A 59913-nucleotide genomic window follows, 5' to 3' on the forward strand; every position below is an offset into this window, starting at 1 on the left:
CCACACACAAGAGCAGAAGGCAGGTCTTGTCTTCTCCTATGAAGTGCCTCCTGAGATCCTAATGTCATGTTCACTGGGACAATGACTTCAGATGTTGACTCATTTAATGCACCCAGAATTTTAGTGTATGTTTGAATTTATGTTAGTGTACCTTCAAACTGCAAGAGTAAAAAGAAAAGCTTGAAAAGAGAGGTCTGTATATTTATTTAGATAATTTGCTCAAGCATTGTGATGTTTGATATACTTTAAAGAAGACATTATAGCAGCATCTTGATTTTGTCTAGGTATTGTGAAAGGGTGCTAACATTTTTGTGCAAGATAAATTTCTTGAACACCTTTAATATACTGATGAAAGGCCGGAAAAAGGAAAATGCCCTTAGGACTAAAGAAACAGGCAGACTGCTTGGACAGCAGGTTTAATGTTTCTCTTTCTGATTCACATTGTAATAGTCCAGGTGTTACATTCTTACTTGTCCACAGACAGAACTTTACAGTGCATTTGGAAATCAAACTTTTGCTATTTTCACCAAGAGTCAGAGGCCTGCATACACATTTCTGGGGTGTGAATAACACTTTCAAAAGGTGAGCACTCATTCTGTAGGACCAATTCAACATATTATCTTATTAATTTGTGTATAAAAATATATAATAAAAATATTATATATTTTTCTGTATCAACTTATTTTTGTTCTCCAAAAGACAGTTAAGACTTTTTTCCAGTTAAAATTTTTAATATTAATCTTTGTAGTGGATTGTATTGTGTTCAAAATATAAACACCACTAACCTCTGGTCTGCAGTTATGAAGATAAATTAGGCAATTATGAAGATAAGAGCAGTTCAGTGACTTAACTAAAAAAAGCACAAAAAGTGTTTTCTGCCTGGTTTCTGGCTGTGTCATTAATACTTTCAGACTAGGCAGCTTTCTGGAGCAGTTCAGCAAGCAATGCATTAAATTTGTAATACTGACCTACCTCTGGCTTTTAGACAACTGGCTTTTGCTCAGCAATTTCAAATGAAAATGATAACTGTTTTAAACCATCTTTTTAATTACATCTACTGGGATTACTAATGCAAAAGCATGAAATGTATCAATTTAATATTACTAGCTTTTATAATCAGGGGAGCAGCTGATTTGGACAATTTGAATTTGGAACAAAAAAGCCTAAGGTGGGCCTCTCCTTCATGGTACTGCTTTCTGTAGAAATGACAGCTATGATTTAACCCCAGATTAGCTGAGATTTTCAAAGGACTTGTGTATGACAATGTGCCCAAACTGACTTAGAAATGGTATTTCTGTAGGGATAAGGTATTAACTGTTAAAAAGAAATTGATCCTCATACACTCTTAGCATAGCATATCATGTCTGAGACTCAATGGTCATTGTCTCCATTTCACAAGGAAATAGTGAACACTTCTATTTCAAGTAAAGTACAAGATTTTACTTTCCAATAGACCTTAATCATTGTAATGAAAGGTATTTCAATTTGTTTATGTCTTAGTTTAAGTAGCAGGCCAGTTTTGTAAAACAATGTAACACGCTGAAATGTAGGTGAGTGTAATGCACAGAGATGTTTGTAATGACAGAGGTTACTGCCACTATCTAGGTACATGCTATGGGGATAGATCCTGTGGGGGAGGGTGCATTCTGAAACTCCAGATAAATACTCGACAAAAAGGACAGTGTAACAGTCTGGGGTATTTTTGTTTGTTTGTTTGTTTGTTCGTGGTTTTTGATTGTTTGTTTGTTTGGGGGTTTTGTTTTTGTTTATTTTTTTGTTTGTTTGGTTTTTTAAACACTGTAGTACGGAAAACAGATCTGAACATTCAGGGCATCCATCTCTGGACATCCAGCAGTAGTGCCACCACAGTAGCTGTGTGCAGGGCTGCCCAAATTCAGGACAGCACAAGAGAGCTGCACAGGCACTTCATGCTTCCCAGTCAACACCCTGCAGATGGCAAACAAGGAATGAAAGTGTCCTCGGGACTCAAGCATGAGAGAAAATAGCATTTGCTGTTTACACTTCTTGGTAAGCTCTGACAGCAGCTTCCATCTCAGGTGCATCCCACAGGAAGCTTTCCACACATCAGAAGAAATGCTCAGACATCTCAGGAAGAAGTCTGGAGTTTAGACATTCTGTACAATTTCATATGGCATTTTCTTCTGGATACTGTGTTTCATGCAACATTTTTTGATCAGATGGGGCCTAACTCAGATAAAGGGCCTATGAAGAGACTTTGCCTGACTCACTAAAAAGCACACTATGACTGAAATGTTCAAAGCTTTTCTATTATAAATGAAAAGCATATGGAAGAATTTGATTTTTATGTTTTAGATGAATATTAATTCTTGTGCATTAAATCTCAGGAATTGCACTGGGGTTGCACAAGCACATGTAAATTCCCTTGCCTTTGTTTTTCCCTCTAACTGCTGATTGTGGTCCTAGCAGTGATCTTTCTTTTCATTTCCTTGCTCTTCTGTGACCTTTATGAAGAGCATTTCAACCTTTCTGGCAAACCACACATAGCAAAATAAGAAAACATTTTGAAGACATACTTTTAAGACAGATAAAATAGATCTGTTAGACAGGGAACGATAGTTAAGTTTGTTTTCGGAAGTGCTTTAAACCAGACCACATATACATATCAGCAAGTTCCCACAAGAATGTGTCCTGAGGCTACCAATCAGTACTGGCATGAGGATTGTGTTACATATCCTCAGCACGTTGGAATCTGAGACCACAAACATTTGCTTTATGGGAGACCTACCTAACCATGTCAAGTTATCTGTGCATATACCTGGTTACAGGGTTTGGCATTTGGGTTAGGATTTGACACCAACAGACCCTACATGTGACAGGACAGAGCTGGCAGGCACAAGCTCAGTCTGAATGGGTGTCTCCACAGCCAAGGAACCACTCATTTCCTGCAAATGGTTCAGCAGCAGTGCTAGAGAGGGCTCTGTCATCATCCACCTCTTCATCCACCCAAGCGTCATCTCATCAGATGAAATCTAAGCTATGTAAAACCTGTATGAAATGAAAGGGTTACAATACATTTCGGTCGCTTCTCATTTGCATGTTCCTGGCAGTAAATTGAGATATGACACATAATAGTCAGATTTGAAAGGCATTTCATTTTGACTTGATGGCTGATTTTCTCACACTTTGTGCCAGTCCCTCCATCCTTGCAGGAACCTGTGTAAGGGCAAACACAATCAGAGCAGTTGTGAAGTGAAATGTAATCTGGCAGTCAGTTACATCACTGATTGCACCCAGAAGGAGACTGAGGAAAGGATGGAAGGCAGATCCACAGATGCTGATCTGCAGGTAAACCATGTTCCCTATGGTGGGAACTCATTGTCCCAGATCCCCATCAAAGTCAGCTATTTCCAGGTATGTGACCTCTTATTTTGGAAGAAGCTTTGACCCCCAGATGTGGGCCCAGAGCCCTCAGCTGGGGCATGGAATAGACAACACATCAGCTCTTTGCCACCCGGGACATGGGTGTATTGGGAAAATCCTTCTGGCCCATTCATCTGGCTTTGGGAAATGACACAAATGACCTTTAATGCATAGCAGCATCCACTGCCAGCAGCACAAAAGCAGAGTGTTAGAAGGACTGCTTATTTGAGAGGTAGTGAAATGCTGGTGTGTGTGTGCTGATGTGTTAATAGAGGCCTCTGGCACAAAGATCATGCTAAAGCCATGTATTTCACTTCAAGTCACATTACACCAGTGTTGTCAGAGCAGGAGCATGTCTTGGCTCATGTCCCTAAGTCCTATCAAACAGTACTCATTTGAGTGCTCTCTACATGGCTGTGACAAAACCCCACCAGTCTGCCAACAAAAACTTGAAAACATCAACAGAAACAGAAAAAACCCCCAAACAATTCCTCTTAGGCACACCAGGGTCATAACTCACAGTATCTTGTCATAAACTTTTATTATCCTCAGTGCTGCAGGATACACTTGGCGTACTAAAACTTCTCAGCAGAGTGGCATGCTCTGATTTTGTAATCTGACTAGCAGGTATGGTCAGGATCCAGATTTGCTCTCCCTAGAATAAAGTATACTGGAAATAGCTCTTGACAGATGTCAGCAGGAGAGACGGTGTATCAGTTCTACAGGAGTTCTCCAGTAAATAAAATGACACAGAGGGGAAAAAAAGAAAAATGAGCGTTACTTGGAAATGGAGAAAATTGCCTAAGAAGTTCTGTCAGAGCATATAGCATTTTACTTAATGGTGGAATTGCTCAATGAAATAGTTTCTAAGGGGAATGATGAACTTGAGTGATGTCTTCCAGCATTATCATATAACAATCAAGAATATGTTTTCAAATGGACTATGGTATGCTCAGGGGTTTAATACCTCTCTTAACACAGCTTCAGCTAAATATCTGTAAAGAATGTGCATCTCTTATTTTCTTTGCCTTCTCTAATAGCTACTATTTTTTTATTTATGTGGCACTGACAGTGTGTATTTACAGAATTGTGCCTTCTGACAACAGAAAAGTTCTGGAATCCAACAGTTCGTTTTTGGTTCCCCTTCCTGCGGGTAGTGAAGTGACCACTCAGCCAGAAGGCAAGGAGGGGAGTGGTAGTGGCAGCAGTGGCTTTAAATAATCTTTTGTGCTGCCTTAGCTCTGGCTGTAACTTAATCTGTGTGGAGCTCAGAAGTATCCTGTGAAGATTTATGTGGGAAGTAGATCATCCCTGTGATTACTACCCATCAAACACAGGAAGAAGTGAAAACCTGTGGATGTAGTTTTTAGCAATTCTACAGAACAGCCTACACCAAAAACCACCAGTTTGGCAGCTGGCTTTGTGAGTATACTACTCTTACAAGCATTAAAAGCACTTACAATCTCACCCTGACCTTTAGATTTTGGGACATACACAGCTAAAATAATCCAATTATCCCAATATGCCAGAAAGTTCTATAACATATAGTCAAGCCTCTCACCTTTCTCATGCAGGCTATTTTCACTCAGACATGTAATCATCAGAATTACTCTTTCTTAAAGACTTCATTAAGGGAAAAAAATTCTCATTTTATGACTTACAGCATTTCCTTATCAATGCCTAAAGCATGGCTCAGCCTGGTACAAGAACTTATTTGAGGAGAAATCAATCACATATCCCTCACTTTCTCTACAGTGCCCCACAGCACTGCTTTTTTCCAACCAAATATATTTCTGGTCCTGACACGATTATCTAACTAAAGCCACTGTGACATGCAGGCTTGTAGTCCATGTTAGCAAGGATGGGATACTATACAAACACTCTACATATGTCTGCAGGGTTTTTTTTTTCAAAATCATGTATTCCAGACTCACTGCATCACTGTGCCTCCACTGTGAGCTATTTCACTCCAGCCATCTCCAGCACCTTGCATATTTGATATCACATTATGCATGTAAAGATTTTCATCACTTAGGTACAAGTGACTGTGTTTTATATATTCTGATAGCCCATTCATTTTAATTGAAAACAGCTTGATATTTTGCAGTTCTGCCTACAGGCAGGAACTAATAAAAGTGCTCTACTTTCATTTTCTACATTAAAAGGGACGAAACTCTGGTATCTCAAGAAAAGCAAAAAACACAAACAGGAAAGAATAAAAAATTAAAAAACTTAGTTACTGTCCTCCATTTGGCTGTGAGTTACTTATTAATTATACCGTTTTCAATCCCTGTTACCATAACCATTATCTGACACTGATGGTTTCCAACAGATGATTAAAATGAATGTTCCCTGGATTTATTTTCATTTTTTTGGTAATTTCAAGCATTTTCTGATTTCTGTCTATTGGAGATAAGAATCACTAATGGCTATGTAGATCCTTCTAAGACAGCTATGCAGGAATAGCAATACAAAGGAAAAAAGTCTATGTCACTTCATGCTTCTTGTTGGCTAAATACGGAAGAAGAGATCATTGTCTTCAATCTGCAAGGTCATCGACACAGAATATTTGCCAGGTTCTTATTACAGTGCCAGCTTCCTGGGGCTATGCTAAGAGCCACAGGACTGGTGCTATGAGGTACCAGAAGGTATTCCTACAGGCATGGTTTTGTGGGAATGGCAGCAGACTACCAGATCAGTCCCTGAATATGTAACAGGTGGTCTCTCTCCTCGCCCTGTTGCCTATCTGTTTCTGCTTTTAAGTTTTTCTACTGGATGTCTTCTTGCTCTACTATTTTACTGTTACTAAGTACTAATTTAAAATGAAGGAAAACTACAAATAAAGAAAATAGCTTAAATGAAGGCCTTTAAAGCCTCCAGAGCTCTGTTTCCCATCTCACTGCTTGTCAATGCTGCTTCTGTAATACTTGGGGCTGAAAAACCTATCCAAAACCTGATCAAAAGCATCAAACACTGTTTATGTCAACTTTTTCATATAGCAACATTTCTAATGGCTTCACTGGGACATTATCAGGACAGAAATCAGGAGTACTTATCCCAGCATTGCATGACTTTGAGAATGTATACTCCACGAGAGTATCCACAAGAGAGAGACCATGAATGAATGATCAAGGCAACAGACAGTGTGTTGAGGGTCTTCACTAAATCACTTCCTCTAAAATAGCACCAGTGTAGATGCTATCCAACACCCACAAAATCTCACCATGTCTTTTGTTCAAACACTTACTTGACTTAATATTGGAACAGACTGGTATATTCCTTCACATGTACTGTCACATTTCCCAGCAAATTGTTCTGAGGCCAGGTATAAAATTAGAGGCAATATTTAATATGGTCTGGAAGGTGCTTCTCTTTGTTAAATGGGTGTTGGTCAAATAAAACTCAGTAAATGTGAATAAAACCTGTTATCAAACTGCTTGTTTTCATTGCAAAAGTAAATCTGTGAAAGCAACAAGGTTGAACTCTGTGCTACTGAAATCAAGAAGAATTTATGAAACTGGCGTAGCCTTATGGTGGCCATAAAAGTAGTAAATGTTGTCCCTATTTCAAGTTTATTTTTAAATCTGGATTTCAACAACATTAGGGGGGTTTTTCTGCAAATGGACTTAATGTTTATGTGTTCCCTTTTTAAATTATGAAGACACGTTAAATAGCAGTGAATGTGTCTTGCACCTTTCAGCCATATATCCAAAATAATGGAGGTGAAAATTGTGGCTGTGATTGACATACGTGTGTTGCTGAGCTGGTTGTGCAGTTACAGTCCCAAGTCACTCACATGCTCTTTCAGCTGCTTAAGCATAAGGACTTAGAGTAACTACAAAGAAAAAATATGGAAGTACTACATTCTAAATTGCACCTTTTAATTCTGATCACTAATTTAATCACTTAACTCTCATAGCCAGCATACCATTCTCACAGCAAGCTGGTAGGGCCCAGAACTGAGAAAAACAGAAGTAATCATAAAAGTTAACGGTTTTAATGTGCCCATTAGGAATGCTTTGCCAAAACTCTTGAACACTTCCAGCTGCAGCAATGCTAGGCCACACACTTGTGACAGACAAGGCGATACTCTGTGTTTGTTTATGTCAGATTTGCTTTTGTGCACTGATACCCTTGCACTTGCACCCAGTAGGGGTGATCTTTGCCAGCCAGCCATTTTCTTCAGGCACCCAGGAGCCCCCTAGAGAACCTTCATTACATTGGTAAAGAATTCTCTTTTTTTTTGTTTCTCATGTGTTTGAGGTCTTCAGAATGCTGCTGAGTGTGGCCTGAGTTAGTCAAATCTTAGCCTTTAGGTGACAGGAGGAAGAAAAGCTCCTAACAGCCCAAAAGTAGGCAGTCAGTTTTTTGCAGATGCTGCAAAAAGGGCAACAAAAGGCCAAAGTAAAGTCAATCACACTTGATTGCATTAATAACCAGTTACAGAAAAGCAGTATAAGAGCTCATAAATAAAAACTCGTGATGAAAAAGTGGCAGAGACAGCTGCTGAGTAAGGTCTTAAAGCCCCATCATGACTGATGTAGTAGTGTGACCTACACAGTCTGCCAGTCCCCAGCACAAGCAGCTGCTAAGATTGTTGATTGAATGTACAAATGTGTACCAGGGACAGCATCCAACTTTTAGCTGTGTTGAGGTTTGGCCAAGACTAAAATCTTCTGTAATTTTGCCAGAGCACATTTCTGTCCTCTGCTTGCCAAGATCATAGAAGAGTGGTATTTTGGAACACTGGACGTGAACTTAGAACTAACACCTTCCTCAGATCCAGAATGATTTTCAAGAAAACCTTTGAGACTTCAGATACATTTGGAATTGTTTGTTTACAGGCATGCCTGCTATCTCTTTTTGTTTCTTTCAAGTACAGTTGAGGGAAATATTTTCTTTCTCCTTTTATAACAGAAAAGGAAGATAAACAAGGAGATAATTACGAAAAAGGCAAGAATGGAAAACAATATGAAAATAGATTAAGAATTCTAGAGAATAGAGAAAAAAAAGAAGGAAAGAATTGGAGGGGGAAAGAAATGAATAAGATTAATAACTATTCAGTTATTTTTATATGGATATAAATCAGGATAAAGGGGAGGGGAAGGGGAGGGGAGGGGAGGGGAGGTCCCAGGTCAGGGCTCATCGGAAAAAGTGATGGCCACTCAGTCCTCATCAAATAGAAGGAAGCTGATGGTATCAATATGGGACTAGGTCATCCCTAGGGAGGAGGGATAAGGAGGGATAGAGACAGCCAAAGGGCAGAAGACAGGCTCTACAGACACTAAAAACTTGTTGTTGGTTTCTAAAAACAAGCAACCAAACAAACAAACAAACAAACAAACCCGAAAGCTGTTCCTTCAGTAGCTATCCTGTGCTTCTCAGACGACATCTGGTGGACAAAAGCTAAAGAGATGAAAGCATTCTGCCTTCACAGTGCAGAACCTTGATCCTTGGTCACAACTGCACTTACTGCAGGTGCACCTATCAGCTGTCCTCCATACTCTGCTTATCCACCCCACACCCCAGTCCACTACCACAGTTGCCCAGAATAAGAACATATCACCCATGCACCTGTAACAGCTTTTTTCAGCACTCATATATCCATTTTATCTATTCTTTAATTATTATTCTGACTCGTGTCCTGAGTTTGTTTAATTCTGACTTGAAAGTCTGAGGCTAAACTAGAGTGGGTACCCCCTTTCCAAAAATAAAAAATACAGGGAAAGCCCATGGTAGCAGCAACAGGGTGCTTTTATGATGTGGGATAACTAGACAATTTTATGAATGCCTTCATAAATGGATAGTTGCACTCAAAGGGTTGAAGGCTTTAGTTTCTTCTGATTATTACTCTTCCTCTTTTAAACTAATTCCAGTTTGCTTCTGTTACAGAGTCTGTCTTTTCTGCTTAATGCTTTACAGCTACCCTAATGCATCCCTGTTGATGTCACAGAAATAAATTAGAACTATAAATGGGAAATAAAGGCACTCTGAAGAGAAACATGTACTTAGAAAAGTGTTTCTTCTGGGAATGCTTATATCTTGTGGTGAAACAGGTGGTTTCCTCAAGGGTCTCATGGACAGGAATACTAAGTTCTGGTGCAGTCCTGTTTCTCTGTTTGGCTCAAAGGATTTCAGATTTGTTTGGCTCAAAGGATTGCTGAATCAATGCAGTGACATATGAAGCCTCTGCCATAAATACCGTGATCATGATTAATTGTTTGATTGCTGGCATTGTATCTTCCAGGTTAACAGCTTTTTTTCTGTTATTTGGGTTTTTTTTCCTGTTATATGTATAGTCTATTCCTTTAAATGTTAACAACTTTATTTTTCCCTTGATGTATTTCCATGCCTTCTTTTTGTGCCAAATCTTGGAAGATTTTATGAAACAAAACACACAGAGAAGTCAGGGATTCATTGACTTCAAACACCAAGCTGAGCTGAAAAAGAATGTGGTAGAAGCCAGAAGGAAATGACGTAACTATCTAGATTGCTTCTTCTGACTCAGATTACCTGTTTAGCTGTTTGGCAAACAGGCCTTCCAAGAGTCATGACATCATATTTGGTCTGGCTGAGGTGGAACATCCAAACAGCTGTGCTTTGTGTTTGTAGCCACAAGAGTTGAGACCGCTCCACTGCTGGGCTCCTGCTGAACAGTGCTCAGGTGGCATCGCCAACGCCTCCCACCAAGACCAGGAGGCCTGAAGTGTGCAAGAGGCTGGGAACAGAGACACAGCTGGGAGAGCTGGCCCAAATTGACCAAAGGGACATTCCATACTATAATATGTTGTAAAAACAAAAGGCAGTGGGTGGTGATTCTTTTTATTAAGATTTTTATCTCTAAAGCAACTACTACATATACTGAGGCCATATACCCAGGATGTAGCCGGATATCACCTGCTAAGAGCAATTAGAGAATAAATTTTTTGCTTCCCAGTGTGGCTTTTGCCTGATCTCAAACAATGAGTTCTTCATCCCATTTTCTCCCCCTGTCCTGCTGAGCAGAGCAAGAGGTGGAACATCTTTGTGGAGTCCTGGTGCCCAGTTAAGGTGAACCCACTGCAGGTATATCCTGGCTGAAATGAATTCTGCTCTGCAGAGAGAATGAAGTAATGTCCTGACACAGCTGAAAGCAGGGGTTCATCTTTACATCAGCATCACATCTTGATGTCCAAGTCCCTGCTGCCAAAAGCCAGAAGTAACCAAATCTAATTATGTGCTGATACCTGAAATATCCCTGCAAATGGTTTCCAGAACAACCGTATAAAGTCGTCAGGATTCTGAGTAACTCACAAGTAAATTTAAACAGCCATAAAGACTGGCCAGCCAGAAACAGGTGAGCTACTGAACAGTACCTGTGTTGCACTATGAGTGGACACACCTTATTAAAGCAATTTCTGGAAACAGATGATTCCTGTAGAGCAGTCTCCAACCAGTGACAAATTCGCTGGTCACAGAAACAAGAAACTTGGAAAGGCTGACAATCACCAAAAGAAAGCAAATGCTAACACAACTTACTTTTTTCTCTTACACCCAATAATGAAGACCCAGGCAAAGAAGACTTTGAAATAATGCTGAGAAGACAACACTTTTACAAGCCTTTCAGGCAGAAATCTGTGAGAACAGCCTCCTTTACTTTATACTGAAGTCTATTTCCATGTTTTGAAATGTTCTCCTTTACATTTTAATTCCTATTTAGCAAAGTATTCCTATTCAGCAAAGTTAATAAGTACAGTCATAAAATACAGAGAGGAAAAATGTATCAGGAAAGTGCTGTTAAAAACATTAATTAGGCATAAAATGTCTTCAGCATAGCCCTTCGGGCACATCTGTGAATCCGTTTGTGTCCTGCAGATGGGAGAACACCGGCTCCTAAAATCTCTGTAGCAGGAAAGCCACTGGATAAATAATTATTTCTGTTCCACAGAAGTGTTGAATGGCAATTCATTTGGAAGTTTGATTTGCATACAGGAGTGAGAAACAAGACCTCAGAGCCCACCCCCAAGAATTTATTTAATCATGTGGAACTCTTCACATTCGGACAGGATAATGAGGGTACATCCCGTTTTTTTTTTCCTGAAGGAAGCAATCCATACGAACCCCTGAAAACGAGCGAAGCCGGGGCAGCCCATAAATAAAAGAGTTAAATGGATCCAGCGAGGGCGCGGCCGCCCCTCCCCTGGGCGGGCCGGCGGCAACATGGCCGCGCTGGCCCCGGCGCTGGCGGCGGCGGCCGTGCGGCTCCAGGTAAAGGCCGCCGGCAGCCCTGGGCCGCACCTCCCGGGGGAATCCCGGCCTCCCGGGGGAATCCCGGCCTCCCGGGGGAACCCCGGGCTGCGCGGGTGTGTCGGGCCGGCCCGGGACCCAGCCCTCTGGGAACGCACGTTTGTGTGGGCGGGAGGGTCGCTCCTGTCCCTCCTCACCCCGGTGCCATGCCCGCGCCGATTAAAACCTCTGGAATCGCGCCAGGACAGAACCGAACTCTGCGCTGTGGTGTTGTCTGCTTGAAAGTAACCAACGAGCATTTAAAAAAAAAAAAAAAAGGTTGTAAATAACAGTTGATTTTGTTATCTGCAGAATGAAAGCTGTTCCAGTACTGCAGGTGCTGGCCGACAATTTCAGAGCTGGAAGATGAAAGCTGAACGAGCTAAGAAAGTTGAATTCATAAGAACTGCAGAAAAGCTAAAAGCTCAGTAAGTTAAACAGTTTATCATAAGTATGTTTTCATTCTGTTCTGGAGGTAACATAACTCGAAGTTCGAAGTAAGAATATATGGCAATGGAATGTTTAGGCTAAAGGTTTCCTTTTCAGGAGTTCAAATTATTGTGGTTGTTACAGTAGCTCAGGATAGGCTTATGAGCTCCAAAATGTCCCGTTGTTTGAAATACCATTTGGATTTAGGCCAGTCATGTAGTAAGAATTTAGTAAGAATTGCTGTTCTTAGGTGCACAGAAAAGGAAGTGTGTGTGGCACAATCGAGTTCTCAGTCTTACTACTTAGCTGTGCTTACCCTCTAAAGCCCTTAAGATATACCGACAAAAGAGGGCCTGCAGCAACAGCAGATTGAAAGATTTCATCTAGAATATCTCGGCTGCTGTTCTGAAAAGCAAGGATTCAAGAGAGCTCAGGCACAGAAGTGGTTTAAATCTGCTTCCCCACATCTTGACCAGGTGCTGATAACAACTCCACTGGCAGCTGAAAGGACAGGGAGTTTTCTTCTTGAGCAGATGAGCTTTATGGGCAGTAGCTGATGTAGCCATCTGGCTGAAGGAGAGGTTTGTAGTTGTGAATCCTGGTTGAGCAGGGCTCTTAAATATCACACCAGCGTTTTACACTGTGTGACTGAATCGAGTTCACCTTGATTAGCCTGGATTCTGGGTTATGGCTCAAAATTTGACTGCTGGGTACTATAAATGTTCCCAAGTCGCTTGAAACGAGGCATGCCATTTACCTGTGGCTCAGCATCCCTCTGTAATGTTTGTGCTAGGGCTCCATCTAGGTGTGCCACTGCGTTAATACAGCCTGTCTGCCTGCACTTTCCAAAGAAAACTCTTGCAAGGCTCTCCCTGGGACATGCACATAAAATTCAGTGTGTAAACCACTGCGTGCTGAGGTGATTTCCTTTTTCATTTCTTGTTAAAGTTCTTCAGTTACTGTAGTGTGTAGTCTTATAGCTGCACAAATATTTTCCTTGAAAACAGTTGTAGAACAAGCCAGGGATTTGTATAAAATCAAAGACAGCCCTATTAACATATCCTGCACACTAACCTTGGAAAATCTTGGGGCTCTGCTGAGTGTTCGTGCCTTACTCAGTGTGGCACCCTTTCTTCCTAGGCTTGCAAATATAGAAAAAGACAGAAGTGGACACCTTTATAATAGGAAGAGTGATTTCAGGGTAGAATACAGATTACTAGAGGAGCTGGAACACAGCATGACTGTCAGCAGGAAAATGGAAAGTAAGTGAGGTTTTCTTTGGGTTTATTTTTTTTTTCTTTAATATGCTGTTGTTTTTGGAAATTGTTTAAAAATCAGTACAGAGAGATGAATTTAGGTGGAATACAGTTACTGATGAGTGTAAAACTTACAAACACACAATTCATTGCAAAATTCAGAAGCATAAATATTTTGGGCCTCATATGTTATTAACTGTTTTCTTTTAATCTTCAGTGTAAAACCCCTGTGGTGGAAAGGTACTATTCAAGAAGCGTGGTATAAATTTTGTTTGTATATTGTGAAACCTAATGTGGTCCAGCTAAGGTCTGTTTTTACCGTAAAAATATTCTTACCTCAACATTCGCACACTGATTGTTGCCTTTAAATATCCTTTTAAACTGTTCCATGTTTGCATTTTTTGAGTTTTTGGGCAATGAATATTCTTAGTTCAAATAGTGCTGTGAGATGGTACACAGCCTGCCCTACAGTATCTGTTCCACTTACATACTGTAATAAGAGTTCAAGGAAGAAAGTTACTCCCCTTACTCACAGTTCTTGAATTCTTTCAACAATAATCACATAAATCATGCAATACCATCTTATGCAGATCAAAATAAGTTGAAGAAAGGAATGTAGAAACAATTAAAGGTATACTTCTTAGAAATTTGCATATGTTGTGATGTACGCTTTTTATTTAAGGAATCTTAGAATATCCTTTACATCTTGCAGTCTTTAAGAAATGTAAAGTTTTGAGGAATGACTAAGATAGTAAATTTAGAATTTTTCCCATGAGTAAGAAGGGGGCATGGAATATGGATAGAAATGGTGCTATGAGATAATAAAGAGGACAGTGATGTGAAGGAGTATATCCTAAAAGATACAAAAATGCACAAACCCCCTTCCCTAAATTCCAGTTTACTATGTTGAGGTCTTTCAGCATAATCTGTGTGCTTTAAGATTTTCTGTGGTCTCAGCAGGAACCTGTATTTCCCTTAATCCAAGTCTTTTAGGACAGAAGATACAGCTCCTTAGCATCTAAGATGTAGCCAGAGCTTCGTCCTCTTCAGTAGAAGGACTCACGAGAAGCCAAGTGGTAACAATGCAAATAAGTGCACACATGCTTAGAGTACATGGAAACATTGATTTTTCACTATTTAACACAACAAATAAATGAATCTTGTTGAAGTAGTACATTCATAGACACTTTTAAATTTTGTTTTCTCTTCATAAATGGGAGTTTTGAAGCCTAGGTGAAAGTTATCCTCAAAACTCTAGAAATCAGCTATCAGCTGCATCAGAAAATTTCTCAAAGCTCCCCTTCAGAAATAAGAATGATTAGAAATTATTTAGAAATTTAAATTTTCTAATTAGAAATTTATTTAGAACTGGGACTAATTTTAAAATCTGCTGAGGCTGTTTAGGGAGCTAGTATGGACAGCATGGTCAGCTGCATGCAATTGCCAATTAAAATGCTTAGTGTTATGGCAGTTTCTTATCATCCAGCAGAATTCATGTCCCTGCTTACATGTCCCTGGTTTATTCTGGACACTTCATTACTCTTGTTCCGTAATTAAATGTAAGGCATGAAGAAACTGTGAGAACTATCTGCACCTTATTTTGTTTAGCAGAAGCTAAAATCCTGCAGCAGCTATCAAAAATACAGAACAATGTGAAGAGACTTCAGCACCAATTAAAAGATGTGAAACCTACACCAGAGTGTAAGTCATGATGACAGATTTTAAAACATTTTCCTTTACAGATAGGTTTCTTGCACAGTTGTCTTTCTCCTGCAGACTTGGGACACTCCTCTGGTGTTTATGATTTTGCAAGAATCTGGAAGGGGAAGGCTAAACCTGGAAATGGCAGAAAACTAAGAAATGGTGAAAGATTGTGCAGTTCTGTGTGTAAACAGAAACTTGGTCTTACAAGTGGTGTGTGTGTGTTTGTTCCTTGAGGCTGTTGAAAGCCAGATTCCTATCTGTTCCTTTTGCCTTACAAAAAATAAACTTGGTATTCTACTACCATGTAACTCCCTTTGATCTGGTAAGAGGTCACAGAGTAGGTTCTACAGGGAGCTCATTTCTAGCCACCACACAATTTGAAATGTAAAGTGGAATATTCTACAAAAAGTTCAGCGGCAGTTGGTTCAGTTTGGATGTTTTAAAATTTTTGGGAATACGCTCTGAAAGATCCATCCTCATGTGGTACCTACTACCTTTTGTGGAGCTCAGGTTGAGGGCCTCCTACTAGCTGAAGCCTTTCTGATGCTAGATAAAATGCATCCTGTTTCATTTATTCAGTGTTTTATCTGTTAAAAAAATCATTGTTTTCTTAAACTGTCAGTCAAGATATTAAGAACTAACTAGGCATGAAAGCTGAAAAGTGATGTTTATGTAACTGTACCTTAATACAGGTTAGTTAAACTGTGCATTCAGCGTGTCCATAGAGATGTCGTGCTGATTTAAAAGAGATTTTAGTCTAATAATGTACTCTAATCTAATGGATGGAATTTATTCTGCTGCAAAATAAACTTCTCTGGACAGCTCTATTGCTGTCTTAAGTCAGAACTACAGCATGCTGACAGTACGGGACAAAGTCTTACTCTGATGTTTCTTTGTCAGCTTTGTAAAAGAAGTGGCCTGCTGGTTAAATAGTCAGGTATAAACCAAAGTTGAGTGTGCTTAAGTCACTAAGTGCATTGCTATAAAAATCAAAAGTGGAACTCTAGAATAGTCTGTCTTACTTTGGGAATCAGTTGAAGGTTAGTCAAGATGAGACTTCATTAAGGAAAATAAACATTAATATTGTGATTTGCATCCAGTTAGCAAAGTCCCTTCATAAACACATCTTTTGAATAAATAACTGTTTGTCTTTTAAGGCTGTTTGAGATGGAAATGCATGCTCTTTTGTACACTGAAATATGTGTTCTGAAAGTGTCCACAAGTCCTGCATTTCTGGATAGTGCTGACAAATACTGTAGACGTCTTAAGTTACATGCTTTTTTCCTCTTTTTCTTTTTTTAGTTGTTGAAAAGATCAAGGAAATTATGGAAGAAATTGAAAATGCAATCAATGCTTTTAAAGAGGAACAGAGGCAAATGTATGTTTATACATGCTTCAGCTACTATAAAAAGGGCTTTCGTAAAACGCAATGAAAAGTTTTCATTAATCTAGCAAACTGTTCTTATGATTTACTCTTTTGGTAGTGATTCCTGTGGTATGTAAATCAAAGCACAAGCTATCAGCATTAGAATCTTGATAAACTGCCTTTGGGAGAGGGTGTTTCTACAGCTATTGCAGCATTCCAATATAACAAATATTTTCCTATGAATAGGCTTTTTATGAGAAGCTGCATAAGAGATTAGACTGTGGGGGGTTTTGTTGTCTAAGTGGGTTTGGGGGATTTCTTTTTCTCTCTGCTTGTGTCAGGAGGGGATTGAGTTAATTGTATGCGTGCCATAAATGTGTCTTTCAGTAAAAGGGTAAGTTAATTCTCATTGTATAGAGCTTTATTATGGGATCATTACAACTGTGTACACTTCACTTCTTAATCTTTGAAGAATAGCTCTTGTGTGGCATGAACAATTCCAAAATTCATTTTTGGTGAAAGGACAATGAATACTGGATTTTTTTCTTCTGACATTTCATTGTTTGTCTCTTTTCAGATATCAACAGCTTTTGAAAGAGGAAAAAGCTGTCATTAATGAGCTCAGTCTCTTTGAGAGAAGAGTGGAACTGTGGGCACTAGGGAGCTCGAAAGCAGAAAAAGTCTGGAAATTACCACCAGCCAGGGTCACAGTTGATAAAACACTGGAAAGTCACCTACCCAAAGAAGTAATAGATTTTGAAAGATTTCTTCAGCGAACAGGGGGACGGCAAGGAGGCTGGGATGATTATGATCATCACAGTTTTCTGAAAATACGGGCAAAATATAGAGGAAGGCTGTCTTACATGGATGAAGCCCTTGAGTATCTCACTGGAAGAACAAAAGAAGATATAGAGCAGCATGACAAATGGTATCAAGAATATGTAATTTTACATGAAAGAAAGAAAGAGGTAAAATAACCCCTCTAAGGCTTTTGAACATTTCAAAAAGCATACTTATTTTTGAAATGCACACTCTCCTGTTTTTGTATCTGCCTCTCTAGTAGTAGTGCTAGGCAGATTTCTCTCACACTTGATAGTATATAATGAGGTCTTTAGCATCCCCAACCTCCCAAAATATTTGTCTTTAATAAATAATTACAAATAAGCAAAGGTATAACAACACAGAGAACTGAGCTGTGTATTGCCAAAGTATATTACAAATGCTTTTGAAGTCAGTGATCTAGCAAGTTAGATGCCAAGCCCAGAGGAGTTAGTGGTCCTGTCTTCCATTTACATTTGTCTCTAAGAATGTTTGTCCCACTGTGTAAGCAATGCACCTTAAGACAGAATGCCATGCAGAATTACAATTCCCTCAAGAGCTATCCAGGTAATAAAAGATACACTGACATAAGAACTTAACATACAAGAATGGGTTAATTGGGAAAAAGTAAGAACTGAAATAAGTTTGCATTAAAAAAGCATATTACATCAACATTCATAACTGCCCAAAGTTATTATGATTGCTGTAACTGAAACAGTTTTAGCAGACACCTGTTAACCTGCTTGTGTGATCCACAAAATAGAAAAAAAAAAGTGAGAAAACATATATAGGTGCTTCTTGGTTTTAAGTTTTGCATTCAATAGACTTTAAATTCTTTTGTGCATTTTGTGTCATTAGAACAACTGTCTTCATCAGACTGAATCAATGTGAATATGTAAAATTTTCATGAAAACCTTGGAATTTTTTTCCAATGATCTCTTGCAGTCAATTAAAAAGTGGAAAGAAAAGCAGCAGCAAGAAAAATTAAGAAACTTGAAGGAGAGAGAGAAATCAGAAAAAATGCTCAAGGAAAAACGGCTACAGCACGAAGAAGCTCAGAAGCAAAAAGCAGAAGAAGAAAGGAAAAGAAAACAAGCTACAGTTGAAGTCTGGAAGAAACAGAAAGTAGTAGCATTTGCAGTAGATCAAGCATCACAACTAAAACTGGAAGAGAAAATGCAACAAAAAGAATGCCAAAGCCACGTCAAGTTACTTTTGGAAAGGAATACCTTGCAAAAAAAAGTAAAGGAGGAACTTGAAAAGCTTGAAAATGAAAAGAGAAAGGAGGGAAGGAAGAAAATTGCTGAAGAAGAATTTTCTAAGTTTCAAGAGCATGTGCGTAATTTCATCTCCATTTTTACATGTCATTGTTTTAAATTTGATACATCCTCCTACAATATAATCAGTTAAATAGGTTTTAAAATTTATTCAAACCCATTATCGATTCATTACAAATAACAGCATCTGTTGCAGACAAACAGTATGAAACCTGATTTTAGACAAAGATGTTCCTTTTTTCAATATCTTAAGTTCTACAGGATTACTGAAGCTTATATTTCTTTATCCACATAGAAGCAATTTTATTTCTTCAGTAAATAATTTATTTGGGAAAAACTACTTGGGCTATGCTGCCTAAGGAGACGTCAGAGGGCCTGAGTGTTATATTCAGATGGGAGGTAGAAAGAGTTGTTCAGATATCCTGTGGGTTTCAGTACCTGTTAGGCAAAGTCAGATGCCATATCAGTGTAAATACAATTACTGGAGAATTGATATTACTGCCAGCGTTCACACTAAAGTTTTATAAACAGAGATTAAACTACTATTTTTTTCCCCCCAGCCATGTAACTATAATTTGTGCAGGACAAGCTGTAGCATGTAGTTACCTAGTGAAACCTTTTTCCTTACCATTACAATAATCTCAAAACAAAAACAAACAGTCAAAGAAAAAAACAAAATGCCCCAAAAAACCCCAGCAAAAAAAAGCTGTGAAAATGCTGTGTTTTTATATTGTTGTACTTTGAGAGAAAAATTTGCTTTTCCACTCATTATGTTTCAGGATCTACATGAACCGGAGCTAAAGGTTTTACACAAACAGGGTAAAGAGATAGAGAAACAAGAAAAAGAAAAAAGATTGGCAAAGTTAAGAGAGAAGGTAACTTTTTGTTTTAACCAGAGTTGTGTGTGGCTTGGTGATTTAAGCAGACTTTTTTTAATTGATCTGAAAAGAAATTGGTTTTAATTATCTAAATGGTTGATAAAGGAAAACAAAAAGGCATGCCTGTTATGAGGAGACAGGATTGCAGCAGGCATAGTTGTTCCTGTGTTTAAAAAAAACAGGGAAAAAATCATGGCAGCATTTCACTGGGTAAGGCCTACAGGTCATAAAAGTGAGCTGCTATGTGGGTGTTGGCTTTTATTTTTTCAAAGTTTTCTACCACTGGTTAAATAAGTAGGCTGTCTCCCAGAAGCATTTTGCATGCACTGGGTTTTACAAGAGTTTAACCTTTTAAATAATTAAATTATTAAAATTTAATGGCAGCAAGAGGTGTCAGTCTTCTGCAGTGAAGACCCTATGAGCGTCATGGAACTCAACTTTTGAGATGAACGAAAAAGACTAATTATTTTTGGTCGTTTGTTTATCTCCGAGGTCGAGATTCGGATCACCAGAGACCGATCCAGGCTGAACAGACCTTCCAAGGGCTGGGAGGAACGCAGGCAAGAGATGGCACCAGCAGCTGCAGAGCCGCTGTTGCACGTTTCCCAGAGGTGAGGAGGGGACAGATGGACGTGCAGCACGATACAAGTGCACTTGTATACTTCATGCCTTTTTGCTTTGTTGTCAGAGCCGTCCCAGCTTGGAGAGGAGAGTCGTAGCTGCGCGCCAGCCTGTCCCTGTCGCTGGAAGAAGCAGCAGCCAGCACTCCCCGGGAGCCGGCACAGAGCCGGCTTGACCCATGGCGTGTATCACCTCTGTATTTCGCGAGTGTCGGGTTTGGCACGCCGGCTGTCAGAGCGCACAGCTGTGATGGCCCTGGGCATTAAAAACGCGTTTTCCCCGCAGTTGGTTGCGGCGGCCCCTTAAGCGTGGGGTCGCCACCCCGGCCCCCGCCGCAGCGAACCGAGGGGCCCGTTCCATTTCCTCCTTCTTCGCCTCGTTCCCTCTCCTCGGCGCCCTCCCCCTTTCCGTTTCCCCGCCCCGGGGCGGGTGACGCGGATCCGGGCGCGCCGGGCGCGGGCCGCAGCGGCGAGATGGAGATGGCGGCGGTGCCGTGCCCGGGGGAGCCGGAGCGGCTGGACTTCCTGCGGGAGCGGCACGTGCGCTTCTTCCAGCGGTGCCTCCAGATCCTGCCCGAGCGCTACTCGTCCCTGGAGACCAGCAGGTAGCAGCGGGCCGGCCGCCGTGTCCGCCCGGCGCCCCCCGCCCGTACCCGGCCCGGCCGCGCTCCCCTGCCGTCGGGCGGTCGCGGTGACGGGAAGGCCCTGCCCGAGCGCTGCCGCCTCCCGGGGACGGGGACGGGGACAGGGAGCAGCGCCCCGCGGTCGGAAGGGAAAATCCCTATAAATCTGATCACCAGCAGACGGCTCCCAAAAACGTTTCTTAATGTAGGGGTGTAGTCACCGCTCGCGTAAACTGCTTGACATCCACCAGGGAAGACTTGTTGATCCTTCTAATCTGTTTTAAATCCAGTGCTTCGCTCTCTTAATCCGTCCTGGAAGCCATTTTAAAATAAATCACTTAAGCTTCGCTTCGGCACGCTTGTTCATGTAACATACTATTTCATGTAACAAATATTTTTTAAGTCTTCATTACCTAGTATAAAAGAGAAAGTACTAGTGAAGTGTGTTCCTCACTTTGAATGGGAGGGACATTTGTTGCTTCAGAATGTGCTTACTTGATACTCTTCAAGTCTTCACATGCAATAGTTGCATCAGATGTATAAGACTACCAGTACTGTGATTGCCAAGCTGTACTTGATAAAATGTTGGAGACACGTAAATGGTTTGATAATCTTATTCAGCCAGCAAAATAGTAAGATACTTTATAATGTTTTCCTGTGAGGAGAGAGATGTGGGCTTTGATCAGGTCATCCTGCTTTATTTTGGTTGAGAGCACAAACACCTAGGACTAGAGCATAAGCATGTAAGGACTAGAACAGATAATGCTTGGCTGTGTGTGAAATAACAACTTTATACTGAAAAGTTAGAAATGGAGCTACTGGAGAGGGGCCAGCAGAGGGCTTCGAAGGTAGTTAAGGAACTGGAGCATCTGTTCTGTGAGGAAAATGTTGGGGGAACTGGGCCTGTTCAGCCTCGATGAGATGACTGGAGAGGGTCTTACCAATGCATTCAAATATGTTAAAGGGTAGGTGACGAGAGGCTGGACCCAGACTCTTTAAGTGGTCCATGTGACAGGGCAAAGGGCAGCAGACAGAAACACAGGGAGGTCCATCTCAATATGAGAAAAAACTTTCTACGTTGGGGGTGACTGGTCACTGAAGCAGACTGCCCAGAGAGGTTGTGGAGTTTTCTTCACTGGAGATATTCAAAACCTGCCTGAACACAATCCTGTAGGAACTGTTCTGGGTAAACCTGTATTAGGAGAAAGGGGTAGATGATCTGGAGGTAGATGAGGAGAGGAGAGGAGAAAGAGGTAGATGATCTACTAGATGTTCTCCAGAGGTCCTTTCCAACTCCAGCTGTTCTGTAATTTTGTGAAATTTTGATTGCAGAACTGTAAATAATTCATTCATTAGAAATTAGCGGGTGTTTCAGTCTATCTTCTCATTTATTTTAGGTGACAGCAAGGGGAAATCTAGGCCTCCTATGCTCAACGTGTATGGGCCTTAAAATTACCAGAGTATGCAGATGTACTAGAGCAGTAACACAAATAGCTAACCTTAGCCACACTGACATTTAAAAACAGCTGAAGAAATGGGTTGTCTTCAGCCTAGAGAAAGAAGGATCTAACCACTGTCTTCCATTGGTGGTAAGCTATTTACAAAGAGAGATGGATGTGTACTGTTTGCAGGGTACCATGGTGGCAGGGCTGGAGGCTGTGGGAATGAGGGGAGAATTAAGTGGCTGTAGGAAAAATGTTCTTTGCTGTTAGAAGACTTGACCATGAAGAGCTTGCCCATTGAAGTGATGGAGTCACCTTTGAGGACGTGGCTTCTTGGGGTCCTAAGTCATCTCCTCTGAGGCCACTTGTTCTTCAAAAGGTGGGACCAGTGATCTCCAGGGGCCCTTGGGAGTGTAGACATGTTCTGCAGGGGTGCACACCTGTCTTTTGACAAATTCTAAGCAGGGGATTGAACTATAAATGCATCATCTCCAGTTTGACTTCAGAGGTATTGAGTTTACCTTTTTGCCAAGTTCAAGGTCACTGAGTTCAGCAAACCTTCAGCAGACCTCTGGAACTAATACAGCTTCAGAAAGAAATGCTGTTACTCTTATTTATATATTTCCCCTGTTCCTGAATTGGAGTGGTTCCATTTTGAGTTAGATGGGGAAACTCAACTAAATTAAAGAGGGATTTGTTACATAAATAAATAAAGTCATTTACCAAGAGTTTTTTCCCACTGTGCTGCAGTAGAAAACTGTGTTTCTTGTCACCAAACAAGGGTGGTAGAGAGTGAAATTTTCTTCAATGCGCTGGTGCATTCCAACTTAAGCTGTAGATTGTCAAGCAATAACGGAGAATAAAGAAGATTAATTTCATGTTCTCCGCTCAAATTCTTGCCTCAAAGCCTTTGTAATTATTCCTATCTATAGTTATTTGCATGCAATAGTAGTTGCAGCAAGAGTAGTTTTTAAACATTCCGATTGATAGTGTTTCATACTCAGTGATTGTCAGCACTGTGAGGGTTTGCAGGAGAATGCAACTTTCCTTGTCTCTGAAGTCTTTAAGATTCTGATACTTCATGGTACTCTTCGTAGCACACTTAAGCAGTTTCTCAAATTTGTCACTTCAAATGATTTCTGAATTCTTCTTTGAAACTGTAGTCACTGTCCATGCTTGAAGACAAAGAGGTCTGAGTCTGCCAACCAAAGTGTCCTGTTGGCCATCCTCTGTGGAAATGGCTGAAGATAAAGTTTTTACAGTTCTTGGCATGTGTCTGTCACCTGCTAAGAGTTGTTTTGCTAGGACATATGTCTGTTAATGTTCTATGGAGGAGGATAGCATATGGAGTAAAGATGCAATACCTACATGGCTGTATTGCAACCTGTGTATGACCACTGGTGCCAGACACTCTCACCCATCATAAATTCTATCATACTTCAGGCTGTTCTTTAGTAATGCTGGAGACAGAAAACTCTGAATAAGTGAACTGAACCCTAACTATATGTAAAACCACTTTTAAAATTCATATATCTGACATATGCATTTTTAACTGTAGATAAGATTTGCTGTCTGTGTTGTATGTATAGCTTTGTGGTTTGGACCTACTTTGCAGCAGTTTTTAGTGCTGATGTTGACATGGTGTTTGTGCCTCATTGGAAGTAACTTAGTTGGGTAAAATAGAGAGAAAATGCCTTTTTAATAATTCTAGTAAAAGACTGTCAGTGTTCATGAAAATCACAATGTATAGGCAATGTTTCAGAGAAATAGTTTATGATAACTGAACAGTAGCTTCCTTGTTTGTTTGTTTGTTTGTTTGTTTTTAATAAAAGTACTGGTTTTTATTTAAATTATTTATTTATTATCCATGGTCAGATTTGGGGTTAAACAGAGATCTGATCAATGATAAAAGTTGATATAAGCCTTGAAGTGTTAATTTTGCACTTTGAAAGACAATTTCTTAGTCATTGGAAGGGTTAAAATATACTCTTGTTCTTCATAGAAATGCTTTTGTATGCAACATACTTTTTTTTTTACTTTCCTGACTCAAAATAATTATTTGAAGTAATAACAGTAAAGATACATATTTTACCAACCCACTGCTAGCAGTGTCACCCTAGGAGGTTGTGCCACTTTGTTGAGATTAGCATCTGCTGCGTTGTCATTTGGCTGCTGTGTTTTAATTAGAATAATTCTTTTGGATGTGTTCTTTGGGCTGACTGACCACCATTTTTTCCATGGTCTTACTGTTTGTGGTTCTGATGCAGAACCTCATGCAGAAATTAAGTGGCTGTGGCGGCTCCTGTCCACATCTGCTTATTCAGAGGTACCAACTACTGGTGGCTAAGGTGGCTCGCCAGTTTGTGAGGTAACTACAAATTAAAACTCCATCTCATAAGGAAAGTTGGTATTAACTGTTGATTTTCCTTGGCATGCTGAATTATAGTTTCTGCATGTGTCGCAGCTGTTTCAGAATCCATCATCTTATCTGGTATAAGGAGAACAAGAATTTCTAGAAGGATCAGCAGACAAGTGTGGGTGGCAAAATATACATCCAGCTAATTTTAGTCTGAGTCAGAATGTCCAAGGTACCATTACATGAGCATTTTCTCTCGCAGCAACTTCTCCCAAGTTCCTAACCCAGTGCTGTTGCTTTGGTGCTCTGTCAGAGTGAGTAAAGCACTGTTGGAGGGCCATGCCGTGGGTGGCTGCAATGGTTTGTGTTAAAACAAACCCAGTAAAGAAGGTGTTAGTTAGCAGGTATGATAGCACACATTCATGGGAGGAAACAAGTTGTAGGAGAGAAGGACATTCAGCATGCTAGCTACTCCAACTGCTCTGTTGGATACTTCAGTGTGGCATGCTTAATTTTAGATGTTTAAGTAAGGTAGTTATCTCGGCTGCTTTACACCCAAGGACCAGAAATAAGTACCTCTAGATGTTAATTCATCCTATATGCCTATTTATGCATTGTTTGCTTACAAGGTACACCTTGCTGTTTGACGTTGACATCTAAGCATCAGAAATTGGGTTAGGGACACAAGGGAGGCAGCTTGCTATAGTTAAGTGTTACCCTGCATATTCACCTAATGCATATTTAGGGGATTGTTCATGTAAGAATTCTTCACAGAGACATAGTGCTCCATATGTTGATTCTATAACCTAGTTTACTTTGTAGTGGGTTGTTTTGTTGGGGTTTTCTTTCAAGTAAACAGGCACTTAGGTAAATTTTTAATTGACGTATCATTATTATATAAAAGGAAGGGCAGTTTATATGAAAAACCTTGTTGAGGCAGATAAATGTTTTCACTACAAAGAACATTATTTTGTCCAGTAGATGACTTTCATGTATTCTAAGCTAGGCTCTGTACTGCACCACTGTCAAAGGCTGAGAATTCATAGATGTATCTGTTGCTGCAACCGTTTGTTAACAAATTTCCCCATGATATTTATGGTGGGAAGTGTAAGTCTTATCTTTTTCTTTTAGGTTGACAATTGCATTTTTCGCACTCTCTGGTCTGGATATGTTGGATTCCTTAGATGTGGTGAACAAAGATGATATAATAGAATGGATTTATTCCCTGCAGGTCCTTCCCACAGAAGACAGTGAGTGAGTTTTTAGTTTTTTTATTGATATTAACATTTTTTGCTTTTGCTTTTTACTTGGGGAATAGTGGATGGCTCTTGTTTTTTATAAAATACAAGGTTGACCTTCCTGAAGTGCAGTCCTGATAATTTCAGGTAGTGATGTTGAGCAAATCCTGGATATAGATCCCTCACAAGTAATAAAGCTAGAAAAGGCAGAAATTAATTTGAAGATAAGCCAGTATAAAATAATATAATAAAGTTGCTCCTTTAGGGATTTCAGAGTAATGTTTCACCTGGTTCTAAAAGAAACGCATTTGTTGTGAAATTATTACAATTCTAGTAGTGATTTTATTGACTTCCACTCCAATGCCAGGAGCTGTGATCACGGGCATAGTTATTTACAACAGCTTTTGGAGAATTTGAGGTGTAAGGGTAAGAAGCAAAAAGGATAAACACAGTCCCTTGTTGATGTTCCTTAGATCTATGAAGGTTGAATTTACCCAAGATTTTGAGAAGGAATAATGCTGCTGCTGAAACCTAGCTATCCTCAGATAGAAAGGTGCATAGCAGAAAAACTGGCGAGGGAACTCACAGGAAATGTCCCTTTCCTGGTTGATTGGACAGAAGCTAGGGAGATGCTGTTCCTGTGGACTGGCTGGTGTTGGCAGGTTTTTCTGTGGCAGCCCAGGTAGATGGCTGGTGGCACTAGAAGGGATGGGAAGGAGGGAGGGATATGTGGGTGAGGCACTGCTGCTCTATGACAGAAGGTGCTGGCATGTTAAATGCTGGTGTGGGCATAGCTCCAGACTGGTGGTCTCTAGAGAAAAGGCAATTCCAGTTGTCTGTCTGTAAAATCATGAACATGTACTTAGGATGGATGTTAGATGACAATTGTATGTGTCCTTCTATTACCTATTCTAATTATATGCAACAAATTAGATTTGTAAAATCAGTTTTATGAATAAGCATACAGAAGCACTGCTGATGCTTTATTTTTACAGTAATACTAAAAAGAAATCCTTTTTCTTACTCTGGGGTTTTAGAAACCATCAGATCCACCACGTGAACTAGTTCTGATGGATTTCTTTTTCCTTGTATTGTATTCCAGGATTGATTGTTGAAAATTCGAGTTTGGATTACATAAATATTCCTACAAAGCTTTTTAATGTTTAGAAGGCTCCTGTGCCTTACTGTTAAGAAATCTATTTGTGGTGTACATGCTTTGTTTCTAGGAGGGTCTCACTTTGTGACTTTTATCCCAGTCTTCAGGACTTAATTCCAAAAGAATAGGGAAGTTTGCAAGAAGAGAGATTAGAACAGGCATTTCTTTTGGCTTGTTCATCTTTGACAATATACAGTAATTCTCTGCAGGTTCTACCTGGCCAGTGTTTAGAATACTGCCATTGTCTAGAGCCTCCTAGGGAGGGCAGCAAATGTCTCAGCCTGCAGATGTGGAGGCTGACAGTTCAGCAGAGATGTGTTCCCTCTTTTTCTAGCTGTCATCCTCTCATAAAACTGGGGAGTGCACTCTGTGCTTTTCAAGTAATAAATCTATGCTTTCCACTAGAAGAACAAGCTTCCTTGCAGTCCTTTATTTTTGTATCATGCTGTAATAATTCTTGTTCTTCTTATGCTTTTGGTAATAACGCTGCTCCTGTCTGGTCATTTGACTGCTAAAACTTCAGCATTATTTGTATTTCAGTTTTGCTTTTCCTATTGGACAATAGAAAGCAAAATGTAAGTGATGCTGATAGCAGCAGGTTGGATATTGAATGATTAAATGTGAAGAAGGGAACATCTACACTCTGGTAATGTCTGCTTTGAGTAAAATGTATTGGCCCTTTGCTTTTTTATCCTGGGTGGGTGCCGTGCTTGTTAATTGGCAGCCTTCCAGCAGCAGAGCTCCTACTCCCTCTTTCAACCTCTTCAGAGAAGTAACTATACTGTGGTAGGGTACAGCACTGAAGTTTTGGTTTCAAAGGGCTTGTGTATCTCTAGTTAAAGAGGAGATTGCTAGTTTGATGGATTGGAATCTGTCCAGGTCAAAAAAAAATAAAAAACAGAAAACCAAAACCAGGAAAGCACAACATTTTACTTTTAAAGAAACATGCTGTTGCAGCACTTTTCCCCCATGCATTCTGATGAATCTCTATTTCCATGGATTTTTTTTTTTTTAATTTGAATTTAAATACTGTTTTATGATGATGAACTCCACCAATCTAAAGTCACTGCATTGTATTCAATAAAAGTTTGGCTCTCTGACTGAAAACTAATTTGAAAGCTTAATTTTAATGGAAATGTGTTTTTACAGAATCTTGGAGTTTCGTCTTGGTTGCATCAGTGGTTGAATTTCTAAAATTTGGTATCAGTCAGAAAGAGAATTCCTGTAATTCTTATTAGAAAAATTAATTTCTCTGTTTTTCACATTTGTCCCTCCAAAGGTTCCTTTATGCACAGCACTTAACTTGATTTTTATTTAAAGCATTTTTTTAAGATGGCAAATTCAAATTGTCTTGAGAACTACTGCTACCTTACAGTCTTTTTTCCCAGTGGATGGGAAACAGAGCAGTTGGTGCTCTACAAACTTAGTATCTGTTTATTTTTATCAATAACTGTTAACTGTTAACTGTGTACTGGCTGGGCTAGAATTAATTTTTTTCATAGTAGCCTCTAATCTTCTGTGTTTCGAGCCCGGTACTAAAAGAGTGTTTTAGTCTTTTAGCTATTGCAGAGCAGTGTCAATCAAGGCTGGCTCTTTTTGCCTCCTATGCACTCCTTTTCCCATGGCAGATAAGCCAGGGGACACAGCCAGGACAGCTGACTGAGGCTAACTCAGGACTGATCGGAGGGACACTCCACACCATCTGGCATCATTTTCAGCAATTAAAGCTTGGGAAAAGAAGGAGAAAGGGGGCAACGTTTGTGGTTCTGGCATTTGTCTTCCTGAGTTACCCTTCCACTTGCTGAAGCCCTGGTTGGCTGATGGGAAGTAGTAAATTAATTCCTACTTTGCTTTGCTGTGTGCCCACAACTTCTGCTTCACCTGTCAAACTGTCTCTGCCTCACTCTCTGAGTGTTCTCTTCATCTCTCTGTTTTCTTGCCTCAGCTGCTAGTTGGAGTCAACCCACTGCAGCAGTGTTACAGAACCTTCTAGAAAATTCAGAATTTGGTGGTTTAGAGAGCTTATTGGTTTAAGTCTTGCTATATCCTGTGATAGTTTTAAGTGATATGTTTGTATTTACTGGTATGTAATATATCTGATGGCTAATGATAGCTTCACTTCAGAGGTTTGTTGCCTTTGAAATTTTATGTGAAACTAAAGCTCACAAATGCTTAAGTGGTGAGATCTTGATCTACTGAGTAAGAAAGCAAACATGCTCTGTCAGCCTAATGAAAATGCACTTAAGGAAGCTGAAGATTAGGTCTGTCAGGATAGACTGTATCTTCTGTGGATTTACTGTAGTTGTGATTCAAACAAATAATGTCCTTTAGGTATGATAATTTTAACTCAAGTCTTCCAGAGACTTGTTCTAATTCAGAGGGAGTGGTATGTCACATGTGCAAACTGACCCTCACACAAAAACACATTCTTAGCTGAATGCTTCCACTTACTGCTGCCCTCTGCTTGTTTGAAGGGTTCCTGTCTTCTATAACTCATGCTTAATAGTTTGGCTTTATCATGCAGAGATTTTGGCCACTGTTATCTTTCCTTTGCTTTTAGTGAATGCTTTGCTTAGGTGCATAGCTACTGTGTGTGTTTTGTGTGTTCACAGCAAGAAGAGCTAACTACGTTTCCTTTTAGAAAGAAGTCAAAATCTGTTTCCTTTTAGAAAGAAGTTGAAATCTTAAGAAGTACTTTTTTTTTTCTTTTTTTTTCATTTTGACGAGGGTAATGTTCTTTTACAAGCCTCAACCAGAAATAATAACATTTTAAGATTAAGATGTTATTTTTTTTAAGTTTTAGGGAAATTGGGAAAGGGTTGATGAAACACCATCTTTTAATTTGTTGCTTGTTCTTAAAATCCTTAACATGTCAATGTGTAACTAGTTTTGTTCTCATACTGCAGCTCCTTGACAGAATTTCAAGTTTATTTTAGCTACCTAAAGTGCAGCTCATAGCAATTTAAGAAATATGTATTCCAGTGTCTTGCAAGTTGCATTCAGAGCCAGTAAAAGAGAGTGAATCCAGAGCTTTGTACCCAAGTAGTGTAATTGCACAGTGGATACATATTGCTTGGCCATATTCATCCACCATCCTCCCCCACAGGAATGGTGGCATTTGTTTGACCCTGCTTGAGAGGTTGCTGAAGTGGCAGAAAAACATGCTTTTATTTATCTATCAGAGGGTTAGCTTTGTGCTGTATTGGTGAACTGTGTTGATTAGGAGTGCCAGTGCCAGTCCACTAAGGGAGAGGGAAGAAAATTCAACTTTTTGACAGCTGTATGCTTCACTAGCTTTGCTGTACTAAGAAATGGAGCTGAAAGGAGCACTGGAACATATTTTATATGTCAGTCTGAATCCCCAGGACCCATGGATACCAGACTGAAAACCAGTATGCTGCATGACAGACCTAAAACTTACTTTGATCAAAGTCTAAATTTAGGTTTTCTTCTTAAGTGGCAGTACTGAAAAAAAAGTATAAAATGGCATTGACTTTTTTGAAATCATTGATACATGTAAGCTTTCTGATCATGAATTGCTTGGGCAAAATACAAATTTTCCCACAGCATAACTTTCTTTTATGGCTACATTTGAAGTATTTATCTGAATGTGTAATGGACTTCCATTTTTGAGAATGCAACTTTGCATTGAGTGACATCCTCTAGTGCTTTGATTTACAGGAACAATTACAAGCTCTGTTTCAGTGAGAAGAGCTTATCCTTTTATCTGAATGTGCTGACTGAATCACCCTATGTTAAAACAGTCATTTTTTTAATATATTATATGATTTTAGTTATGTATGTACTTAGCAAAAGGAGACAAGCCTTGCAGGCAGAGTAATGCATGGATAAACTGAATGTGAAAAAGTAGTGGTAAAGGTTTATCAATCCCATGCAAGAGAAATCATAAAATATAAGTAACAAAAATGCCTTGTCTGTAAAAAAAGAGCTCTTAGGATGAGCTCTCTGTGGTCATCGCTTGGCACTTTTACATATCTTAAGGACTTTATGTCTTAAGGACACATAAGTAACATCTTTTTCTTCACAGGAAAGGTTCAACTCTTGATTTAAACATTAAGTCTTTTGGTTTTGGAAAAGGGTCCATTTTCTTTAGTTGTCAAGTGTGACAGGTGTGCTTGTTCAGCTTTCAAACCACCACACAGCAGTTTATGAAATATTTGTTACGTTTTGCTCTGTCTTAAGATCCTGCAGAAAGTGACTAAGGTTAATGGTGGAAGTGAACACCAGGTGGTACCATTTCACAGCTGCAGTTGAAATGATACACAGGAAACTCTGCTGGAGCTGAACTGGCCACCCCAGCAGTTTTTTTTTTTTTTCCCAAGGGATATAGGCTGTGATCACATCCTTTTAATTTGGGTCCATTTAATTTTTAATTCTATTTCTGATTCTGACTGCCCATTTTTAGTTCAGGAAAGTGAAGAGTTTGATTAGCAATACTAAGATATTACATAAAACAAGAAGGACAAGTACATTGCAATGAAATAGTAACGGCAACTTTACAGAAGATTAAATTTCACATTGTAAAGTTTCTTAAATAAACTGAAAGAAAGTAATTTCCTGTAACTCACCTTTGGTTCTTATTTGGTTTTCAACTTTGTTCACAGGATGCCAAAAACACATTTTGAGACACTACCTCAGTGTTCAAGAGTCATGTGGTTAAAAACAAGCTTTTTTTACTTCCTGTTTTAATGCTTCCTTTATCAGCTCAAAATTCTCTTTTTTACTTCACGTATTGTGACTGGAGATTCAGCAACTCACTTTTAATACCAAAAGTCTAGGAAGCATCTATTGCAGACACATTAATGCATTTAAGGACAGGATAAAATTCCCTACAAAGTTTGCTCTAAAGTTTCCCTAAAGAGCATGCTGGTCTTCTGTTTTTCCTAAACACAAGTGTGTGAAGTTTAGAGTGGGGGATGAGAAGTACTGACGAAAAGTGTAAAAATAGATTTTAAATTCATAGCAATACAGTTAAAAGTCTTAACTTTAAATCCAATATTTAAATTACAAATGCTGTTTTCCAGTTCATAGAAGTTTAGTAGTACAAGGAAGGTTTTGAAATACTACATGAAAATTGAACATTTAAAGGGAGTAATAGATCATTATTTAATTCATGAACTTTATTTTTAATCTGTCTGTGTATAGCATCTGTGAATTTGAGAGACAATCGAATTGACCACATAGCAGTGCACAAACTTGGGTTTCATGCTGCCATTTCTACCTTGATAATTATAAGCTACACTCCAAAAGGCCAGTGAGGGGGATTGGTATTTCTGGGATAAATCCTTCCATCTAGCAACTGTCAGCTGAGTTCTGTTCAGCTGCAGAGCTGTCTTAATTGTAGAATGTTTCCTTTGCAGCAGGCTAGAATAGCTGTGTTAGTAGCATAATAACTGTTTTCTGGATTGAAGGTTTCCACACTGGTGTCATTTCAAATTGAGTATTCTAGTTTACTTAAGCACTTAGGACACAGATTCATTTTTACTGCAAATGAACATGAATGGTGATTTTTTTCTTTTTTTTCTGCAATGTTGCCTCGGTAATATAGGATTTACCAGGCAGGAATTCTAGGTCTTCTCTTACTGATTTGTTCACATTGTGTCATTTTTGAACTTGTGATACTTTTTTTGGGCAGCGTCCTTCAGGACTTTAGATTAGTCTTAAGGACTCCTTTAATTTTTTGTGTTTTCCAGAGACAACATGAAACGCAAGTTTTTGACTCTGCAAGTGAGCAGACAAATGTTCTCTGCTGAGAATTTTTATATTATTATAAAATAAAACTATTATTTTTTTTCTTTCTGTTTCCTCTGTGTGGATCTGACTGTGGCACATGAGCTTTAAAGCAGGCTGAAGTTGCTTTGTTATGTATGTAGAATCATTAAAAAGTACTTTTGACTGAACTGTGGAGGAAGTGGAGAATTACAGGTGTTTTGCTCCATGTCAGTTAGATCCAAAGACTTACGTTGCAGAGAAACTTGCCTACTTCGGGCCAACTTGAAATTCTTAAACTAATAAAACCTTTCTAGTTTAGATTTTGTGTATATACAGAGTCTCTTTAGAATTAGAAGGTAATATGCTGCTAAATTACACCAGGCCATATTGCATAGTGATGATATTTAGAGCTTTCAGCTTTATAACTATTCATTCTTATTTATTCAGGTGTAATTTTCCCTAATATCCATGAGGATTTTTAGCTTAACTGCTGAATAACTTAAAAGAGGTGGAGAGAATTTAAGAACACCTAGCTGCTGTTTGACTGTGGTGTTCATTTGGCTTTTAGTTTCAGATATTGATCAGTAAACAGCTGAGGTTTTGCAATGCAAAAGCAAGTTTGAGCCTTGTGAAGCTGTACGCAAATCTTGATGGTGTTTGGTTCACTCTTCCGTGTGCTAAATGCTCAGGTATTGTGAGGGTTTGAAACAAATTACACTGTATCACTGAGAGAAATGGTAGATAGCTACAGTGTGCTTAAAACTGCAAATTGTGTATCTTGAAACAATTCTGCTTGGGAAGAGACGGTATTACCAGTCAGGAATCCAGAGAGGAATAAAAAAATATGTTAACTCTGGCCATTTTCCCAGGGGAGCAGTCCTTTTCTCTTTTTTTTTTGTTGTGAGCATGGAAGACAAGTCTACATTTCCACCAAATTAAAAAAAAAAAAAATCTGATGCTTTGTGTTTTGTCACTGCAGCAATAAGTAAGTTAAGTTTTCATGTGGTTTTTCTTATTTTTTTTAATCATAGAGATAACAAGGTTGGGAACTGAGAGATATGCACACTTTACTAAGGCTGTGAATAGTGTTGAAATAATGGGTCTTGATCTCATTAGAGAATTATGGTTTATAATTAATGTTTCAACAAAACAAGTTAGTTGAGTATTGTTTTAATCTTTTCCAGGATCAAACATGAATCGCTGTGGATTCAGAGGTTCTTCATATTTAGGGATGCCATTCAGTCCTTCCAAGGTCAGTTAAGAATGTGTATGTGAAATGTTTTCAATTAGGCAGTAAATGATCTTGTGTCTTTTTTATAGTACTAATTGCATAATTACAGAATGTCTAGAAGGCAGTGAATTTTCTGCTGTTAATACTCAAATGTTTGCAGAACTTTTAAGAAATGTGTATAAGAAACATTAAAATGATACCTAGAACTGCAATTCTCAGAGCAGTGAAGAAATTGACATATAAATTGTAGCTCATCTCAGTGCAGTCTCCTCCTTCTCTGGCCTTTTATTAGCAAAGGAAAACTTCTCCAGCTGAGGAATTGTCATGAGGTAGAGAAGGACAGAATAATCCTAATTAAGTGATGCAGAATGTGCTGTGCTTTGGTATCATAGAAAGGTTCAGGCTGGAAAGGGCCCTTAAGGTCATCTAGCACCTATCCTCTTGCCACAGGCAGGGACATCTTCTACTAGACCAGATTGATCAGGACCTCATTCAGCCTGACCTTGGATGCTTCTGGGGATGGGGATTCCACAGCTCTGGACAATCTGTTCCAATGCCTCACCACCCTCACAGTAAAGAATTTCTTCATAATGTGTAATCTAAAGCTGCCCTCTTTCAGTTTTAAGCCATTCTGCTCATTCTGTCACTGCAGACTCTGGTTAAAAGTCTCTCCATCTTTCTTGTAGGGTCCCTTCAGGAACTGGAAGGCCATTATTAAGTCACCTCAAAGCTTTCTCTTTTCCAGGCTGACTAATCCCAAGTCTTGTAGCCTTTTCTTATAGGAGAGGTGCTCCAGCCCTTTAATGAACTTAGTGGCCTCCTCTGGATGTGTTCCAAGATGTTCCCATCCTTCCTGTGCTAAGGACTCCAGGGCTGGACACAACATTCCATGTGGGGTCTCACCAGAGGGAGCAGAATCCCCTCCCTCCCCTGCTGCCCATGCTGCTTTGAATGCAGCCCAGGACATATTTGGCTTCCTGTGCAGTGAATGCTCATGGCTGAGTCATATCCAGCCTCTCACCCACCAGGGCCCCCAAACCCCTTGCTGTTGATGATTTCTCCTCATCTCCCAGTCTGTACCCTCCCAGTCTGGACTTACCCTGGCCTGGGTGTAGCACCTTGCATTTGGTCTTACTAAATCTCATGAGGTTCTCATGACCCACTCCAGGTCCTTTGAGAAAGGTGAATTCCATCTGATGCCTACGTGTCTGGTGCTATGTAGGCTATTCCATTATCCAAAAAAACCACGTTGTGGGGTTTTTTTTCTGGGCAGTGACACCAGCCAGGGAGGCATGTATTAACAGACTGGGCCTGACTGTTTCTTCCAAAGTCAGTGTCTGCAGCTGCAACTGGTATTTCTCTTTGTTGAATAATGCATATTTGATTGCACCTGATGCCCACCCAGACTTAGGCTAGGCTCTGTTCATCCCTGTTTGTCTCATGACCATAAGAAAGCCTGCTTTGAAGCCCAGTGAACTGAGGTTCAAGAGAGTTAAACTTTCATATGAAAAGCAAATGCCTTCAATAAAAGACAGAAATTAGGTTAGCAGAGGCTATTTTAGTGCTCCAGATTTTTCTTCCACTTTTCAGTATGATTTGATTCTTCACTCTCAAACACAGGAAGGAATTACTGTACTTCTTTCACAGTCATTCCTACATACTGGCCTCTACTTTCCTTTTCCAGCTGTATCATACCTTTACCAACACCAGTGTAGTACTTTAAATCAGTGCATACTTTTGGAAACCTTTTTTAAAATACTCCCCAGTGTGTGAAGCTAGAAGAGTTTATTCTGAGTTCTTGTGAAGGGCCATGAAGACAAAAATTCTGTAAGGTTGGCAAAGCATTGTTTTCCCTCCCAGCACTTTCTGCTGTTTTAATTAAATTCTCTTACTTTCAATAGTAGATGGTTCATACTGAAGTATTATATTTACTGGAAATATGTTGCAGTACATTAGTGTCTTAGAATGTTTTGGCCAGTATACATATGAGATAAAGGGGGTGGAATCATGTTACCTGTAGAAATTAACTACGAGATCACTATCTTTAGAAAATTGTTTGCACATGGATATGGTTTTTATTCAAGTATTGCAGTTCTTTTGTCGTTGCATCTGCATTTGAGGGACTGCATCTGTTTGATTTATTGGCAAAGAAAGGTTTAAAGCATTTCCAGCACTGTAGCTTTAAATGTTCTAATAATAACTCAGAAAATACTTAGAAAAAAAAGACTTGGAAATTCACTGCCATGACTCTGGGATGTGTTTGTGGTCACATAATTTTTCTTTTTTCATTATTTAAAAGTGTTCTGTTAAATCTGCCGTGAAAATTATTTTTTGGAAAAGCATGTAAGCATTTTGAATTTGCATTGACATATGCTATCTATTACATGCCACAACAGTGATTTCATTCTTGAACTCTAAAAAAGTGCCATAGCAGAGGTAGCCAGATCTATTCAGTCACTAGGGACCCTTTGAAACAATGGAAAAAAGCAAGGGTTATGTTAGAATTCCCAGCTTTACTAAGACAGGCCATTTGGGTTTGGTTTTGGAGTTGTGGTGTTTTAGCTGTTGCCTTTGAGGTGTTTTTTAGTGTCTTTGCAGCTTTTTGTGACAGAAGCAAAAGTGAAACAAAAGCATATCCACCAACTCAAAGCACAGCCCTCTCAAGCTACAACGGTCTTAACTGTGAATGAAGACTAAGAGTGATTTCACTGTCATAACATTTAAAACATGACTACTTTTAGAATTAGAAAATAATTATATACTGAAATGGCTCCAGATTTTGCAGTTTCTCTGATTTGATGTTAGTGAAGTTGAAACTAGTTTTTTAATTTAGGGGTGAGCAGTCTCCTCAAAGTTTCAGATAGGCCTAGGTCTTTTCAGTATATTTAACATGTTGTGAATCACTTTTAGGGCTAAATTGTAAGCTAATATCTGCAACTTTTATGTAAGATTTTTTTAATTAACATATCCTTTCACTTGTGGGGGAAAAAAGATGTCTTTTGTGTTCCTGACACAACATTGTATTTTCTCAAGGCTGCAACACTGATACTGGTGAAAAATGAATAATTAAAAATATTTGCAGAATGAATCACAAAAAAAAGGATTACAATAAATAGAATATAAAAGGAAATGTAAGATAAAAATAAATACTATAAAGACCCAGGTAAGCCTGGGCCAAAATATCTCTGTACTACATATTCTTTTGTTTTAAGCATCTCTGTATTTTTAGGGCATCATAGTCTATTGAAAAGTGTCTCTGCCTGTGGCAGGAGAGTTGCAGCTCTATGACCTCAAGGTCCCTTCCAATTCCAGCCATTTTGTGGCTCTACAAAGTGAGAAATGGCAAGGTCTTGCAGAATAGTTTTGAAACTAGTAAAGAGCTTAGAGAAGCAGAGACACCTTGAATTAGTGGCTAGATACTGCATTTGGCAATGTACTGTGGGTTTTACTCAAATTAGCTAAGTCAGCTAAAATCATGTGCTTTAGATGAAGTTAAGTCATTATAATGTGAAAAACACACCTCTAAAGCTGAGGCTACCCATGTCCAAGTGAAGATCCCTACCAACTGAACACCTTCAGAATGTATTGTGAAATACATCAGAGCAGGCAAAAGATAGATTGCACAATAGCTATTAGGTAGGCATGTATTTAGAAATTAGAAAAGTGCATACTTATGTACTTTGAAAACATAATTATGCTTCTTGGCTGTAACTAGGTGTGTTGTTTTGGTGCACTTAGCACCCAGAGCATAACTCTGTGCAAAGGTGTCAAAAACACTTAACTCTGTGTGTGGTTTGGCACCCTGCGTGAAGGAACCCTGTCTTGGTACAACAGTGCAGTGACAGGTGTGAAAAAAAGGTTTTTTGGAAGTGGGACTGCGCCAGTACAAGTGCATCTTTAGTAGAATTCTTTATTAGTGTTTGAAGAGATCTTGCCCATACTTCTGCAGCAGAAAGAGTTTCTTAGCACTGCAGTGGTCAGTGGGAATTCTTGGTGGCCATGAGTTACGTTTTAATAGCTGTTCTGATTGATACAGTAGGCAACACTGTCGCATCCCTGAGCCAAGTTTAAAGGTTTGAAAGCTTCTCCTCAACTTACGTCTTTTAAGTGTCAATTCTTTTAAAGAAGAATGAGATTGTGGAGACCATGATGGTAATGCCAGTGAAACAGAACTATTTACTCCATCTCTGAGATGCAAGTAAATCTGTTTCCTGTGGGACCTACAAAGTAATTCTCACAAAAGGCATAGTGCATAGAGAACAGGCCCTGGTCATACTCCCTTTGTTATCTTCTCTGAATATGTCTGCACCATTGCATTAGCTCAGGTCAGTAGAGACCATTTTACAAAAGCAATTTAATGTGCCCTATATGTCTATTTTATGTGCACGGTAGGAGACAGTGCTGGGGGCACTGGCAGTACAGGGATGGGAGTGGGAGCTATTGAGATTTGTGCTGCCTCCTCAAGAGATGGTCCAGGACTGGAAATAAGGGAGAGGAGATGCAGCTCTTCACACTCTTGTGCTTCTTCCCTGTTACACAGCTTTGTCAGTGCTGCTGAACCCATTTCACCTTGTTTTCTGCCTCCCTTTCCCAACTGTCTTTGATTCCCTTGTGTGAGGGCAGTCTCTTGCTATCTGGTGGGTGATAACAATTTTTCTCCCTGTTTCTTACTAGAAGCCAAATCTTTTGGCTTTAGAAATAAACATGACTTGTCTGAAGAATACCAGTTACACATAACAGAGTATTGAATTTGGTTTTATGTGGCTTTTTTCTTGTGTTTTTGGGATGAATTGCAAAATAAGAATTGCAGCTGATTAGGCAGTAATGCTAGTAAAATATAATTTAAAAATGTATCCCTACTACTCAGTATTGAAATAGCTTTTATTGTGTTGTAGATTCTGTAGATTCTGTTGTAGATCATTATGATGTAAAATGTCTGCTGAGGGGCCCTCCAGAGGCTTGGCTGTTTTAAGAGTGCTTACCCAGCTGCCAGGAATGCTCAGTGGTGTGTCAGGACACACTTCAGTACTGTTGAGGACATCCCATCATTTTCCTTAACTATTTTGCAAATAGAGCTCTTGGCAAAGCTTTTTTCCAAAGCTTCCTTCTGACCAAGTGTTTAGAAGAGCAGCAGAATTATGCAGTAGCTTAGTTTGATGAGGAGAGCTGAGCAGAGTTTGATAAGGAAAGCTGTGCAGGATACCTTCAGTTTAACCATAAGTTAAACTTGTGTGAGTGAAGGGAAAAGTTATTTGCTTACCTCTTACCTTAAAAAAAAAAAAAACAAAACAAAACGAAAAACCAAACTTTGCTGTAGTGTAGGATCTTGTAACTTTTCAATATTTCTATTTTTTCCTCTTTTTTTAGGGTCCAGGTATATCTCATCCCTATGATAGTGGGCACATAGCAATGACTTACACAGGACTATCATGTCTAGTTATTCTTGGAGATGATTTAAGTCGAGTAAATAAGGATGCCATACTGGCAGGACTGAGAGCTCTCCAGCTGGAGGATGGAAGGTAAAAGATACTTTATATGTTGCAGCTCCCACAACCCACATGTGAAATGAAACCTAAGAAATACGTTTTTTATGGAAGTAGCTATATTTTTGTTCTGTTAGAAAATAGTGATTGGTAGTCATGTAAGTTTTAGAACATATGCTGACTTCTTGTAAGGAGTTAATCATCAGAGGATACTGACTAGCTCTTCGAACCAAATGAAGGCTTGCCAAGCAGCAAATCCTAGAAGGAACAATTAAAGGTTTATTTATTGTCACAGGTAATTCAACCATTTACCAATTTTTGTATATTGCAGAAGCTTTAAGATTGTAAAAGACCCTGAGATCATGAAGTCCAACTCTTAACCCAGTGCTGCCAAACCCAGCACTAAACCATGTCCTTAAGTGCCACATCATGCCTTTTAAGTACCTTCAGGGATGGTGACTCCACCATTTCCCTGGACAGCCTGTTCCAGTGGTAGACAACCCTTCTGATGAAGAAAATTTTTCTAATACCTAATCTAAACCTCTCCTGGTGCAACTTGAGGCCATTTCCTCTGTCCCACTTGGGAGAGTAGACCAACCCCCACCTTGCCACCTTTCAGGTAGTTGAGTCCTCTCAGTGTTCTTTTCTTCAGGCTTAACACTACAAATTTCCTCAGCTGTTCCTCATCAGATTTGTGCTCCAAGCCCTTCCCCAGCTTCACTGCCCTTGCCTGGACAAGCTCCACCTCCTCAATGGTCTTGTTGTGAGGCCCAAAATGGAACACAAGAGTTTGAGGTGTGGCTTCACCAGTGGCCAGTGCAGGGGAATGGTTACTGTCCTGGTTCTGCTGGCCACTTTCTGATGAAACCATCCAAATCAGGGCATCCATCATCATTTTAGGAATATCTGAGAATATGCCCAAATAAGCCAGATAGAAAAATTTTAAAATTTTCATGGAGTTTGGTAAGACTGTTACAATAACTAATGAAAAACTGATTCACCATTTGTATTAGAAATTATAGTATTAGCAATTACCTTTATACATACCTGGGAAACTAGTCCTCAAGTTGCAGTAAGGAAAGAAAGCCTTGTGAGCTATTAGGATTCGTAGGAAGTCAAATTATTCTGCCCAAAAGAGGTAAAATTGTAGGTCATGTATCTGTGAATAGTGGAATAGGTGAAAGACTCTAAGCATAAACATCTTGGAATAAATAAACACCAGTGTCATTATGTTGCTGGAAATAGTTACTCAGGCTCCTAAATGTTTATAGTTCTGTGCATTTTCCTTGGCTTAGAATTGCATCTTCTAAAAAGAAAATCTAGTACAGCTTTGGGTTATATTTATGAGACCACTGTAAACGAATCTGTAAAGAAAACACTGTACAATTCCTTGAACTGCATTTTATATTTTCTGGTGTAACAGGCGAAATCTAAAGACAGAAATGTTTCTTTCAGTTTCTGTGCAGTGCTGGAAGGAAGTGAGAATGACATGAGGTTTGTGTACTGTGCTTCTTGTATCTGCTACATGCTTGATAACTGGTCAGGCATGGATATGAAGAAAGCAATAGACTACATTAGAAGAAGTATGGTAAGTGTTCACAGAATGTTACTTCTTCCTATGCTTTAAGGCGTATAGCTTTTTTTCATAACTAAAACTATGCCAAAAAAAAACTCTGTCCAAACTGTATTGCAGTATTTTCTTTTTTCTTCCTGCTCTAGTGAGTTGAGAATTACAAAGTACATTGTTTTTTTGCATTTGGGTTTTCATTAAAATGTGTCTGCTAGCAAGATAATTTTATTTGGTCTGTTTGTTCACTGCAAATGAAATTAAAAATCCTTTTTATTAAAAATAATTAAACAGTGGAAAGCAAGTTTTTGAAAACTGAGATATGTTATTTGCATAACTTAGAAAAAGTGCATAAAGCACTTTTGAAAATTGTACCAATAAGATCCTCACGTTTCATTGAGTTGTAGTACTGCTTTTTAAATGACACACAGATTCAAATAAACTAATTATTGACATCAGTTCATGTGTTTCTAGCCATGTACTTCATAATTTATTTATTAGATACTTGGAATGAAAAAAAATATTAATGAGTATGTACGCTTTTTTTTCTGTGTCTGTGCCAGTTGTCTTCATTATTTTATTGGAGTAAAGGAGCTTTCCATTTTTTTTATGTGGTTTCATTAGTTTAATTGAGTTACATTTTCAAAGATTGAAACACAATTTTTTAAGGAAGCTGAGCAAGCTTGAAAATTGCAGTTCCCTTAGTGTGAGTAAACACAGATTAAACTCTTGTGAGCCACAAAGAAGACACAGATTTTTGATGACACACAACTTCTGTTGTAAATGAGCGTTTTCAGTACTTGCTGCCAGCAGCAAGATTGTAAAATTTATGTGAGAAACAAATTTCTCAAAAAACTTCAAAATCTCCTGCTTCAGGCCAAACTGTTTTTATTTGTTGTTTATTTTTAAAGGAGGTAGTTGGATGTCTTAGTATGTCTTACTGTACAACTCAAGAAGCTTTCTGGCTCACTGCCATAGTCTTGGACAGACTGATGATCAAGGCCAGGGCTTGGTCATACAAGGATATAGAACTGCAGTCTAGTCACACCCAAGTAGCACCTTTTATCCCATTTCCTCCTCTGTTTCCCCATACTTGTTCTTCCCCAGTCTGATTTGGTATTTCTGTTTTTTATCATTGGCTCTTTCCCTGGCCATCCCATAGTAAGTTACGCTCATCCCTGCATTCCCCACAAAATGATAAGGGGTCTGTGATAAGGGGGTTTCTGTACAATCCTGGAATTTTCCTACCCTGCTTCCCTTAAGAGCTCTTCTCCCATAGTTGGCAGCTCACCTTAGTTAGCATGGGTTCTCAGCATGAGAATATCCCTGCTGAATCCTCAGTGGATTTCACACAAGGACAATGATTTATCCATTCTGCTTTGTCTTACTGATTAGGTTGGGAGCATTCTTCCTCCTCTGATCCTTTCTGGGCCTTAATGTTTACTGAGATCAGTCTTTAGTCAAATAGCTTTGCAGAGATACAATAGGAGAATCAAATGTTAAAAAAGAGTAGAAAACAAAGCACAAGAGCAAAGCCCTCATTGTAGTTCTGTGCATCACATTGTATTTTAGTTAACCTTGTGAACATCTGAGTGCAGTTTTGGTCCCAAAGGAAATGGTGGAACTAGGAAGAGGACAAAGAAAGTTTAGTTGAACTGTGAAAGGTATGAATCAGCTTGTGTAAAAGGAGTATTTAATATACTAGGAGTCTTTATTCTGAAAAAGAGATTGTTAAGTAGAAAGAGATACATAAAGTATCACAAAAACTATAAAGGGGGTGAGAAGCAACTATTTCTTTCTAAGACAGAACAGACAGAGAGCATCAGATGAGGCCATTAATAGAGCAGGTGAGCGGAGATTTTTTTGGAAGTTTAGAGCTTTGAAGTGGTACTGGAGATTTACAGTGTAGTGTGATTTTGAACCAAATTTATACTTTGTTTCTAGAGCTTAGCATTAATTGTTGCACCTACAAATTCCAGTCATTATGTTCCTACTGGAAAAATTGATACCATTAAAAAAAATAAATTAATAATAGAAGTCTGAACATGACAAGACATCTTAGAAAGCCTCCTACTAATACTTCATTTGACCAGTGAAGTAGAACTGAGTCTTGGCTTGGTCAAAGTTCAGAAGACACTGTGGCTTATCACAAAGATTGTGTCTTTTCCTGGCTAGCTCAGAGAGTAACTTAGAGAGATCCTATAAACAGTGTTATGTAGGTAGCAGTCATCCTAGCGTGTAGAAATGTGCAGCAGGACATGCTGTATTTTTATACAGGTTTACTGTGAATTATTAGGTTAACTACACACTGTGTTCAGTAGTACTTTTTTAAACCACTGATGTGCTGTGAATTAACTGCAGAGTTGGTATGCACATGTACTCTAGTTCTGTCGGTGTTTTCTGGGTTTGCACTCCTTGGTCCACCAGTATTTCAGTGAATTTCAGTTGCAAGATGCCTGGCAATTCTAGGAAGAGACACAAAACCTTTGTATCCTGCTTGATTTGAGCTGCAGATTTGTCTGAAGAAGTCTCAGACGTTTAGGGACTAGCCCATTTTGAAGATCATTTCACAGCAGTGGTTGTTCCTTCCTTTCATTCATTCATCTCTTCCCACCACTTTCTTTGACATGTATTTCTGTTAAATTACCTGTCAAAGGAGCCAAGTATTTTCTTAAAAGTGTATCTCATAAATAAGTACTATGAATGTGCAGTGTGGCATTCAGGAATGTTAGCTTGATTTCTCTCATTAAGATTCTGTAGATGGTGCTAAAGCAAACCTATAAAATGGAACAATTTAAATTCTGTTTGAGATTATTTCATTTGTTACTCCTCGTGTAAGTAACTATACAATTAATATAGCCATAGGCTTTATTATAAATGCTTATTCCTGTTTTTCTGAAATGTCACTTCATTCTAACACTTTTTCTAGTTATAGAACAAAAGGGATTACATTGCTCAGTACTAAACTGCTTTGACAGAAAGGTGTGGTTTTGATTTACTGTTGTATGTCACTTGTTTGCACCTGGATGAAGCACATGATAGTTAACAGAACTTTTCAGTTATTCAAAGTGGCATGCAGGTAAAGTGCGACTGATCTGGATTGAGAGTAATATGACTGGTTGAACACAGTACTCTTTGTAATAAGCTTGTGAAATTTGTAGCTTATTCTTTGGAATTTGTTGCTTTTAGTGATGTATAGGAATTGTGACATACAGTTCAATACAGCTAAGTGAGGGAGTGCATTTGTGTAGTTAGGAATGTCAAGAACTGCAGGAGATTTGAACATAAATAATGTTTAAAATGTTAAAAAGAATTGAATCTTCATACAGAATAGGTAACTTTCTTGTTGTCATTCAGCTGAAAAAGTGTTTATACAATGCTGATCCCAAAAATTATTCTGGGCCAGTGTTGTTATCAGTAGAATAGTTAGATTCCAACACACAATTTTTATCCGTGTAGGTTGATTCTTGTCTTTCACATTCACAACTCAGATATATCACTAATCAAAAGACAACAGACACTAGGATGCTGAGATTTTGAATAATTTCTAGAGACTCAAAAGCTCCACTCATTGCAACAATGCTTGTTTTTTTTTTCAAAGCAGAGATATTGCTGGGAGCTTTAGAAATATCATCTGCTTCTACTATAGTCTTCTTCAAATACAATTGTATTGGTCTGTTGATATAATTAAGCTGGTTGTAAAACTTGTAGACTTTGAAGATTTTACCCAACTGGATTTCCTGAGGATAGTATTTAATTATGCAGTTGTCATGTTGCAGTAATCAAGAGCTCTTTTTGCGCACAATTTTTCGAGTCTTTTCAAAAGAACAAAGAAATAAAAGTAGTCCTTAGCTCTTTAGGGCACACAAGTCCCCAGAGAGCAGCTGCTGTCTGTAAATAAATTGGCATCAGTTAGCCAAGGGTCAACTATTCTCTATTAGAGTTTAAAGCTTATTGTACAGTCCGACACAGTAGTGTCTGGGATGCACACTTAACAGCTTTTCTCCAGAGCTAATTATTTTGTCATACATAAAGCAAGCCACCTCCTCTTTAAATTGCTGTTTGTAGAGTTAATTAGCTTTGCCAGCATAGCATTACTAATCAGCTTGCTTTTTCTTAGCAATTAATGTGTCTGTGGAGTGTGGTAGCATATTTGTATTGCATTCTCAAAAGGAAGTGAAAAAGGAGGAGTTCGCACTGTGTGCTTTAACATTCAGAAGTTAGACATTGCTGAAATTTACTGGTTCAAACTTGAGAAATCAGGCTGCAGTTTGAAGTGTTTGTATATTAATCTTTTTAGTTGCTTCAGCTTGCAGCAACAACTCAAAACCAGGAATACAGTTTTAATGTAGCTTCTGTGTCTTCTTCTGTTTACATTTTTCTTCTCAATGTCAAATTTAAAAGCAGATGTACAAAATAATCCTTAGGTAATTTCTAAAAATATGATAGTCCTGTAGCCATTCTATGGTTAGGACTATGGGAGTTGTTAGTCAATGTGTCAAAGTGTTCTGTATCTACTAGCCACTGTTTTGGAGAAAATGTGAGAAATTCATAGTCAGCACCTGGAGGATGTGGGGGAAAGATTTTTGCTGCTTTCTGTCTGATCAGATACTGATCCAATCATTAATTAAGCAGATGATGTAGAATATGTAGGACCTATGTAATTTAACTTCAAAAGTTATACCTTATTGTTCCTACTAAGCAGTTTGGCATTTGTTCAGAGATAATTCAGTAAGTATTTTATGAACTCTTGAAAAATAAACATTTTCCATTTTATGAATGATTTCTATATGATCCTTTGTTTCTTTTCATGTAAAATTATTTAGTGGCTTTTTAGGGAAGAAGGATTATTATTCTTACATATACATGTGTTCTTAGATTGCTCATGACAGATGTGAGCTATGATATTCTTGGTGCTTTGTCAGACTTGAGTTTCTCCTTTTGTTGCACTTAACAGAGTCATTTTTCAGCACTGTAATGGTATTTTTAACAATAATATTTTATAGGCTAATTTAAGTTTATTCCAATGCACGTTACAATTTTCTTCTTGCTTCTGGCTCCCTTCTAATTTTTTTTTAAAGCCTGAAGCTTTGCTTCTTACTAAGGTATTGCTTAGATTTGAGTATTCTACACATAGTAGTACCTTGTATTTTACCTCTCTTTTAATGTTCAACTGCTCTTGTATTAGAAACAGATTAAATTACCTATTTAATTTTGGGGTTTTTTTTATTACATATCCATTTTTTTCTTTTTATACCCGCATTACATGCTTTTTTGTTTGTGGCAAAGATATTCTTACTCTTTTTCAGGTTCCTAAAATTTGTCACAACTAAAATTAATTCTTTCAAAGTTATAAAAACTACCTGCCTTGAAACAGGTGTGACTTGTTAACTCTGTTGTGCTAAGAACTTCTGGAGGTTCAGAATCTAGTCAGGTTAAATTGTAGCAATGATCTGATGATAATTTTGCTGGTAAACTAAGAAATTGCAATGTCTGTCAAAGTGCTGTGGTTCTAAAGTAACTGCTTTGTGGGATCTTTTTTCTTCAGTCTTACGATAATGGCCTGGCACAGGGAGCTGGACTGGAATCGCACGGTAAGAATTTCAACAGCTTTGGTAAAACCTAGAAGCATTTCCTCTGATAAATACAGCATCTGTTATGGGTTCAAATCTTGAAGCAAGAGTTGGTGGATCTGAAGATAGGGATCCCCAGGAGACTGCTATTTTTAAGCAAAATGTTTCTGTGCCATGTGATAGAGGAGCTTTTGAATTTAGGTGACTGATATTAAATGTAGTGCTCTGGTCTGTTTGACAAGGTGGTGATTGGTCAAAGGTTGTACTTGATGATCTTGGAGGTCTTTTCCAATCAAAATGATTCTATAATCCTATCAAATGTTTGCTGTCTTCATCCTTAGTATTGAGCTTTGATAGGACTTTGTCTGTTTCCATCTTGCTGGATCAAGATTTAAATTATACCCCTAGGTATTAAAACAATTGGTTAGCTAGCTTTCTGTAGAATGTTAGTGATAACAAAGAGCAGTACTTCAGGACTGCATTTCATCATCAGAGTGAAAATAATCTTATAGCTCCTGGGGTCTTCCAGCACCAGGATATTGTTAGGAACTTTGGGGCCTGAATCATCTGTCAGCAGTTTGCTTATGCTCTTTCCCAGCCTCTGATTTTATCATATCAGGTATTAGACTCAAAAATAGACTTTGATGGGCTTTAAAAAGTGATGGCAGGGCTACACAAAGAACATGAGTTTATCTTTTTACCATGCGGTTTCCTTGACAGAAAAAAATTCTTTGGAAGCAGAATTTCACTGTATTAACTGTGCTCTGCTCTTTTTTTTTTGTTGTTTTGTTTTGTTTTGTTATGGTTTTTTGTTTTGTTTTAAATATATATATAATTTCAGTTTGAATATTTTTTCTTCTTCTGCTCACCAGACACTTCTGTCTGTTTATAGTCTCTGGGGGATTGTGTCTGAGGCTGGCTTTGGCATCTCTGCTTCAGTCTGATTTCTGGCATTCCAGTAGATTTCTTTTTTAAGTTACAGATGAAGAAATATTTCTGTTGCAATGCCATTTATTTATTTCTGGACTGCTCTGTAATGTAAGTTGCACAGGATGGAGAGAAAAACAGGTTTAGGAAAATGAGCTGGTTTATTTCTGCAAGAGCTGGGTTGAGGGGGTTTTACCCCTCTTTTGACATACCTGCTGAACTGGAGTGTTCTTATTTATTTGGATTTTAGACTTAATTTTAACTTTTTTTGTACTTTTAGAAGTCCATTAATTCAGTTGCTAATAACTTAGTTAAAGTTCTGAGATCAGACTGGCTTCAAAAAAATCTGTGTATCAAAGCACTGCAAACCCTGCTCTCCCTTCACAGGTGGCTCTACATTTTGTGGTATTGCATCACTGTGTTTGATGGGCAAACTGGAGGAAGTTTTTTCAGAAAAAGAACTGAACAGAATTAGAAGATGGTGTATAATGAGGCAGCAGAATGGCTACCATGGACGACCCAACAAACCTGTGGACACTTGTTATTCCTTTTGGGTGGGGGCAACACTGAAGGTAGTGTATGGAAGAGCTATAGCAATAGTTATTGACTTGTTTTGATTTATTTAAGCACTGTTTTCTTTGCTTGGAAGAGTTAGATATTTGACCGATATTTGCTCCAATATGCATCAATGCCTATAAATGTCTTTTATCTTGCAAAAAATGCAGGAAATGGCGGTTTACCAAATTAGCAGTATCTGTGCTGTCACTGCTTATCTACCTATCTTAAAATAGGCACTATACTCTACTGTTAAAAATATACTAAGACTTGGTTAAAGACTTAGCGTTAAAAATATATTAAGACTTTTACTGTTATGATCTAATTTCTTTTCAGCTTTTGAACATATTCCAATATACAAATTTTGAGAAAAACCGAAATTACATCCTGTCAACTCAAGATCGCCTTGTTGGTGGGTTTGCCAAGTGGCCAGACAGCCATCCAGGTAAAATAACTTCTCAAAATTGCAATGAGTGTGTTCTAAACAAAAAATATATTCCAGCAGTCATCTGAGAGATGTAAGGGAAACTGTACCCTTAAAAAAATAATATATATATATATAACCCTCAAAATATAAGGTTTTCATTCTTGAAGTAGAAAGAGGGAGATGAAGTTTTTCCTTTTTCAGCCACAGAGGAAGTGAGCTGTTGTTGTTTAGGTTACTGTTAAAAGAATATCACTGTCTGTTTAGAATGTGTTTAATTGTTCTGATTAAAGGGAATGTTGTGTGGTAGGTATCTCTGAAAATTGAGTCTAATATATCAAAACATTTGTTTCTTTAGTAAATTAATCATTTAAGCTTATTCAGAAGCCATTGATATAAGTAAAAACAGTTGAAGTTAACACAGTTATATATTATGATTAAAAGATTGTGGTCATACAAGTATGTCTGAAAGCTAGTTATTATGCTTTCAGAAGTGGATAATTTGAAGTATTGCAAAGAACTCAAAAGGATGCTAAAATCTTTTAATTTTAAAAGTTAGAATTCAGTTAAGGTGTTGCAAACTTGGGAAAACAAAGCTTGTGCCAATAGTGTTTGCCCATGGCATTTTGTACAGGGAAGATAGACAGTCTTTAAACTGACCAAATAAGATAAAAATTCAATCATAATAAAGGAACAGTCTATTTAGAATCTGTGCCCTGATATTTAATCCTTTCATAATTTCATTTTGAACAACAGTTCAGAATTTTTCAAGGTGAACCCCCACTGAAAATACAGTTCTTGTGACAGATTTGCTTCTGCCTCTTCCTTGAAAAACAGTTTAGGATTTCTGAGAAATTTAGATGTATTTACTCCTCATCATTTAGGTTAAGCAGTATCATTTGGAGGGAGTATTTTAGTTTATCTTAATGAAACATTTACCTTGTGAGTCTGAAATTTTAGAAGTCTGTTTCAAATACCCATCATGTGTGAAGTGCCTTAACCTGTCTTAAGCTTAATTTCCTTTTAAGGCAAGGTTGCACCGTGGTTGACCAAGGGAAGCCAGATGATGTAAGACTTCCAATACTGTTCCTTCCAGCATCCTTCTGGACAAACTGTCCAGTACATGGCTAGGTTAACACATCATGGGATGGGGGAGCAACTGGTGCACGCATTAGGCAAAAAGGGTTACAGTGCATGAGGTGACATCAGACTGTCACTAGAGGGGATCCACCCTGTGCTCTTCAACATCTTCATTAATGACTTGGATGCAAGACTGGAAGGAATACTAAGTGAGTTCACAACACTAAATTGGGAGTATCTGTTAACTTCCTTGAGGGCAAAGAAATCTTGCAGAGAGACCTTGACAAGTTAGGGAGATGAGCAATCACCAACCATATGAAATTTAACTAGGGCAAGTCCTGCATGTATGGATAGACTGAGAAACAAGAGGCTGGAGAGCACTACTGCAGAAACAGCTCTGAGAGTCCTGGTCAATGGCAAGTTGAATGTAAGCCAGCAGTTCCCTGGTGGCCAGGAGAGCCAAGAGTGTCCTGGAGTGCATCAGGCACAGCATCACAGCTGGGCAAGGGAGGGGATTGTCCTGATCTGCTCTGCTCTGCTCTGCTCTGCTCTGCTCTGCTCTGCTCTGCTCTGCTCTGCTCTGGGACAGCCTCAGCTCCAGTGCTGGGGACAGGTCTGGGTGCCACAACACAAAAAAGACATTGAGCTGTTAGAGAGTGTCCAAAGGAGGGCCATGAGGATGGTGAAGGGTTTGGAGGGGAAGCCGTGTGAGGAGTGGCTGAGGTCACTTGGTCTGTTCAGGCTGGAGGAGACTGAGGACAGACCTCACTGCAGTTACAGCTTCCATGTGAGGGGAACAGGAGGGGCAGGCACTGATCCCTGCTCTGGGGTGACCAGTGATAGAACATGAGGGAGTGGCCTCAGTTGCATCAGGCGAGGTTTAGTTTGGATATTAGGAAAAGGTTTTTCACCCAGAAAACCCAGGTTGTTTGGGCACTGGAACAGGCTCCTCAGGGAAGCTGTTGCAGCATCAGCCTGAGAGAGTTCAAGAAATTTTTTGGCAATGCTCTCAGGCGCATGAAATGACTCTTGGGGTATCCTGTGCAGAGCCAGGAGTCAGACTTTGATCCCCTTTTTGGGGTCCTGCCAACTCAGGATATTTTATGATTCTATGATTCTGTCTTTTGGCACAGTTGTGACTGTTTGAGATAAGATTTAAGAAAGGAAAGACAAATAATAATTGTTTTTCTTTGTTGTATGTGTGCATGTTTGTGTATTTTCCAGGTTTACTGTAGCATTTTTTTTCTTTAGGCAGTTGGTGGCATAAGTCTGTGGTCATGTTTTGAAGGAAAAAGTAAAAAGTTAGTGCAGTTCTGATATGAAGAAAAGATCTGATATGAAGTTCTATAGGAAGACTATAAATGCAACATTGCACAGATTGCTTCTGAGGGCTTGTGTTTTCACTGTTACAGATATGCAGCTGAGCTTCCTGCAAGCTCAGTCTCATATCTGAAAGGCAAGCTTTCTTTCGATCATGTCTACACTAGAAAGATTTTTAGGACTTAGTCAGAATTAGATTTTAACTTCTGTTGCTCCTGCTTTAGAAAATCTCTGTTTAAATTTGGGGACTCAAGTGGCCTGTGCTGTGCAATAATGTTTTTAGGAAGAAGACCAGAAGAAATTTCAGAAGGCAGTCAACTGCTTGTGATAATCTATGTGTTATAAGAACTTGCACTTTTAACAACTCTTTCCAGCTGATTAGTCAGGGAGATACTGTTTTGTAGTGTTGCTGTGTTCCCATGCTAATGGACATCAAAACATTGTTGGTTGTGGAGGCCACTAGCATTGTTTAACACAGAACTGATAGGACAAGAAGAAGCAGCCTCAGGTTTCACGAGAGGAGGTGTAGATTGGATAGAAGGAAAAATTTCTTTACCAGAAGGGTTGTAAAACACTGGAAGAGGCTACTTGAGGCAGTGTTTCAGTCACCAACCCTGGAGATTGATATGATATGATATGATATGATATGATATGATATGATATGATATGTGGTAGATGATATGATATGATACAATACGATACTTAGTGACATGGTTAGCTTAAGAATTGGACTCTGATCTGAGAGGTCTTTTGCAGCCTAAATGATTCTGTGATCATTTTAGTGAGATACTAAATTATAGACACCTCCACAGAGTGCTATGTGTTGAGATTTTGCATGGGACACCTGAAATTCCCATTGACTTTTGATCTTTTGCCTGTGATTTCATGGGCAGATGATCCAATCTGACTGCTTGCTGCTACCCAGAGGATGCAGACACAGCAAACTGTCACCCTGATGTAAGGTGGGCATCAGGAGCAGCACGGAACAGGAGAGTAAGAGTATCCCATTGTGGTGGCAGTCATCTCTTGATCAAGCTGCATGAATTCCTATCCTTATGTAATCTCTTGGGAAAAAGGGAAGATAGGAAAAGTAATGGCCTCTTCAATTTCTCTAAGTGTTGCGGTTGGCAGGTATTGGCACTAATTTTGTTGTTCCAGTAGATAGCTGCTCATAAAGTAACCAGTCAAGAAATGCTTGCAAGAAAAAAAGTTTGCTTTCTGGACCAGTTACTTTCAGATACTTAAATCCTTTTTCTTTGGAGCTGTGGCACTTAGAAAAAATAAAGTAGTGCACAAATTGTTATAAAAGAAATCTGGACTTTAGTTCATGCTGGTAGCTTTGGGCAGAAATGTTTTATTTCCATCAAAACTCAAGTTTAAAATACAGCACCTGATTATTTGTTTTCCTTGGCTGCAATTACTCTGAGGTGTTTGAATATGGGTACACTTGGCTGTTACAGCCTAAAATAATTTTATTTTTCCTTTTCTGTCCTCCTTTCAGATGCTTTGCATGCCTATTTTGGGATCTGTGGTCTGTCATTAATTGGAGAATCTGGTATTTGCAAAGTTCATCCTGCCCTGAATATAAGCACAAGAGCATCAGAGCGTCTTCACCACCTTCATCAGATCTGGAAAACACGGACTTTAAACAACGTTCAGATGGCACACACCTCTCTACATGACTGATTTAGACTTGAATTTAGTTCTGGTAGCATAATTGTAGCCCAGGGTTAAAAGCCATGCATAACCAATGTGCTCTTTTAAGTGCTGGAGTCATACAATCAGATCTGTGTTGCTGGCATCACTTCGATAGGGAGTTGCCTTCAGCAGGTTATTCTGCATTGTGAAAAGGGGAATATTTTGTTTATATAGAAGTTTGTCACCGCAGACTGTAAATGGCTTTTCAGATGGCTTTACTTCTAAGAAATCCCTTGAGGCATTTAAACTTCATTTTAATTTTATTTTTTTAAATTTGTGCTTACTGTGTCAAACTATATAATGGGGAGTATTTTCAAAATTGTTTACATATCATACAGTATAGCACAGAACACTGAAGTTCTTTATAATCTTAATGTTTGACATATTTTTGCGTAGAGAATCTCTCATATTAAGTCTCAGTTAAAAGTTACCTATTATCAACTTTCAGATTCCATAAACTTTGTTTTTCACAAACAAATTAATTAAATACAAATAAAATTATTTTATTCAATATACTGGACTTTTAAAGTTGTGTGGCCTTACTAAGTGGATTTCATAATTCTTCTGAGTAGGTTTTACACAGATGCAGTAGATTGTTAGCCAGACAATGAGTTTTCATCTGAAATAGTTTCTTCATGTGAAGTTCACTAAGGGTGTGGCATATTGATGTGTGTCAGTAAGAGAGATATTCAACCCAGTCTTTTGGAAGCATACCTGTATGCAAGAGTAGCGTTAGAACCTGCTTCTAAAGATAAACCTTCGCAATACATTGAAGTTGTTAAAATTAGAGTAATGATTAACATTATCAGCTTCTTTAGTGCTTTACTAGTGCCTTACTTTGTATGCTTGAAGTGCTGTTCAGAGTTGAAGCAAGTAACTTTGCAGCTGGTGTGTTTGTGGCAGGTCAACTTTTGCATTCAGTGGACACCACAATGTCTTTTTACTTGCCAGTCATTAACAGCACTTTTTTTCCTAAAGGTTCCAAAGACAACTGAAGACTTCTTAAAACAGATTAGGTGCACCATTTGCCATTGCTGAACCCAAAGAGACAGGATGTGTAGACCATTTTGGCCAGCAAAAAGAGCTTTGGGGATAAACATTATTCCTGTTTCGCGATGCAGGGCAAGTGAAAAGGGTAGTGTAGTTAGCTAGGTAGCTCCCTAGCACACATGTCAGAGAGGTCCAATAGGTATCTTTAGGCTACCAGAACAATCCCATTGTCCAAACCTGTAGCAGCCTTCCTACCTAAATAAATAAGTTTTATTTCTATAGCAGATTAATTTGTGTGACAGCATTGGGAGCATAACTAGTGATAGAGATCTGCTTCAGCAGGAGCAGATCTTTGAGCAGATCTTTATCACTGATGCACAGGAGGAGCAAGGTAGGCTGTGTGATCTAGACATGTCCCAGTAGACACTTTACTTGGTGGAGGAGAGACTCAGTTGTTGGAAAAACTAGGCAGTCCAGAGGGGTTGGTACCAGGAGAACTATGAGGCTAGTACTGGAGAGTGGGAAGGAGGTGCTTGAGTAGGACTGTTGTAGGAGAAGTGAAAACTGGGAGATAGTAAGGCTGGAGGCAAGAACAAAGAATGTGGAGCAATAATGGATCCAAACTGGTGGAAAGGATTTGAGCTGCCTAGGGTAAGATTAGGGAGCAAAAGAAAGGTACTGACTCAAGGAACATGAAGGAGTTAAGGGGGGAAGATAGAGCTTGGGAATTTGGTTTATTGCCCACATGCTGAGATGACCAGAAGTCCAGTAAGGAGTATCTAGCCAGATACCTGAAAGACAGGCAGGGCACTAACTACAGCAGTTTCTGTGGGAATCCCATTTTCCTGAATAGGCTTAATGGCATGTTGGTCAGCAAAGGCTGAAATAGCTTCCCTGAGCAGAAATCTCTTAGGTCATGGGGTCCATCTGAATGAAAGCCTGTTTAAAACCAAACAAAAATCTTGAAGTAAAAATTGATCAAAAATGCATAGTATTTTCTTGTCTTTACCTCAGATGGTGACCACAAGTTGACTTGGAATCGGTTTCTGGAACATGGTGTAGTTACAATGAAGATGAGATGTAATTGTAGCTACTCATCCCTGCCACTGCTTCTCTGCCTTGCTGATGAACCATCTTTGAGTATTTTAGCATTTACTGTATACCCTGGTAGAGGGACTAGGCTTTGAATTTCAGGAGAGTTAAATAAGGTGTTAGTCTCCACTGGGAAACAGGCTAAATATTTGTTCTTACTTAGCTTCATGAGAAATAATGTATTTGTTTATCATGAGGCAAATCCATACTTGCACATTCCTAAACTATGGATCCTGAGTTACCAGACTGTCATCTGTGAGGCACATACAGAGTCCCTCAGCAGAAAAGTATAGGGGATAACAGTGAAAAATCATATTATGTGAACAAGAAAAATTCTCATGGCTAGTAATTTAGCAGTTATCTGTCTCAAAAGCATGTAACATTTCTGACTACGTTTTCTGTATCTGTAAACTACCCTGGGTTCTTACATGGATTTTATATTTCTTATCTCCTTGGCCTCCAGTTATTCTACATCTTTTCAGGCTGCATGTTGACAGCAGAGCTAGCCTTTCCCAAAGGTTGCGCAAGGCGCATTTGTTTCTCATTAGCTCCCAAAGTTTGATGAAGGCAGTAAAATATCTATGCTTTCGCCTCACATTGAGTATCTAATTACTTTAATTGTTTCAGAATCTTTAATTTCTTTAGGTTGACAAAAATCTGTACTAATAACCAACTCTACATTCATGATTTGTCGTTCCAAATGTCCCAGTTGATGTCAGGCAAACAAATTATGAATGTTCCTGTGTAGAAGACATCTGGATTCTGACTGTAATGAATTGCCTGTCTGATTTTTGTGGTTTATTGTGTCTTCTGACTAGAAGAATGTTAAATGAGAAATCAGTTCACGAGAGTTTCACAGAAGTCCATAACCTAAAATCACTTTTAAAGGGGATACATCAAAATAGAGCTAAAACTTAAATGTGAACTGTGAAGTTTAAGTGTAGCTAGAAGAAGTGAACCATGGGATTATTACCTACCTCTAATAATTTTGTGTTAACCACAGCTTTACATTGCTGAGACTGAACCTACATAGGAAATTAGTGCATTAAATGGCTTTACCATGTGCTTGAGGATATAAAATCTCTTGGCTATCAGGCTGACAAATGTGAGTGCCTCTATCTTATGTGAAACACTCCCAAACTCTGTGTTGCCCAAGTTTCTTTTCCAGAAAAACAGCTTTAAAATGATATGTTGAACAAAGGAACTCAAATTATCTTTTCCATAGGATTGGAGGACTGGGGATTTAAACATTGTCACATAAGGGCTTTCAGGCCCTCTTGATCTGTACATAGCTGCTAGCAGATATGATAACACCATTTTGGAAGGCTGCTTCCAAGCATGTTTGTATTTATGAATTTTCATATTGAGAACTATTTTTTCTAAATGGAACAATCGTCATCACTGAAAAAAAAACTAGCAAGTGTATTGGGTATTGCAGAGAGATATCTGATGTCCCAATGCAGAAGCATATATTGAGTACCTTGCTGTATGCTCTATTGTCCAAGGTAAAAGACAACCTGAGAGGAGCTAAAGAAGCTGTATCAAATGTGCTTTCTCTATGGATGCTAGTATAAAAATACTCCATAGAAACTGTTGTGTTCTCTAAAAAATACGTTTCAACTTTTTTACAAGTGAGCCATTCAGTACAGGGTTGCCTAATATAAAAGGGAAGAAATGGTCATTTTCAAAGTCAGAGCCCATCTCGTGGCATTTTGGAGAAACCCTGCTGTCAGTGTCCCCGTGGAGGTCTAAGAGATGTCTGGTCATGCGTGAGAAGCAGAGACACCCTAGGTAAGAAGATGCTAATTGCTGTAACTAAGTATGAGACATCTCCAAATTTCATCAGCTGAATGAGATTATTGGTCTGTTTACATTGATGTTAAATACTGTGGTGGTTCTGAAAAGCTCTTTTTTTGATTTTGCAAGAAAAGACCACTTAACAAGTTTTCCTCACTTCAGATGACGTTGGGTGAAACAGAAGATAGTCTCAACATCTTTATACTTAATGGTTATTAAATCTCTCCACTGAGTGGTTACAGTGTGTTTTAAATTTACACTTTCCGTTCACCGTTTTTAAACTTTTGTGTTTCTGGTCTCTATTTGCCTGATTAGTTTCTGAGTTTAATAAAAATCAATGAACTGTTGGGAAACAGAGGTAAAACTGTGACTTCTTTTGAACTGTAGCTCTTGTTATGTCTTTTTTTTTTTTCCAACTTACATGATCTTGGTGAGGACCTGTCTTCCCGAGGGCACAGAGAATGACAGCATCCAAAGATTTTCAAGTTGAACTCACCAAAGGCAGCAAACCCTGACACTTCTGCTGTACTTTTGAGGCACTGGAAAAGTGCCTTGTTTGATAACTACATAGTGGGAACATTGTGAGAACAAACATAGAATGGTTTGGTTTGGAAAGGACCTTTAAAATCATCTGTTCCAACCCCCAGCCATGAGCAGGGAGACCTCCCACCAGATCAGGTTGCTCAAAGCCTAATCCAGCCTGGATTTGAACACTTCCAGGGATGGGGCATCCACACCTTCTCTGGGCAAACCTTTTCCCAGTGCCTCACCACCCTCACAGTGAAGAATTTTTTCCTAATATTTACCCTCTCAGTTTTAATCCATTCTCCCTTGTCCTGTCATTACATTACATTGTAAAAAATCCCTCTCCAGCTTTTTTGTAGGGTCCCTTCAGGTACTGGAAGTACTCCTACTGCTATAGGTCTCCCCAGAGCCTTCTTCCCAGATCAAACAGCCCACTCTCAGCCTGTCTTCACAGGAGGGATGTTATAACCTTCTGACAATCTTTGTGGCCTCCTCTGGATGCACTCAAAAAGGTCCATGTCCTTCTCATGTTGAGGATCCCAGAGATGCATGCAGCACTCCAAATAGGATCTCACCAGAGCAGAGCAGAGGGGCAGAATCCCCTCCCTCCCCAGCTGCCCACGCTGCTCTGGATGCAGCCCAGGACACGTTTGGCTTTCTGGGCTGGGAGTGCTCATGGCTGGGTCATGTCCAGCCTCTCACCCACCAGCATCCCCAGTCCTGCTCACAGGGCTGCTCTCAATTCATTCTCTGCCCAGCATGTCTGCAGGACCTTGCACTTGGTTGCACTAAACTCCATGAGGGTTGCACAAGCCCCCTTCTCAAGCCTGTCCAGGTCCCTCTGCATGCCCTCCCTTCCTTCTGGTGTGTGGACAGCACCAAGCAGCTCAGAGTCACTGGTACATTTACTGAGGCTGCCCTCATTTCCACTGTCCCTGCTGCCCACAGGGATGTGGAGCAGTGCCAGTCCCAATACCAGCCCCTGCACAAGGCTGCTCATCACTGGTCCCTACTTGGACATTTAGGGTTAACCACAACTCTGTTGAGTGAGACCATACAGGCCATTCCTTATCCATTGAGTGGTCCACCCCCTCCAGTTTAGAGCAAGGATGTTACATGGGACAGTGTCAAAGGCTTTACACAAATACACATATATGATGTCAGTTGCCCTTTCCACATCCATCAATCTAAGCCTATTTTAGAAGGCCACAAAATACTGTCAGGTGCTATTTGCCCTTAGTGAAGTCTGGCTGTCACAAATCACCTACTTATTTTCCACATACTTTAGCATAATTTCTAGGAGGATTTTCTCCATGATCTTGCCTTCCACCAAGGTGAGATTGGCATCCTTTAAAATGTTTATCTGCTGGTACAGGCTCTGTACTTGGGAACGGGACTGGACAAGCTGCTCTCACTGGAGAACAAGTAGGATTCTGAGGAAGAATATGGCCCTGACTTGTAGTAAAACTTGAACTTGAAGTTCATCGAGGAAGAGAAAATCTGTGTGATAACAATCTGCATGCTCTCACTTGGAGAACTAAAAATGTTCAAGAAATAGCTTTCAACTTGCCACATAAGTTGTTTATATTAAATTCACAAATGCAAGGAGTGAGATATGAATGTAGCAGCTGTGTTTTGACAATTTTAGCCTGCTTGTGAGAGTGGCTTCCATGTTAACTCCTAACAGTCATGATAACCAAACCCAAGTACGAAGACCATGATCTACTCTGTTGTGTTGAGTCTGGATGAGTCAGTTTTCCCTTAGCTGCCCTCACAGTGCTGTGCTTTGCACTGGTGGCTGGACAGGTGCTGATAACACAGTGGTGCTTTGGTTGCTTGCTGGGCAGTGCTGACACAGCATCAGCACTGTCTCTCCAGCATTCCTGCCCACCCCATCGGTAGGTTGGGCAAGGCTCTGGGGGCAGACGCAACCAGGCCAGCTGATTCAAACTGACCCAAGGGATATTTCATAGCATATTACATCAGCTCAGATATAAAAGCTAAAAAAAGGAGGAGGGAGGGAGACGTTTTTTTTACCATGTTTGCCTTCTGGAGCAACCACTCCATGTGCTGAAGCTTTGCTCCCAAGAAGTGGCTGAACATTGCTTGCCAATGGGAAGTAGAGAATAAGCCTATTTTTTTCTTCTTTGCTTGTGCATGAGCAAACTTTCACTTTTGCTTTAGTAAACTGCCTTACCTGAGTGTGTGAGTCCTTTCCAATCCTGTTTTCTCTCTCCTGTCCAGCTAGGAAGGACAATGATGGATGGTTTGGTAGGCATCTGGTGCCCAGCCCAGGTCAACATGTGCTCCATGGAGCGCTGCTTTGGGTCTTGGAGAGCATGGAGGCTTTCACAAGGCTGTTTCTGCAAGAGCCAACCTGGGCTTCCGTCCAGAACTCTCCCTGTGTTCCCTTTGCTCCAGACATGAGACAAAGGCTCTGCCTTACCCTGGGAGGGAGGATCCCACCTTATCCTTTTATGTGAAATCTGCAAAAGAAAAATTTGAAGTGAAAACTACACAAGTCAAGGGAGTTTTCTGCGTTTTTTTTTTCCCTTTGTGAATGCTTGTGGGACAAGTGCTTATGCTGCCTAGAAAGCAGCAAGACTGCTGTTGAAATTGCATGCTGCCTTTGTTTAATTAAAAGTTTCCCTAAGCACAGAGCTATATTCATTTGCTGTTGTGCTATTCAGAAGTCTTTGTTTAACAACCTTCTTTAAATTACAGCCAAGCCTTACTAAAATAAGCTCACTTGACCAAGTTGCATTTTCTTCTTTATCCCAACATCCATTCTGCTTATTTTATCATTAAAACCTCCTTTGAATTCAGAACCTATCATGTGGAAATGTATCATCTGTGTAAACCTGTTGCCCAGGGTGCATTTTTCACAGCAGGTTAGATTAAGGATTCTTGGGCATGGATGTAGGGACAGTTTGTCTTGCCTTGGGGCACTTTGATGGACTATTTCTTACCATTCCTTGAATTCCACTTTAATTTATTTTTTTAACACCACCCCTACCTCCCCCTGAACCTCCCAACTTCTGAATTCTTAAACCAAGGAGAGTTTTGCTCTAATGGGACTGTTTATTG

General features: G+C 39.2%; 2 protein-coding genes across 2 annotated transcripts; both read left to right on the forward strand.

The window, feature by feature from the left end:
• The first annotated feature begins 11601 nt into the window (after positions 1–11601).
• Positions 11602–20115, forward strand: CCDC112 (coiled-coil domain containing 112). Its single transcript, XM_062513608.1, has 10 exons — positions 11602–11649; positions 11980–12095; positions 13237–13358; positions 14964–15053; positions 16359–16434; positions 17000–17390; positions 18187–18576; positions 19298–19393; positions 19889–20007; positions 20085–20115. The coding sequence occupies exons 1-10, from the start codon at positions 11602–11604 to the stop codon at positions 20113–20115; spliced, it is 1479 nt and encodes a 492-aa protein (XP_062369592.1).
• A 376-nt stretch (positions 20116–20491) lies between these two features.
• On the forward strand, positions 20492–52847 carry PGGT1B (protein geranylgeranyltransferase type I subunit beta). Its single transcript, XM_062513227.1, is given in 10 exon segments — positions 20492–20621; positions 25569–25687; positions 33749–33816; positions 39163–39314; positions 40734–40866; positions 46394–46439; positions 47733–47917; positions 48237–48345; positions 52226–52360; positions 52363–52847. Coding segments are annotated over 10 exon segments (1116 nt in total). The 5' UTR covers positions 20492–20496; the 3' UTR covers positions 52407–52847.
• Positions 52848–59913: the final 7066 nt, after the last annotated feature.

Source organism: Cinclus cinclus, chromosome Z, assembly GCF_963662255.1.
Source record: "Cinclus cinclus chromosome Z, bCinCin1.1, whole genome shotgun sequence".
Lineage (NCBI taxonomy): Eukaryota > Metazoa > Chordata > Aves > Passeriformes > Cinclidae > Cinclus > Cinclus cinclus.

Bases quoted from the DNA above. Each gene is read 5' to 3' on its own strand.
- CCDC112 (XM_062513608.1), top strand. From the start codon at position 11,602: ATGGCCGCGCTGGCCCCGGCGCTGGCGGCGGCGGCCGTGCGGCTCCAG. The intron at 17,391-18,186 runs GTAAAATAACCC...GATCTCTTGCAG, and splicing joins TACATGAAAGAAAGAAAGAG to TCAATTAAAAAGTGGAAAGA. The intron at 20,008-20,084 runs GTGAGGAGGGGA...CTTTGTTGTCAG, and splicing joins CTGTTGCACGTTTCCCAGAG to AGCCGTCCCAGCTTGGAGAG.